Raw genomic sequence first — 72,089 nt, forward strand, 5'->3', positions numbered from 1 at the left:
GCGGTTCGCTCTCTTAGTTTAGCCTGCAGACTAAAGGCAGATGCATTCTGGATCAAAAGAATTTTGGTGAACAGCTCAATGCTCAGCGCAAACCTTTTTACTAATGCATTTACCAAAAATCTTTTGATCCACACACCTGTTTTTCAGCCTATAGTCTTACATAAAAGCACAATCCTTAAAAATGTATATAGATTTTTAAAGTTGCTGCTACAGGTGACAAAGTTCTAAAAGCTTTAAAGACAATAGATGAACAGATTGACAGTTCCTCTCTAACCTGTACGCCTGCAGTAACATCTATCTATCTAAAACATGAGATGTGCGTCAAAGATGGGGAATGGGGAAATGCTTGACTGACTGTGTTGTCAGTGATTGCCATGCAGATGGTTTGCGCCACGCTGAGAATACATAACATTTTTTGCCCCAATAATTCAGTAATCAGGCATCTGTTCAGTGTAGAGATGGGAAAACAAAGACATGAACCAGACTCTACCAAGCCAAGATTTGGCTCCATAGTGTAGCCAAGCTGCATGCAAGATGCAAGGATTATTAATATATTCGTGGAATTTTTGTTTACAGTAATTATGGAAATTTCTGGGAAGCCGGGAATGACAGCTTGCCTCTTACATTAATGGCCTGAGTTTACAGAAATGTAGCCTTTTTGTGCTAAAATAATATACTGTGGAGTGCAGCATCCAGATAACTATTGATTACTTAAAAACAGTGAATATGCACAGCTATAACAGCTACAATATATGTTGGTATAATGTTATAATAGCCATAAGCACAGAACTTTCCCCAACTGTCAGTCCACAGATGTACAGGGTGTATCTATAGTGTATACTGTATTTACTGATAGCAGGCTAGCTACACTAATTGGCTACTTTTAAGATTAGTGTGTGTTAGCTCCACCAAAATAGCATCCCCAAATTAGTCTGCATGTGGAGTATGAATTGCTTTAATCTACAGCTCACCCTCTGATTCCAGCCCCCAGCCCCTCTCATAATTAGGCCCAGGGCTCTAACGACTGTACACTGAGTAGGGATGTGGTCTAGGAAACTGTGCTACTGCTAGCAGCAGTGTTCTCTAGGGAAGGACCTCCAAAACCAACATGTCCTGTCATGTGTAAAGATAATATTTACACAATCAACGTGTGTAGCAAGTCTGCTTTTTCCTGTCTTTTACCTCTGTTGTCTGAAAGGTCCTCTTTATCACCTCATAAATGACTTTTGAGCTGGCTAATAATGAAGACAAGCCATAATTTCCAACATAAGCTTAGCTAAATCTGAGTAATCAAATTTGTAACTAAACCCTTCAGCACGTGTTTGGAAATCCTAAATTGGCTCTGACTAGCTAATAACAAGAACAACAAGCACAGTTATCTGTTGCAATATGTCCTTATGTTCTTGCATGATAAAATGGTGCTGACAATTTTTTCTTTTTTTTTTTTTTTAAAGGATGACGCATACTTCTCAAAGGATATAACATATCCGATTCAAGCCGATACTGGTTCATGCTGGTTTATTCCTCCTGCGGCTGTTTTGTGACACAACCTGTCCTGTGCTCTGCCGTCTACATGAGGGTAAGACCAGGGCAGGGCAGACCTGGAGGCTGGCAGTGACTCATACACAGATACTCCATTTTAAGACCAGATATACAGCTCCGTGCTTCCCTTTTCATAGATCGCTGTCAGTGTGGCGTAGTGGTAAGGAGCAGGGCTAGTAACCGAAATGTTACCTGTTCAATTCCTCGTTGGGGTGCTGCCCGTGTACCCTTAGTCAAGGTACTTAACCCAAACTTGCCTCAGTAAATATGTGGCTGAATAAATGGATAAAATGTAAAATTGTAACTTATGTAAGTCGCTCTGGATAAGAGTGTCTGCTAAATGACAATATTGGAATGTAATGCCTCTGTGCTAGCTGTGGATGTTGTGTTCTAGACCACGCCCCTTTGCAGGAAGCCAGCCTATCAGAGCACCTACATCTTTACTAATGTGAGAGACTGAGCTTTTAATGTGAAGCACACAATGCTGATTGCCTGGTTAATATATAGAATACATGTGTGCTCTCTCCGGTGGCACTCCTTAGGATTTCAGTAGGGCAGGGGGCAGGAGTATAGTGTGACGCAGAGACAGGACATTAATACAGGACTGAAACCTAAGCTTTCAGACACTCTGATTTGAAAGTCTAATTAGGACAGTATATGGTATGGCTACTATTTTAAGCACTTGTACATGTCAGATGTTCAACCATGGCTGGTTTAGTTCATTCGTTGCTGATGTGAAAGGAAAAAAAAAAAAGGTTTGTGTGTGTGCTTGGGGGTGGAGGTGAGGGGGTTGTATTTTAACCATGTGGTTGTTTCTGGCGTAACCATGTCTATAATTGTGTTGGTACAGAGCCTCGGTTGTGCATCCCTCCAGATCAACTTAGTGATAAGAAACCCTGTGAAAGAAAGACGTTGACCTTTGACCTCTCTCCTTCGCTCGCTCTTTTGGTTTTTAGAAAGCTCTGTCATTGCATTTTCTCACATGTCAACAGTCAGTAACAAATTTGCCTCTCCGTGGTCCATCCATCTCTACCTGTGGTGTACAGGGTGACTTCATAACTCACCTGCACCTGAGGAATAAAATTCAGATCAGTTTCCAATATGGATGGTGGATAATCTCAGCTCATTTGTTTTTCCGGCGTCATTGTGGTAGCAATATATTCACTTCATCTAAAAAATATATATATATATATATATCAGAAACAACCAATGAGCCACTGAGTATTTTTTATCTGGTAATATTTCATGTCTCTCTTATTGTGTGTATTATGGCTTTTGATGGAAAAAATCATCAAAAATCATGTTCCTCATCATTTTTGTCGTGCTGTGCTTGGTCAAACCCCCTGACTAATAGCTGAGAGATTTAAGTGATACTTTCCATGTAAAACCCAGATCTAATTATATGGGCTTAGTTTGTTATTTCTTGTAGCCCATAGTGTATTGAATGTTTTAAGAAGTCTAATTCTACTTCCACCATCGTATGTGTTGGTAGATTTCTTTTCAGCTTCTTTGTCAGAGATTGTGGTTTAAGGTCTGCTTCAGTACAATCAAGCGGAATAGTCCTTCCTTAATTAAGTAGAGACACTTTCTCCACTTTACATCACAAACCCTTCTCTCCTTTGTTCCATCGCTATGGTTACCATATTAAATATCACTTGCTGCATCTGCAGGGGCCATGGCGTCAGGGCTGGGTTTTTAATTTTCTGCCGTCACACAGAGGCACAACCGAAGGGTCCTGTGTGCTTTGAGGCTTTCTTGTGCAGAGAATTTGGTTCGTTCTAAAACTGTGTTCACTATTTGGACGCGTCTTAGTTTTTTCCATTCTTCAAGGCCCTTGGTATTTCATGTTTTTTGAGTTATTGGGCATTTCCTTGATGGGGGAAACGTGTCAGAACAGCACAAAGTCGTGAACGACAGAGTGAAGCAAACGTGCTTGAAAGTGCCTGTGTGAGCTTAGAGCAGGAAACTCCAACCCTGTGAAAACATCCACTTCTCTAATTTTGTCCCCGCCTACTGCTATTAACTTAATTAAACCATCATTTGTATAATTGCAGAAATTTCCACTGAGTTCTCATAGTCTTTGACTAATGTAAGTCCACTAGCATTGCGACAGAGTGATATTCAGCAGAATATTTTATGCTGGCAGCATTCAAGTACAGTAACAATAAATATTATCATTAACATAACCGTCAAAACAGGATCACTGTCCATTTTTCGGATCCCACCTTTTTATATTACATCTTGGCTCCACCTGCACTGGCCCCTCCCCCAACACTGGCCCCTCCCCCTGCACTGACCCCTCCCCCAACACTGGCTCCTCCCCCAACACTGTAAAAAAAAAAAACTAGTAAATGTGAAACAGATAGTGATTTAATCATAGACGATAAAAGCCAAATAGCACTTTGCTGTAATGCTGTGACATAAATGTGTCATGGTGGCAACACAGACTTACAAAGACACACACCTGGTAGCAGGAAAATGGCAGCGATAATCTAAGCTAGTACACCACGTGAAAGCACTTGCTCTCATTGTGGCAGTGGTTCTTACAATGGCACGGCACTTAAACAATGGCAGAAATGATTCAGCATCTCTGCGGCTAATTACCTATCAGTAATAAATTTACTTCTCGTGGGTCGCTCTGGATAGGATCGTTGGCTAAATGAATAAATAAATGTAAAGGTAAATAATAACTGAGCAGACATTTATATTTTTCATTATCATAATCTGCTGTGTATCGTTAGCTAAAGGATTCAGTCCATGATTCACTATGTACTTAAGCACATTTCAGAACCTCCAAATGATGGTGAGGATAATACAAAATGTCACTATAAAGTATAAATGCCATACATTGAGCCTCATAGATTTTGCCTGTAATAGGTCATCATTCTATGCAGTATTCACATTACAACTTTATTCATCTTTCCTAGTAAAAACATCAGACACAGAACTGACAGATATTCAGCATGTTCTTGTGACATTGAATTCAATAAATTGGAATAATGACTTACGAGTAATGAGGCCATAACGACAAAAAAAAAAAAACTGTCTGCAACTGTCTGGTAATCGATCCTACCTGATTATGAGGAATGAGGTAGCATGCTTGTATCTTTTTCACAAATTCTTACATTAGTACACAAGCGCTAACATTTCAAAGACGTTATTTCTGAATGTACTCACTGAACATTTGGGGGTCACTGTCATGTACACTCTGACTCAGCTGTTAGTCTGTAATTAGGTGAACAGAACCCCAGTAGTGTAGTTAAGAAGATGCATGCTTGAAGGCAGAGGGCAATCTCTATGCTCAAAGTGAGTTTAAATTACTAGTACAATAATCATTTAAAGCTATAAAATAAGAATGATGACGCACTGTTACTATATACTGTTACAACAAGGTCTATGAGGCCATAGATCTAGGCTGAATATATATAATGATAATCTGCATTAAGCATTACTTTTTGTAATTACTGCACAGATGATGAAGTAGTAACAGACTACGCCATGACATTTTCTGGAAACCATTTTTTGTGTCTGTTTTACACTAATTTAAATGCCTGTAACAAAGTACTTTTGCCCAATACTTATTATGCTATGTGAAATCAATATGAGCATCCAATTGACAGCTCAATAAATCCTAATTATCGCAGAAGGCAGCTGGAACGAAAATCAGTATCTTACTAACTCGGTAATATTTCACATTAAGCACAGCTATGCCTGCAAAAGCATGGCCGAATCATTGCGTTAAATGTTCATAAATACATTGTGCTCAATACATGACACACGTTATCATGTCACAATTTAAGTAGAAGTGAACACCATAATTATTTTTTATCAACAGTGTCACGTGCCGCAGATGACAAAGCCGGGATAAGAGATGCCCCAATATTCTGACACTGTTGGCTGGGTTGAATGTGACCATCATTTCTACATAATACGTGTTATGACACTATACTACACTATATGTGTGTATGTATTATGCACAACATAAATATTTATTAAACATTTATAAATGCTAAATGCAGCCAGTATGCTATGCTTACGTATGCTTTATGTAGTGGGACTTAAATGTACTGTGTGATCTGAAACTCCTGATATCCGGTTATTGATTTTCAATAACACAGTCATATCTAATTTATAAGATGATGATATATTTATTAAATGTGTTGTGACCAATGAGCAAAGAAAGGCGTATGTCGGTTGCTCTTGTATTTTCAGCTTTTTTTCCCCAGTTGGCACTACAGGTTCACTTGGGTGTCTCAAACGGACATCTGCGGTAGTTTCGAAAAGAATCACAGCCGTGCTGGAGTGTTCCTTTTTTCCTGTTTTATTTTATTTTAGCCATAATCCTAGGTACACTTAGGGCATGTCACCTGGTGGTGCGTTAAGAAAGTAGCACTTTACAACAAACGCTCTAGCAGAAATTACTGATGCATCAGTTCACTGAAGGATAATCATGGCTGGAAAAAAGTCACCTCATGTAAAGTCAGCATCAGTGAGTCAGTAGCAGTCAGTACTCTATGCAAACATACATACTGCAGATATTTTACAGGAATTAACAATACTGCTCCAATATATATCATTTTTTTTCCATATACCAGAATACATTATTTTCATTTTCAAATGTCAAAATGGCTAACATCTACAACGAACCAAAAGCAATATAAACTATACAAGCCTGCAAAAAATGAATGAAAGAGAAAGATATTATCAGAACCAAAGATAAATAGCTCGGATAGAAAGAGTCACAGACAGCTCCACCGCTGATACTAGTAAGAAACACACAAGAAGAGAATAAGGCAATAGCGGACAGCATTTCCTCACCAGTTAAATTGTAAGAGATAGATGTGGCCATGGCCAGAAAGCCTGTATTCTGTGTACAATCTACAGCAATAGGCAGCAATAACAACAGTAGCCATAGTACATAGGGCTGACTGGTAGCCAGTGTTTTATGTCTTGGAGCTGCGTGTGTATTGGTATACACAATACCATATTTTTTATTGATTTTTGAAACCACATGAGAAACTTGGCAAATGTTCCAGTCACAGTATACACGTAAGGGCTACTGTGCCCTGTGTGACAGCCTGTTACAGAGCTTTTTCACAATGTTACCGCAGTACAGAATAATACAGAACATTAGGCTACGAAACAATGGGAGAACATCTGTAAAAGTCTAAAAAAAACCCCCACACGGTAGGAACTATTTAAAATCAACAACCCACAGTTCTGCTCATGGCATCAGACCCTGACATTGGTTGGTGGAAAACAAACTAACCAGAATGTCAAAATGCGCTTTGGAGAGGAGAGATTGTCGAGGGCATACCCCCGGAGAAATCACACGTGTCCACAGGCATGTTACCATACATGAACAGGTACTCCTCATTCCTCCAGGTTATCATTGTTACTTAAGGTGTGTAGAGATGAACTATGATGCATCTGCTTCCTGGAGACAGACAGGAAGTGAAGTTCGAATGAATGGAGCTCCTTATTTACAGCCTGGCACAAGTAAGCTGATACATCACAGTCTTTCCAAATCAAATCTAAATTAACCTGCTCGCCTTTTTCTTAACCATAAGTTCTACCGTCACAACACTAACCCATCCACAGTTTGTCCTTTAGATGGCTTGTTGCAGCATGGTTCAAACACCATTTCTGTTCGCTGTTGTGACCCAAATAGTAAGATGAATTTCCCCTCTAATGTCTTAAAGATAAGTCAGCATGCAGTCTGTTCCTAGTGAAGTCTTAATCCCTCGTGAAATCCTTAGTAAGAATGTCTGGAAAGCCTTGTGTAGTGTCAGAATAAATAAAAAAAAAAAAAAAACACAGTAGAACTCTCATTAACCCTACTTTTCCCAAACATACCCTCTTTTCCAGCTAAGCTTTACAAAAGCATTGGGCTGTGTGCAGAAATCCCTGCACTGTCCAGCCACCAAAGCCCTTTTTCCCCATCACTTTTAAAAATAAGCATTAGGTAAAAATATTTGCTCAGTGTTACCATGTGTGGTGCAGACAGTGCCATGGCCGAGACAACAATAAAGCTCTCTGTGACATCATCAAACGATGATGTTGAGTATGGAAATAGCATGGTTTTTCAGCCTTAAATAAAGTAACACCTGTTACAATTCCCAGCCTGCAATGCTGAATTTAACTGCATTCAGAGCGGAAGTGAACCGTCATGGTTTGGGCACCGTGTCAGCAACAGTGCTTATCTTGACAAATGTACTGCAATATAATCACGGTTGAACGTATTTATAATCATTTTCCAGGTAGTGTTATTTAAAATGACCAATTATCTGGAAAATACACATTCTTTGCCTGCGTCCTATTTACTTGCACAAGATTAACTTCTCGCTGCTCTCCCGTTTGAGACCACTTTTACATTTTAAACCAATGTCCAGTTGTTAAATATTAACCATAACATTGTAGCCGTGTTCCTTTATGAATTGCTTGATGGCATATAACTGACATGAATCATCAATATATTTCTCATCTACACCTTTATGTCTTTGACAGAATATTCCCAAGCAGCTGGAAATTTTCCCAATGTATACTTTCGTGTATCGCTAAACAGTGGTATGCTTAGTGTCATGTTGAGGTTTTATACATACAATCCACTGTCTCTGTAACTCTTGAGGGTGTTTGGGAACAAAGTCCAAGCCAATACAAGTCAAATGTGTGTTTTCTGTATTAGGACGTGCCTCATTCTTTAAATGTTGCATCGGGCCCTCCTACCTGCATGATTCAGACCTCCAATGCTTTCAGATGTTTTTTTTTTTTCCCTGATATTCTCCAAAAAAAAAAAGTCACCCATCAGCTTACACAACAATGGAGGAAAGACCTAGGCCTATCAGAAACTCTGTCATTCCTTCTCCAAACTTCCTCAGTCTAAATAACTATCATTTAAGTTCCTGTGAACAAATTGCTGTCAGCTAAAACAGATGCAGTCACCCCTTTCTCTCTGCTTCATTTTGAAATTGTTATTGTTCTCGCTCATTTCATTGGTTTGACTGCATTTCTTATCAAATTAGCTAAACTCATTGCTTAGACTAATGAAGCTTGTGTAATTAGCTCTTATAACTTACTGTCAACAGCTGTCAATTGCCAAATTAGCTAGCGGGGAGGTCAAGAATTGAGTAAGGACAGGTATACAATTTAGCTGCTCAGTCATCTTGAATTTAACTGCATGTAGGAGTATGGTCATAAATGTACCAAATTGTATCCTTTGTATCAAAAATCAAACTGGAAAACTAGTTAGGTAAAGTAACAATGTTTGTAAAATGAGGGAGGGATAGTGGGCAAGGACATTTTGTCTTAGATGTCTTTTGGATTTGTAGTGAAGGCATTTTTTAAAATTCCAAATTGCTGATTATACAGCTGACAGGCTTTTCAATGACGACATTTTACCCTGAACATCGTATGGGTTGGTCTGTTTTGTAAAATGCTGATTAGCTGTGGAATCCTGATACCTGAGGCATGTGAGTAAAAATCTGTAATGCTGAAATCTATGCAGAATGAGGCATGTCTTAATATGGATGCCATAAATTTTTCTAAAATTTTTTGGTTATTCATTTGTCAGTGGGTAACTTCAATGGCCTTGATTAAACTATCAACACTTGCCAATCTTAGTCATCCTCAAGAATATACATATTTACAACATTTTATTATTTCTCAAGTTTAAATCACATTTCCTACCCAGCAACATGGAAAAATATGAATATTGAATAACCAGATGACTGATCAACACAGTCACCAGAATATACATCACAAAACTGTAAATAAAAAAAAAAATCAGAAAAAGAAATAATATTGATTAGATTATCATACCGAAGACAGTTCCCTAGACTCATTGCTATTACCAGCACAAACAAAAAGAATAAAAACAGAAACAATTATAGCGATATTTTAGATTGATTTGGTATTATTTACAAGAACGGGTTAAGAAAATGTATCAAATTCACTTCCAACAGACTGTTTGGCACTTTGTCCCTTTTCTCCAGAGCACTGGCATTTCGCCTCCAGAGTTCCCCTCTGTCCAAATCGCAACCAATGAGAGTACATTAAACGTTCACAAAGGGCACCACTCATTTCCCAGTTTCTGTACTGGAGCGATGTCCCAAATCGCACAGCGTAGTTTGGTAGAGTGATCTGGGTGCTTATGAAACAGGTCTGAGGTCGAGCCAGGGAATTAAGTGGCTGACTTGCCTTGTCGGGAGCTTTTCATCTTAAGGGGGCTCCACGCCTGTTTCCGTCCGTGCGTGTGTGTCTCGAGAGAGAGTCCGAGCGTCCCCATGAGGACGAGCAGAAACGGTTATGAGTGTTGCTCCACTTCAGGCTGCAGGCTACTGGCTTCACATTCTGAGGCTTATGGGGAATGGGGAGTTGTGTCGTCCAGTGGTGTACAATTGCACAGTGCGTTATAACCTGTGGCGGTGAGGGTAGCAACACAGGGCCCATGATGCTGGACCATAAACGCGATTGGTTCAAGGCCAATAACATTGCTCTGTGCAGCTTTGCCTCTGTCCCGTTGTGAAGTTGGACAGGTGTGTGCTTTGATTATTTGTCTTGCTGTGCTGCCCACAACACAGACATATGTATATACTTTTACATTCTTTAAAAGAAGGGTGCATTCAGAATATATGAAGTGGCTTTGCTACATAAAAGAAAGCTTTCATCTTCTGAATATGACAGCAGGTCAAAGGAATGGTATTTGTAATGCCTTGTAACCAATGAATAGTATCCAAAGGCTTAGAAGTGATAACGTCTTGAATCATATTGTTCTGCAGGGTAACAGAGTTAGACTGTTTCTTGAGTGCATTTCCAGTTTATCTTGTGAATGGATTACGTACTAAACTGTGTGAAGCGTAGCCCCCAGGTGTCCGATAAGACATCCCAGAACCATTTACAAAACATGTCTGTAGTTTGGAACTGCACAGCAGGACTCTGCTCTGACCACAGCAGACGTCACAAGGGGTCGCTGAGGTTGAGGTAACGCACAGTTCAAGCTTTCACCACGTGGGTTTTAAAAGCAAGCTCGCTGTGTGCTTGCCGAATCTCCTACCACCGCGTCTCGTCGGGGATGATAAGAAGCTGTCCCTAAGCCTCTGTCAGCCGGGTGACACTGAGGCCTATCTTTCCCAGACTCCCGCATCAGGATCTTAGTCATCCTTTAGGCACAGCCCGGTGCCTCCGACCTCAGCAAAGAGCAAACTTTTATTCCTCTTTCATTTCCTGCTCCCCGGCAGCTGGATGATTCCAATTTTCATCCCCTGCGCGTCCGTTGCGTTGAGGAGCGTGGCACCAGTCTGCAGAGCAACCTCAGAGTGTCAGAGACTGCCCTTGTCAACATCATTATGTCTTCGCACCTCTGATTTTTTCCGACGCAGCTGATTCGCTGGCAGAGGCTGAGTCTCGCAGTCAGCCTCCGTCACTTCAGAGCAGGGGTGCTCCGTCTACCCTCCAGCCTCCTCCCTCGCTGTTTTCGCCGTCCGGCACAGGAGGTAAACGAGGATGCAGGGCAGAGAATTGGCGGCAGGCGACACTCTGAAAGGATGCTGAAGTGCCCTGCTCGCTTCAGAACGACGTAGCCGAGCTGTGCGGTGAAGTATGTCGTAACTGTGCGCTGTCAAATCCAGTCAGTTCAGAGTCCATGTCTTCAGCATCTTAAATCACGTCGTTTGAACAGGCGTCTGTGTTTTGTTTTTGTTTTGTTTTGTTTTGTTTTGTTTGTACCTCTTATTCCAGACATGCACAGTTGATGACTTAAAAATGCTGAAGATGATTTAAACATAAGCTGTGACAGAGATGTTAGAGAGCCTTCATTCTTCATTTCAGCAGATCCTATTAAATGCTGAATTGTTGCTGAGACCATCTGTTCCATTGCGGTGTCTGACTTCATTTGTACCCTGTTTGCCTTTCGGAGGAATTAATCACACATCAACTCAATGCTACTAGTCTTTAAAAGAGTAAAGTCACATAAAAAAATGTGTTTGACATGTTGTGTCTTTAGGTATGCTTCCAAGCTGATGATGTCAAAATCCACAGCATTTAACTGTTTTTGGACCATTTGCCCCTAGCAACCCACATCATCCCCCACTACCACCTCCATGCCTCCACATAGAGAATAAGCTTGACCTCTATATCTACCAGAGCAGTGTGCAAAGTGAGAATTTAACGTCGGTCTTTATCACTCAAGAGAATGCACGCTGCAGTCCGAGACACCTCGCGCTTATTCGCAGCAGGATCGAAGGATGCTCGGCCATAACTCCTCAGACCTCAGTGGGAGGAACAGGGGAAATTGTCTGTATAGAGGTAGGCAGTAGGGGGGGTTATGTCTGTTTCCAGCAGTGTCCAGGCAAGCCCGCGGCCACTCCCCGGGGAGAGGGGGGGAGTCAGAACTCGGTGGTGGAGATCTGGGTGACCTCGGACTGCAGGTCCTGCTGGACCCTCCGCGAGCGGGAGCCCTGGGGCATCTGGTCCATGTCTAGTCATACGGGCTTCTTCCCAGCTTCCGACGGGGCGCAGACCGACACCGGCTCCCGAGTGGCGTTCCGGGCCCGGGAGAAGCTGTTCTGGTCCATGCGGGACCGGAAGGGCAGGCAGAAGTCCCGGAAGCAGCGCTTGAAGTTCTCGTCCAGGAAGGCGTAGAGGACTGGGTTGAGGCTGCTGTTGGTGTAGCCCAGGGCGATGCAGAGGTGCCAACTGGCGATGACGAAGGGGTTCTTCTGGTCGATCTCCACCAGGGTCTTGATGATGATGAAGATGTGGATGGGCGTCCAGCAGATGATGAAGGCGGCCACCACCACCAGCACCATGCGGGTGATGCGGCGCAGGTTCTTGTCCTTCTCCTTGGAGCCCGAGAGCAGGCGGACGCTCTTCAGGCGAAGGATCATGAGGCCGTAGCAGATGGTGATGACCAGGACGGGCACCACGAAGGCGAAGATGAACACACAGATCTTGGTCACGGTATCCCAGTACCAGTCAGGGTCTGGGAATTTCAGCATGCACACGGTTTTACCTGGAGAGAAAAAAAAAATCATTCATACTTTACATTACATTACGTTCTTTTAGCAGACACACTCAACCAGAGCAGCTTAAAGCACAGAAATGTATCCATTCAAGTTGAAACAATTTATACAAATTTGTTTGAAGAATTTGAAGAATTAACAACATTTCTCTCTGTTACTGGTGGTTGGCTCTGAAAGGAGGAGACTTGCTCTTGAATCCTTTCTACAACCAAACACACACTGTATTACTTTTGTCATTTTAATAAAATGAAGGCTGATAATGAGTCGGCTTTGTTATGCAGCGCCATTTTGGAATTACCAATTGCATACGGTAGTAGGTCTGTCTCAACATGACAGCTCTCTTGTCGGAAAACTGAGCCGACAAATGCAGTCCTCTGATAGAAACGCGCAACAGATCAACAGCTATTTTTTTACACTGCAAGTCACACAGTGTGCTAAAGCAGAGTGGGCACATGTTGGAATCAAGGTGCTACTCCAGTGATGGCATCCGAGCAACTCACAGGCACCTGATGAAGCACAAGGTACCTGAGGGTGATGAGACAAGTAACCCCTGGTGACATACCCTTCACTGTTCCTGACAGAACAAAGCCAATTTGTTCTGCTACTGTGGGCTCCCAGTCATCATTGGCTAATGACACAGTTATGTTCGACGATGGGCTGTAAAACTCAGTTTCCACTCAAGGCGAGGCTTCAAATGATTTACTTCAGCTTTCACAAGACAGAAGCTGATAGACACTAGGGCATACAAGCTACACCACCAACAGATGTTCACCCTCACCTTTGTCCGTCACCTTGGTAACGGCCATGATCATGATGGGCACACCGATGGCGGAGGAGAGAATCCAGATGCAGACGTTGATGATCTTGGCCTTGATGGGCGTGCGGAAGTCGAGGGCGCGCACCGGGTGGCAGACGGCGATGTAGCGGTCCACGCTCATCATGGTGAGGGTGAAGATGCTGGTGAACATGTTGTAGTAGTCGATGGCGATGACCACCTTGCAGATGAGCTCGCCGAAGGGCCAGGTGTTCATCAGGTACTTGGCACTCTGGAAGGGCAGCGTGCTGGTGGCCAGGGCGTCCGCCAGGGCCAGGTTGAAGATGTAGATGTTGGTGGCCGTCTTCATCTTGGTGTATCTGCACAAGGTGGGAGAGAGTATTCACTGTGCAGCTAAACCAGCAAAGAGGGACTGTTCCTGTCAGGGCTCCGCCCCCTTAAGCCGCAGTGTTTTTGTTTTTCCCCGTACCTGTGCTTTTCTTTCCCTTGTGTTCCAGCCCCGCCCCGCTCCCTGCCTGGTCTGCGCCCACCTGATCCCCTCATTACCTGCACCTGCCTGCCTGCTCACCTGCATCCCATTGCCTCGTTACCCCAGCCCTATATCTTCCCTGCGTGTCTCTGTCTTGTTGCTAGTTCGTTTCAGTGATTTTTCCTGTCTCGTCCCCGCATTAGTTCCCGTGATTTGTTTGCTGTCGCCGTTTCCTGCCTGATTCCTGACTTTGTTTCTGCCTGCCGATTCGGATCTGTTTGACGCCATTCGCCTGCCTGGTTCCTGACTCTGCCCGCCCCGACTACCGATTCTGGATCTGCCCCCGGACTGCTTCCCCGTGTTTTCGAACCCTGCCTGTCCCTGTACCACGAACTGCCTGCCGATTCCGATTAAACGCTTGGATCCGTATACCCTGTGGTCCCGATCTCCGATCCTGACAGTTCCTGGGGTGAAGAGACCCACCTACTCCTGAGGTGAAGAGACCAATTGAGTGGCTGGACATTTTAAAAAGTCTTAAACCCACCTGACATTCTCAGAAGACTTTTCAAAAGTAATGTTTCAGAAACATTTTCAAATAAGCCAGACCCATGAATCCCACCTTTAAATTAGGTTTTCATTATTTAGAAGGTTGTGATGAATTAATTTTTATTTTGAATGTATCTGATTTGAATATACACCCACTGAGAGTGCACTGTTCTTCATATTATTGTGCATTTCTCATTTGTTGAGCTGCTGAGATTGTGTCTCTCCCTTAACAGCAGTACTACTTATAGTATTGACTCTGTAAACGTGAATATCCCAGATGGAATATTTTTACTTTTCACACACAATATTTTGTCCTGTTTTATTTATTCATTTATTTTATTTGCTATTTCAGTTCACACGGTTAACTTATCAAAGGTACACTTCCTTTCATTCTCAGTAAGCACAACATTACGTATGTCTCCATAGCAACCTAGAATGTTCAACATTTTTGTTTACCGACAAAGACATGGCTGAGCACCGGTTTCTGTCAATCAAATTCTGTGGACGTTAGTCATACTGGCAGCCATTTGGCCATTGTAGATTTGACGACTGAAGTTGAAGATGTGACAATTGAGTGGCTGGACATGAAATATCTAAGGGATCTCACCTTTAAATCACAGTAATTGACCAGTGGGCTAAGGAGGGCATGGACATCCCCAAATCGGTTTAGCAGGAACAGAATAATTGGATGGAGGGGTATATCCAGGAGATAGAAGGCAATTTTTCGAATGTCTCATGCTGCTTTGTGGTAAATTGGTTTTCCACTTAGCTGGCACTTATTACCTGGTGGCAAGAAAGTACTCTTTCATATGTAATTTAGACCTTCTTATGGTGTTATGCACATTGAAAGAAACCATTAAAGTAGCTAGCTATTATTGCATCTGTCTTTGTTGATAGCTAACGTAGTTGGCTTCAACCATGTTATTATGTAGCTGCTTTCTGCCTTTATGTAGTTTTCTGACCCTCGTTACAGAGAATGATTCTGGTGCAAAGGCAAGTTCATTTTATTTAGGTTGGAAAAAATAAAAATCCATATAGAGTCTAGATAGCTTGTCTACCTTGGAAAATAATTCTTTATTCACTTTGCTCTGGTGAAATGAGTTCTTAACGATTTTCATAACATTGCACCACCCTGTGTATCACAGCTACTGAATGAGTAGCTAAGAAAATAAATATGTACGGCAATTGTAGAGGTTTATGTACATATAGTCTTAACCTGTTTTTTTCGTATAATTAGTCTTTGACAGTGTAATTTTCTTAATTTATTGACTACATCAAAATTTTAACATTTTCTGTCAAAATATGAATTGCATGGTGATGACATTATTATTAATAAATTATTTTTTATTATTATTTGTATTATTAAATACTATTTACTACTATTTCCTTATTAAGAAAAGATTACTCAAAGGGAGACAATAAGCAAATTAATTTTGGTGCTCCTAGTCTAACCCCACAAATTTTCATTGTAAGAGCAGGCCAAGAGGCTACGGACGCCGCAGAATTAATGAGTAAGAGAAACAATAAACAGGTCCTTTATTGAATTACCTTCTGGGAGATGCTTATGGGTATTCTTCATTAAGACCTCAAGAAACACGTCAAATGCAATGAGATGGATTTCAGTAATGAGGTGCTCCCTCAGGGCTAGCTCAATCAGCTGCTATGTGAAATTAATTTCATATAAGTAATGCGTTTTATGAACCGAAAATGCACACGTGTTCGTGTGTGTGTGTGTTGTGCGATGGGTGATATTATTTTGAATTTGAAACTATGTGTCTGCAGTGTTTGTGTGCTCACCATTTTGTTGCTTTTGGGAAAAACACCACAGGAACTTAGTTTTTTTTATTCGTTTCGCATGCTGCACATTTCACTGCTGCTGCACGTTTAATTCACAACAGGTTTTGACAGCCATACTGGATTTCATCTGGTAAACTGAAAGGAACACATGACGCTGTCAGCACAGGACACGCAGCCAGTGTTTCCTCTGACTGGCTGTAACAGATAGCCACTGTTAAACCACAGGCGTTTCCAGATATAATGGATTTTCAGAGTTTGAGATAAGCTGGAACGGACAACCACGCTCCCTCGATTAGTCGAGAAAATCAAACTTTCCTTCATGTTTTCTGGATATTGTGAACTGAGTTTTCAGTTCTGCTACTGGTGCTGGGGATACTGAATGGGACAAATGTCAAAGCCTCGTTGCCATTCCAAGCTCACAGGCTTGCTGACTGATAAAAGCAGACTTCTCCTCAACATGCCCATGTGGATGATTTTGACCTATTACCTGTGTAGTTAACTCCGCTCCACAGCCTGAGGCCCTATACACAGCAATGTGTCTTAAAAAACTCTAAAAAATAAATAATAATAACAGCCTGGATCCAATAAACATCTGTTCTTAACTTTGATGCACAAAATCAAAATCAAGTGTTTGTGCTTCATGAAATCTTAGTGCTCCAAGAACACAATTTGACTACAATAAATTGTCATTTTACCTAGGTTACAGCTTTTCCCATGTTACCCATTTATACATCTGGATATTTACTGAGGTGATTCCATGTTATGTACCTTGTCCAAGGGTACATCAGCAGTGTCCCGGCAGGGGATAAAACCAGCAACCTTTTGGTATTGAACACCTGTTTCTTACCACTATGCTACTCTGGCGCCCCTGCCACTGACTACTAAGACAATCACCAAAAACAACTGTAAAAATGATGTTTGTCTTGCTGAAATGATGAATGTGGACATTTGTTCAACTTCTGCTGTCTGTGGTGACTGGATTGTCCAGTCAGAAGAGCTTATCATGCACAGCTCCTTCAATGTACCCTTGGCAGTAGCCTCTGTCCACATTATTCCAAATGCTTGAGGCCCTTCATGGATCACTGTGCTTATGAAGCAGAACCTCCCCCAGCACTGCCTCGGACCAATGGGAGGCGCTTTTTTTGGAACATCCTCATTATCGTCCCCAGCGACACCCGGACTGACAGCTTCTAATAGGAAGTAATGGAAGAAAGTCACCTTGCTGTCAGAAGCGGTTAGACTCCCTTATCCTCTCAATCTTCTCCAGACAGTTGTTAATGTTACACCTCTGCTCCTCTCACAAAGCTGCCTGCTCGACTCAGTTCAGATGTCAAGTCACAGTCAGAAGTGCTGTTTCACAGCAGGGAAAGGGGAGTTATTACCCAACATTTCTCAGTCACTGTTTCTTTGCAGCAGTACACCGGTGCTCCGGCAAAGGGCGTGTGCATGTTTTTTACTATTTTTTTTTTTTTAAGCAAATTGAGTATTTAAAGCTGCCCACTCAGAATATTAACCTCTTGAATTTGGAGAACAAAGGACATGGATGAATCTGGGTTAGTTGTACTTCAGTATGTAAATCTTTATAAAACTTCCTGGGGGAAAAAAAAAATCATGCAGTATACAGTAATAAAGTTGCATGTCAAGTGTGGAAACAAATCAAAGCAATGAATAGCTAGGACCTCAAACGACAGAGACGCAAAAGCATCAGGTGGAAATGAAATTGAACAATATTGGTGGTGACAATAACGGCTGAGAAATGCGTTCTGCGCAGATGCGATTGGAAAATTGACTCTGTATCACGAGTGATACAGACACATTCCCCAGAGGCACTCTCCATCTTGTGTGAGGACACAGAGGCCGTTTGGAGCAATTAATGTCCTGCTTTCTCCGAAAGACATCTAATCAGAGGTAATTCCACACTCCTGCTTGGGTGAGCCAGCTCAGCATCCCTGAGACATCCGTATACCAGAGAAGAGGCCCCCCAGAGAGATTTAATCATGGATCTTCTACTTCCAGGTACTAAAAAAAATGTACCTTCCTTTAAAGTAATCAGCGACTCATTACCCCCAAAAAGCACATACTGTATTTGTGAGTTTTTGTTAGGCCAAAGTTAGGCCATTAGTTTGGCCTTTAATTTGTCATCACTTTCAAATCAGATGTAAAATCTCCTGCTGTGTTTTGTTTGTTTAAATGTATGAATTTATAATGGTTCCAAGTGTTTCTTTTACCACAGTTATAGATTAGTGCAGATTTTAGCTAGCCATTTTTGTGTGTGGTTGAAGTCGATTCTTAAGAACGCTCTCAAAATCGTGGGGAGCCGTGGCTTCATGGGTCCGGACACATCCAGCAGGTCCATCTTCAATGATTGTAATTATGTTGATAACGGCAAAGTCAGTTTCTGTGGCGTCAATCCGGTCTTGACTTAACTACTCAACTGTATCTTTTGCATGTATCCAGGATGATATGTAGGGACAGCAGTGTGGCAGTGTGGTAAGGAGCAGGGCTCGTAACAAAAAAGCTTGCTGGTTCGATTCCCCGCTGGGGCACTGCTTCTGTGTCCTTGAGTGAGGTACGTAGCCCACACTTGCCTCAGTAAATATCCAGCTGTATATGGATGAAATTGTCACCTACTGCATGTAAGCCACTCTGGATAAGACCGTCTGCTAAATGACAATCATGTAGTGTAATGGAATGTAATGACATTAGGCTTGGTACATGCATTTTCCTATCGGCTATACACACCATACACATACACCATGCATCATAATTGGTATTTACACTTTGGAATCCATAGATGCATGCACAATACATTGCTACCTTCTGCTCTGTGTTGTTCACAGACACTATCGGAGTATACTTAATTTGCGGAGATTTATGTCCACCTGAAGGGTGTTTATTTTCCAACCTGATGTCATTTTCCTGTGCAGACTTTCTCCCGTCCCCCCACCCCCCCCCCCCCCCACCCCCCAGATGCAAGCTGTGAGACGGAGAAACAAAAGCAGACACAAGCAGTGCTTCTGATTCAGCAGCCTTTGAGTTTGAGAAATCTCTCTGACGTGATGTCAGTGGGGGGGCCGTGATTAATATTCATCTGCTCCGTGACTGTAATCAGATGGTTGTCTTTTGCACCCTGTGGGTGTGCGCAAACTGTGTATCCCTGCCCCATCTGTGTCTCTGCCTGCTCTGCTGGTGGGCGGGGTGGAGGAGAGCGGGGGGGGGGGGGGGGGGGTGTGGGGGATTGGCATGTTTGTTTCATTGAAGCCTACCCCTTTGGACAACATCCCAAAGAAACCAGGCAGGTAAACAGAATCTACCAACAAACTGAAATCTGAATGAAACTGATGAAAAATAACAAGCCAGCAGGAAGGGCTCTGTTGGCAGTGGATCAGTATGCAGTGTCTGGACGTGTTCTTGTGAGCTCAGACGTCCGTAACAGCAATGGCACACAGTCTGAAACGTTAAACCTAGAAGTACAGGCATTCAGCGTAATGCATGTTCACTGAATCATGTTGTAGAGATCCTCAGGCTGCTTGGTGCACTCTTAAGAGGGGACTGCTAACAGGTTGGAGATTTGAAAGGAACACGGATGAGTCTGGCCTTTGAATCAGACAGAGGTAGACAGCTGCGTGTGCATAAGTCATGAAAAGGCCAAATAATGGATGTGTCTTCTGCGTCACATTTTTAATCATGTTTTTTTTTTCCCTTTCAATTTTGAAATTGATTAAAGCCTGTTCTGCCAACAGTGGCATATGGAGTTTTTATTTTTTTCCTTTCACCCTAAAAAAGACAAGGACAAAAACCGAAAACAAGATTACGTCTCTTCTGAGGTCAATAATGTCAACATATTATGTTATGTGTAAATTATTGGCATTTGCTATGTTGCAATATATTTCTGCTTCTCAATAATATATTTTAAATGTATTTGCAGAATATTCTTGGGCTGAACAATGTCAGGATTAGGGTGACACACACTTCTCACACGTGCACACGTTTTGTTTTTTTTTTTTTGGCAAGAACCAAATGGAAGCATCGGGACTAGCTGAGTGCAATCTGTTTGGAGAGACCAGCATACAGTGTTTTTTTCAGAGGTTTACATGATTTCGGTTGTTTATTTAAACCCTGTTTAAGTTGGGATGCAGATATACAACGGCTCACTGTAAGTGTGGCTCATTTGTATGTGCTGTTTGTGTCACTGGGACTCACAAGACAGCATTTTCTGAGTCATCTGTTCCACCGTCGGTTCCATGAACCCGGTCGTTGGACTACTGCCGTCGTGCCATCACTTTTAAATAAAAATAAACGAAACTGAACAAACCCCTGCCGCGGCTCCGGTGGCTGTGAAGCCCAGAGGACAGAGCTGGCCCATGAGGAGATGCTTAGTGTCAGTGGGTTCACCTTTCGCTACCTTGGACTGGGAGGTCTGCCTCACGCCACAGATTGGGATTTGCCATACACTTTGCACAACAGACTATCAGCACTGGCTAGCTATTCCTTTTACAGCCATTTTTATAGTTTTTGCCAAGCCAAGGAAGCTAGTCATAACAACAGTATACATCTCCGCATATTACAATATATTTCATTTTCGTATGGGACTCTCTATCACACGTGCCTTTTATGGCATCACACATGACACCACTCCAGACGCCATCCTGCCTCCACTACCCAGGCACAACTCGCCTTCCCCTAATTTCTCCAGTGTTATTGCAGGGTATGTTCCACTGCTCTTATGCATAGCACTTGTGTATTTATTGAAGCTTTGTATTCACTCGCTGCCCGCGCATTGTGTAAGGGTACTAATGCATGATTGGATGGGGTTCTCTGTGTCCGGAATGTTCCGCGTTTCATGAAACTTTATTAGATGCACTTTGTACTCGTTCCTTGTAAGTCGGTCTGAACGAGAGCATCTGCCAAGTGACTAAATTGTAAATGTCATCATGGCTTTTCATTATGTTCCTGACAGCGCTGATGTACCAAAAAAGGACAGGTCATTAAACTGGTCCCTTCACTGTGTTCCCTGAATTTAAAGCATTTGCATCAGAACCCCTCATGCATATTTATATGTTCCAAACACACTGTGCGACACTAGTAATTTATCTTAGCTCATCTACTTCCAAACTTTTTTTACTTCCAAATTTTTGATTAATCGATTGACTTATTATCGCCTGTTAAACAACATGGCAAATTTTTTTTTCCTGTCTTTTTTTTTTCTGAAGTTATGTACATGCGAAGAATAAGTGTAGAAATATTGAAGACATCATTTTTGTTCCTAGACTGATTTGTGAACCATGGATGACAGTTGCATTGATGACTTGGTTATAAAGCTAAAACTGTTCTGTAATTTAAACAGCTGTTTAATATGTTTGCTGTTTTTTGGTTTACTGACTGTTGCAGTGCTGCTGTCTGACGTGAATTTCAATGACCTGCGATGCAATGATGGAGGTGAACAAGAAAACGAGGGTGATGTGGAAGGAGTTTTTGATTTTAGTCAAGGAAATGTTTTAGTCAAAGAAATTCAACCGTGAACTGGTAAAGCATTACGCTATTTTAATTGGATTTTTTTTCTCCAAAATGGACAAAAAATATTTGAAAGCAATTGTGCTAAACCATTTTATTTTAAAAAAGCAATTATGCTGAACCAGGCAAAATTAAAGAAGAGGCTTTTTGACTGTGACGGCCCAGCAAATTAATCAATAAATTGAATCTCCTCTTGGAGTAATGCATGCACTATGGGGGAGACAAATACTGTTCCAACGATCTCAGTTTAATGTGTGCAAAAAATCAAGCATAGTAATTAGGATAGCCACAGTGTTCACTGAGAGCAAACACCTCTTTTTCCCCTGGGCTCTGGATGCAGGTGTTAGAATGAGGTATCTAGATACCCTCTCCCATAAATCAAGTCACCATAATGTGTCACAAGGTTTAAAAAGACAGGGCTGCAACTGGGTTTCTTCTTAAGAAAAATGGGGTTGAGATTTGGTCTAGCACCATTTATCCAAATTACTAATTCATCCTCATCTCTCCTCAGTGTCTTTTTTTAATATATACATTTGCCATATTCAGCAGATTCCCATGTTATGTTAATCTGCTCATTATAATCCCTTGGACTATGGATCAAAGCGGCAAGTTTTTAAAAATGCAAACGTAATGCATTTGTAACTTTATAATTGATTGAGTGGGCTTATGATCTGTGTCAAATATCATTCCTACATGTGAATTGCTCATACCATAGTTGGGTATAACAGTTGGAAAAACTTATATATATATTTTATTATGAAAGTATAATTGTGCCCTTGGCACAGTTTGTCCCCCTTTTTCATTTAAGTTATAAAGTTAAATCATATTATTTAGGTATACAAGCTATGAAAAATGCTAACAAATCCCAGCTCTCTACTTGCTCCTTTGTGTGTTAAAAAACACTGTAGCAAAAAGTTATTTTCATTTAACATTCTCTTGCATGTTGTCATAGGAATGTCAGAATGGCTTGGATCAACATCCCAGATGACTTACAATTGGCAGCACTGAGGCGGGAAGAGGGACTTTGTCGCTGTTTCTCAAAGCAGTCTGTGCCAGACACAAGCGGGACGATGTTCTGTGTTTTAGAAACAAATCCACCATACAGCGGTGCTTCTTGCTGGGGTTTTTTTGTGTTTCGTTTTTCGTTTTATCTGGCAAATGTAGCGAGCAAACAGAAACGGTGAATGCTGTGCTCTGTGTGCTGTGGTTTCCACTTTCGACAAGCTTATTTATGACAGCGGGGGGTGGGGGGGGGGGGGGGGGGGGGGTGTAGTTTGAAAGGAGAGTGTCGATTCACAGGGGACCGGCCATATAAGTGCTCTGTGATTCGTATCACGGACCGGAGGTCAGCCGAGGCTGCTTCTGAGGAACCAGGCCAGCTCTCTGCTGGAGCAATACATACAGTGTGAGGTCAACAAGCCCCAGGAGAGCACAGAAAGTCTCCTGGCACTATAAGCCTGGAAATGACCAACCCCCCCACCCCCCACCCTCCATTGTGATTGTCCAGGTTAACTAAAGTGAAGAACACGACAGCAGAAAGGTGTATTGTTGTTATTGACTTTAGGACAGGACTTAGTTACTGTCTGAGAGCTGCGCACAGCAAGCAGAGTTCTGTATGGCAAATGAAGAGACTGGCTAGCCAGAACCGTCCGCCACCCTCTTCCAAATGGGTAATTAGGTCTCTCAGGTAATTAATCAATGTCTTGGAGCCTTACAGCTATAGACTGAGGCTCTCTTTTAACAAAGCAATAGAATGCTCTGGCAAATATAGTCTCTGGGATTACCTATGGCCTGGAGGTGTCAGCAACAATTGATTTGTTCCCAAAAAATCTCCCTGAAGCTCATGCTTGTTCAGTTAGATGCCTTGTTGGAATGACTGATATATCCTACGGAAAACAGACCCATGCAAGGTGGGACTACGAGTCGAGGTTAATCAGCTAATCTGTAAAACATGACGGGTGGTGTTTTGGGTAAACTGAGAAAAAAGAAAAAAAAAAAACCCACAGCCTGTTGTACAGCCAACATTGGCACATTGCCTAAGCATGAGCAATCTGTCAATATGGGATGTTTGGAGTTGGATCACAGGTTAATATTAGACATTTCCAAAAAAAAAAATGGAAAACAAAACCACAAGTGAACTTCAAACCTTCATCGTAGTAGTGTTGAGTCACCAACACTACAGTGTATTGCTGAAGAGCCCAACTCCTGAAAAGTGAGCTTTTTTAAATTACTGTAGTTTGTGTCATAGTAAAGTCTGCTTTAGTAGTAGGATGCTGTTAAAAATTTTCTGTTGGACAATGATACAGTATTATATTGTGTATTATATAGTGTAATATTGTGTTACAATGTAAAAGATTATTGTATGTGACACAATCTCAAAAACTTCTCATATTGCCACATTACTCCGCTGGTCACGTGTCAGAGGTTGACACTTGGGAGACTAAGCTGGTATGTCCTACTGTACTTTTCTCTTGAGGACAGAATCACTGGCAGTGAGATCTACCATAAGGGAAATGGCTTTGCACCCAGATTAGTTTTGACATTTTGAGAAGTACCCCTCATAAGGCCAGAGAGTCATCAGCCGGGACACCTTACATGTCCTAGCAAGGGTCACCAAGTTTCACCTCTGCTGGACTTCCTTCCCTGCCTGCTATAAGTGCCGCCCTCTTGGCTTCGTGTCTGACGCCCCTCCAACACTGACACATGTCTTAGCTCTCTGTACTAGAGACATTGTAATTTGGGGACTCAGGATAAACACTTTCATGTGCTCCATTGTTAACCTGAGGTAGCGGAGAGGAGCCCATTATAAGAGGTTTTTAGCAGAGTGCTTTGTTGTGAGGATGTGAAGGGCCCTCTTTGGTCTTGCAGGAGTTCACCGACCTCCCATTCTTCATTTTAAGCTCTGTGAAGAGTATTTTCAAAGAGACGCTTTGAAATTCTGCTCCGACGTACTAATTCGATGCATACGTTGCCATTGTTGTGAAAAACGGTAATTGTGTTGGTTTATATAAGACTAGGAAACAAAGCGTGGTGATTGAGGGAAATGATAGGATTCGCTTGTGGATCAGACAGGTGGAAGATTTAGCAGCAACTTTTCTAAATGGTTTCAGGTACCAGTTTAGTTCACAATTTTTTCGACAAACTTTTTTGCCATATCATTTCCCACATGACCTTGGTTATGCCGAAGCAATTGCATCCTTGAAGTGTCTAGCTCGTATACTGTACCTCTGTTCATGGCAGGAGACATTTTCCTTAATACAATTTCCTGGGTTAGGGCACACTGATTTGGATAAATTGCAAAGGAACTTTACTGGTATTTATATGAGCTTAGTATGCTCTTTATAACTTGCTTAAATTTGCCAGTATACTCTGACTGTGGCTGTGGCTGCACCAATCAGCTTGCATCGCATTTAACCTGAGCAAGCGGAACTTCTTGGACATGAAGCATGTTTGAAGAATTATAAATACTCCAAGCATTTTAAAAGCCACAGGCATTTTTGCAGCATGTTGAAATTCTCTCACATCTCACACATTACAAAAAAAAAATATATATGTAAACATGTAGTCATACTGAGCAAAGTCTATTGTACTTTGTTATCAGAGAGCAGTGAGACAGAGGATCCACTATGGCAGGATCAGAGCGAGCACGCCTTGATTTCACAGACACTTTAAGCTGCTCCCTTCGCTCACAGGCCTTTAACCACCTGATCCACGGAGCACGGAATATTTCCAGGAGATAGATAGGCTCAATTAAACCCGGCACACTGACAGGAGAGATAAAACCGGCTGTCAGGCCGTCGCCTACATCCCCTGGTTATCTACACCGCAGTGTGTTTCTCTCGCTCGTGCCTCTCTCTCCCCCGGCTCTCTCCACCAGTTTCCCCGCGCTCAGTGATCCTCCCTAACCAAACACCCAAGGCAGGGCCGCACGTACACCGTTTAGTCGTCCTGTGGAGACAGCCCTCTGAGCTGCTTTCCACGCAATAAGGCAAGACATACAAGATGGTCAGCTGGGCTCCATTTTCTATATGTACGTATAGAACATATACATTTTCCAGGACACTTATAAAGCTTTCGGCTTGTTAAACTAAATTACTGAAATGTGATCAAAGTTGTGCTGAATGAGCCTGGTTGATAATAGATTTGCGCTAATGTCGTTGGATCTTTTGTTCTGAGATGATCAAAAAAAAAAAAAAGCTACCATCAAAGGAGGACTGATACCTCAGGTGAAGATTTGTTCCAAGACGTTCCTTTCACGGAGCTTAAGGGTGACTCAGGCTCTTTGGAGATGCGTTGTCTGATGCAGATGCCATTGTTAATGTTGGCTAATGGAAGAATTGTTCAAAGGCAGAACGGAATAAGAGATTAAACAATGTACCCAGACATGCTTTTCAGAAATGTCATTGACTTTGCTGTGACGTTTTTCAGACATGACGGACTCTGAAATAAAAACCATAGGGACAGCGTTTTTTGTTGTTTTTTTTTTTCCTTTTTCTGTGACACAGATTACAATGAATCTGTGACTTTTCAATGTTGGGTACTGTGATGTTTTGTAAGGGTGCTAATTGCATGTTTTATCTTCTGCAATTATCTGAGCTATTAATTGGGTTCTCTGATTCTGAACTGCGACCTCCACCAGTTCTCCCTGCTAATGAGAGAGGGAGAGAGAGAGAGATATGCATCTCAGGTGACTCTTTGACAAATCAATGAAATAAGTTTTGTGAGCTCGGCATGAGCATATTCTGAGTGAAAGAAGGTAACACAATAGGCCTAATCTACATTGATTTACAGATAGTTTCTACAAATAGTACAGGCCGTAGATTATCATTTATACCTCAGGACACACTTTTGTGGTTTTTTTAAACATGTATATAAAATAAGGCAGTTAGAGCCTCCCAGATAACGGCTCTCTCTTGCCCTGACCTCTTTCCTACACACTCCGCTCTGCTGTGTAATAAGCGCTGTCAGACTCTACCGGCTTTTCACAGAGAACCCTATCTGAGCTGCCTCAAAGCCCAGTGTGTACCTAATCCGTACTCTGCCGCTGTGAGTAGGCTCTGTGTTTTCCCCTCGCTAAATCCTGTTAGGAACCCTGGTTTTGAGACAAATGCATCCCCTCGGTTTCTTTCCAGCAGTTGCTTTTTCACTCGGTTCAAACTGGTACGCCCTGGGTTCTCCTCAGAAGGAAGCTCGCCCCTCGTATCATTTAAGCAGGGCAGAACTCCTGAATGCCTGCCTGCCTGCTTTGTCAGGACATCTGCATTATTGTAATATAGCAGATGCTCTTGTCCAGAGCCACTTCCATCGGTTACAGTTTTCACGTTATCCATTCATACAGCTGAATATTTACCGCAGCAATTCTGGGGTAAGCACTTTGCCTGAGGGTACAGCAGCAGTGCCCCAGTAGGGAATCAAACCAGTAACCTTTCGGTTATGAGCCATGCTCCTTATCACTATGCTACACTGCTGGTAAGGTGAGGTATCTAGAAAGGTAAATAAGGCAATTCAGGTTTCACTCTTCATTTAAATCCATTCACCAGCTGTGTTTAGGGATACTTTCTTGTCTGTACTTTAGGGCTCTCATAATGAGAGCTTTATCAGAATAAAAAAAAAAATCTGTTTTAAAATTTCCCCTTTGGCAATCTTCCCAGTCTCCGTAAACAAAACAAGTCAAACGGAAAAAAAAAACGTGCATCAGCAAAAACCAGGTATCACTACAACAATTGGCAGTATTAGCAGAGACCATGGTCATCCGACAGTGAACACTGAATACAGAAAGAAGCTCTGTGTAAGTAATTTATTTAATTTCCCATATCCACGAGGGTGTCCATCGTCAAATCCCCCCGAGTCGCAGTAAAGTGGGCCGACAGCGCGCTCCACTAATGTGGAGTTGCTTTTTTCGCCCCACTACTGATTCGACGTCACTATTTTAGTACCGATATTGCATGCCACTATACCGTAATGTGTTTAAAAAGGATTTTAGTGGTACGTGTGTACATGATTGATTTTGTAATTTGACAGCAAAACAGCAGAGATCCGCGACACCTTTCTGGAGATAATTGAGTCTCCGATCGTAATCCCTTTTAACGCGTAAGGTATTAACGATTATGTGCGTATGGGCATCAAAGTGTCAGAGACTGTGACTATTAAAATGACAAATCTTACAGGTCGTCTTTCATAACTGTTACTGACTCCGTCATTGCTCGGAGTTTGTGGTTGTGTGTATGTGCGAGTTGGGTGGATACTGCTCTACTTACCCACAGTTTCAGGGTAAGATTCTGAGTGTATGGATGCCTGCTGTGTAACCTAATTGGTCGTGACGTACCGTAGTCCTCGCAAAGTTGCGGTGCCGGTATTTTATGTCAGTTGCGTTTCCGATGGCCGAGGTTCCAGTGTTAAATCTCACGAGTCACTCGCGCATAGACCGTGATATCCTCATAAATTATGATTTCATCTCAACAGGGTTAAACACTGCCTGAGGTGCAACAAACGCACAAAAACGAGATGTCATAAATTTTTGCCAAGGAGTGCGCTGTCAGAGTGCCTGTGTCTAAAAATACAGCAATAACATGTACCTACGCATAACTCTTTGCGTATGTGCCAATCGGTTACTAACTGACCATTGCGTTAATAGAGGCGTGATGGCAACGCTCGCTTCAGCAGCCGAGATATTTCGGTTAACAAAAGCACCTACAGAAACACTAAGGGGGAAATGCAAAGGGCGGCTCAAGGGTTGAAAAGCGTGAGTAACCGTTAAGAGCAGTGGGACAGTGAGAAGAGCTCCTCGAAAAATTTCGGCACGGCAACACACCAGCTGTCACGGGCAGCCGCAGAGTCACCGTTCTCTAGGGGAGAAGGGTAATTATCCCCGGCCGTACTCTCCAGCTCGGCGTCTTTGATCCATGTTCTCGTTGCAGTGGCCGCTCCAGTCCCGTGGCGCACACGGGAGACATATATCCCGCGACCACCTGAGGCATTCCCTTGCGCCGGAGAGAGGTCTAACCGCAAACCGCCAAGCCCGCGAATCAACGTGATGGTAATGCCAATCGTAGGGGAAGGTTTCATGTTTCTGCGGATCTCTGCCTAGGTCGTCATTAGTTTTGCCTGCGAGCAAAGATTTCCCAGACTTCTTGGATGTTGGATCTCCAACGTGATTTAGCCTACGTCTTCTCTATGTACCTGTATCGTTGTATTTAGTGCTCCTCAGTTCTTGGTCTTTCACCTCATTCAGATGTAAATCTAGAGGAATACCAATGTCTACGGATTTTCTATGGCATATGAAAGCTAAACAATTGCAATTAATTAATTGTAACGAATAGTGGTCCAAAATGCATAACCCCCAGACCAATAGATAAGCTGTGTTAGTTTTAAAATGATATCAATAGCTGCTCTTCCCAGCTGCCATTTGATATTTACAATTGAAATTCTTTAACATTAACTTATGGAGTATAAACAAACCATATCTGAGTCTCAGTTCAGCTTTGGACACGCTGAGGGAAAGCGTTCATTAAACGAAGGAAGGACATTTCCTTTTTGTTTCACGATCCTCGCGAGAAGAAACGCTCGCTCTTTGGAGCGCGCTCACGCGTCCTTTGATAAAGCTGAGTGATGATCGTTAGCGCTCATGTGAGGTTCTTCTATGAACGCCTACATAGGACGCCCACACGTGCGCTAATTGTTGAGCTCTGTTCAAAGGAAAGGCCTCAGTGACGCAGGCGGGACATCGAACAAAAGAGACTGCGCATGCATGGGTGGCAGTGTGGCACCGAGGCAAGGAAATTGCGTTTACAAGGGTTCCAAGTTCCCAGCAAATAAACAGCAATAACTCATAATGTTTCAAAGCGGCACCCTAACTAGTCAGTGAGGTACCGCTGCACTGTTAAAGTCTCCAAGCTGATGTATTTTCAGTGACATCAGAATACGTTCAATGCGTATATGGTTAGGGTGAATTGCTGAAGTTGTTTCGACTGTCTGTGAAATAAGTCTGAAAACAGTGATGCTCATATTATTCAGATATAAGGAGCCCGTAATAACCTTCTCACTCCCCTCTCTGAAATGCAACCAAGCTTGCAGCACTCTCATTTGGTAAAAATTCCAGCTGTGAATAAAATGACAGCCTTCTGGTCCAGTTCGCAGTTATGTAACACATTTGTTACTGAACAAAGGGAAAAAATAAAAGCATAGCAAAAACAGAACACTAATTGGTTCTCGAGCCAGTTCAGTGAATGAGGGCCGTCTGAATCTGCCTCTAAACCTAAAGCGTTCTCATATATGTATTTAGCATGTAAATTTGACATTCTCGCTGATCCATAAACGCGATTCTCCGTATATCTATACAATGAGCATCAGATGACGCCGATTAATTTTTTTACAGCATATTGTCTTATCCTCGATGAAATTAGTAAAAGTCAAGCTTTTTGCAATGATTACGTCACCTGTCTCTTGAAGATGACACAAAATAGGTGTGACATGTGTATGAACCTTTGTTCACACTGTTCACTGTGTTACGGCGTAGTAGCAATTAGTACGTATTAGAACAGCAGTTTTGTTGATGAATGAACAAAATGAAAGCTCGCGTTGATAAGCAAGTATCAGGTCCTCCAGGAAATCATTGCTTTTCTCACCTAAAGATTTCGGTATTCACATTCTGTAAACAGAGTTCCACAAATGCGAGATTTAGGATGACCACGACTTTAGTAGTGTGAATTCCGACACTCTGTGTAACATGTAGATTTTGGAATAGTTGCTACTTTTGCTCTTTAGATTATTAATAATTATTTTAATATCCGTTTTGATCTTTTTAACGCTTTTAACATATTTCAGTATAAAGCAGATTAGGTATGCATCATCTGGGAATAAAAAGTCCCCTGGCGGTCACATTGAATGGCAGGTTATATTTCATTAAATCTCAGTCACAATGCTTCTCCGACCGCAAAAGGCCAAATACCGATGCACTTGTGCTCAGAGTATACGTATACTCTTAAAATGGCATTGAAGGTAATTGTTAAAGTGAACGTTTATTAAGATCGTAACAAAAATGCCAATCTCCTCTGTGAAAAGTTCACGTTACGTGCTATTTCATTCCTTGTCCGGTGGAAAATTCACTACTAGCGGTACGTTATTTTTAACTTATTTCGTAACTGATTTTAAGTCAATTTCATTGACAAGGACTTTGTAGGCAGGAATGTATGAGTGATATTTTACGCATTTAGAGGCAGCGAGATTTAAAACAGCGTTATTCTTACCTCACCACCCCGTACATCACTAGGATGTTTCCCAACAGTCCTACTACACAGATGACGGAGTAGAGGGCCGTTATGGAGATTGCTATTATGATACCCGTGGCGCTCTTCACCGGGCTCTGCTCCGTGTTGTTGCTCCCGTTGGGCATGAAGCTCACCAGGTCCTCCTGGAAGGTGACATTGAAAGGAATCACCGAGTACAGGTCCGCGAAATCAGCACCGGACACCGTGGACAGCTCCATCGCTTCAGCTTGCGCCCGCGGTCGCTCCCAATGCTGGAAACTTGGCCGAACAGTCAATCAGCGAGTCTACCTGGCAGAGTCACAGGATGCAAACTTGATTGGAGAGTTAGAGCCGATCTAGAACGCGAGAGGGAACGAAGGAGGGGGTGTGGTGATGGTCTGGGTCAGCTCATCTACTGTAGTTGTCATTATTGAAATTAAAGCCCCCCCGGTTTTCAGCGTCCAACGCGAGAATGTCCAAAAATAAGGAGAGGAAGAAATTAGGATGAACCAACTGTGTAGCATTTGCTTCGTCACGCGGTTCAGTCTCTAGCTCCGAATCCCGTGGTCTCGAGCGACAGTGAGGTACTCCTTTCGCAAGAGCGCACTGGCGCGAGGACTACGCAGAAAGTTGCGCTGTGTCTCGGAGCAGGTACGCTGTGCCGCTCGCGGTCTGCTTTGATTTCTTATAAAAACCCGAGAGCTCTATCTACGTCAAAGCCGCGTAGTTGGCTGAAAATCAAAAATATGAATGTCAATCAGGCTCCACAAAAATTAATTACTTTATTCCTATCTCTCCGCACCACAACAAAACTCATCCAATTCGAATAATCGGTAGATTTAGCGTCCGTTTATAAAGGCGAGTGAAACTGGGGATCTGTATCTGCACGAGCAACCTCAACCTTTCTGCACGGTCTATGTTTGTTCATGACACCATTTCATAAAAAAAGGCACCGAGCATTGCATCTTAATTGTAGTTAACAAAGTCAGAGATAATTATATGCGAGTATACAAAAACAACCTTTAAACGGACTACTTCAAATACTCGGTATATCTGCGCAAGAAGAGGGCTCTCGGAATTGTACCTCTGCATGTATTTCTCTCACACTTTTCTTCTGTGTTTTGTATGAGACAGAAAAAAGGGTAACGTAATTATCGTTGTCCAATCTGACTTTAATAACCCCCTCCTTAATGCCCCCCCCCCCCCCCCCCCCCCGCGTCCGCCTCCCTACGTATTGACTCAACTACAAAGCCAGTTTCCCCCGATCTGTTGTCAGCCGTCGTGTCAGCGTTTTGTTCCACCAACACATATAACCACGCAGCTGCAACTTAAAAATAATGCCCCTTCGGACAGATGAATATGCGTGTGCTTATATTAAGCGGAGCGGAGCTTTTATGTGTTTATGCGCATTTGTAATATTGTTTTATTATTTCTTATAATGTGTGTATCGGTAAAGGGCAATTTGTTGCAGTTAGATATTGTGCTTGGTTAATACCCATAATTCGTATTACTGAATCCAGCGAGAGGCGCCAAAGGGACAGCAGCGGCTACGCGGAGGGATTGCCCGCTTCAAGCACTGTGATTAATCCAGGCCCAATGTAACCGTTTCTGACCACGGTCTTAATGCTGCTGGGCTCAAGCGTCAGCACAACACCAGTGAAGAGCGGCTGGCTTTGCATCGGCTTAGGGAGGAAAAAGCCATCGCATTGACACGCGCTCTTTCATTGTGTATGCAATGCTGCAATGAAGAAGAAGAAGAAATAAATAAATAAATAAATAAAACCAGCACGAGATACACGCAGGGCTACCGGACTGCCTACACGTCATCAGAAACGTTTGGTTTCGGATTCCTCATTGCTTCAAATGGCTGCATGAGAGAACTTCCAAAATGGGTAACAGGTGTATCATGATTTCTTGATATCTGTGTTTGAAAAGATGGAACCTGAGGCAAATTAGCACTGTGCACTGGGTCCATATTTTTGTGTCAGAAAGGGGCACACTTCATCGTTCATTGTTCACATTTTTTTAAAGGTTTAGCCTTTAGTCATGAAGGGTAAGGTGCAGGGTGGAAAAAAAGTGGAGATGATTTATGAAGCCATTGGAAATTCCAAAAGCCATAAACAATGGGGTAAACATGGTTTTACCAATACTCACGCACATACTGTATTACATATGGGCCGTTGCTATGGAAACACATTACTTTGAGTATAACAGTGGTCTGGAGATGACATAGGAAAGCCAGTGTTTATGGTCAAGCTCTTCTATTGGCTGGTGACTTAAGTAGCTGTTGGGAGTGTATTAGTAGTTGAAAAACTCTTTTCTTTTGAGTATTGCAGGGACATCAAAAGTCTTTTCCAAGACAGGTAATTGTATTTGTTCTTCATTCAGGCAGATTAAAACCATCTTTTGATGAGAGGAGAAGTAATCCCATTTTCACTTGGGAGGGGGTTTGAGTAAACTAGACTGACAGAAAGACGTGCTCAGAAACTGCTGTGTCATGCAACATCCTTGCTTATTTGTGAGCCATCATATACCTAGAGCAGGAGCCGCATGGTTTAAATTCACTGCAGTTGGAATTCAACTCAAGTTTGACCAGAAACACGCACACACACACACACCCAAAAAAACCCCATGCCCACTTGTGACAAATAGTTGAACTTGAAGTGCCTTGGTCTTTGATTAGATTCGGGTCCCTCCAATTTAGTTTGGAAACTTACCTCGCTAATTTCCTGGCATTTTGCAGCTGCTGTTGCCACCTCTCATTTCCATCCCGGCGCACGCTCACCCTCTTTCCAGTCCCCGTAATTATGTTCGTTTGAGGCGGCGGCACCGAGACGCCGGGAGGGCAGTGGGGGGAACGGAGAACGGCAGGGCCGGGGGAAACCTTTGCCACCTAATTATGTTTAGTACTCCATGCATTATTCACGTCTGCTCCATGTCTCCAAGTGTTCCTGTCAATACACGAGTGCCGCTCCCTGGCCTTGGTACCCAGCGCACTGGCCTTTTAGCTCCACTGACAGAGCGGAAATGTTCACTCATTTAAGGCATGACATATTCAGAAGAACCAATTTTTTTTTTAAGCACATCTCATAAATTAGTTTCTGCATTGAGAATTTCCCATTCAGTTCAGTTCCAGGACTTTAAAATTCTCAAGACAAGACAATTTGCTATTGTCAGGGTGCTCAAAGGGATAAGCATCTTGATCAAGGAGCAAGACAGCTGTCAGCTTGGGCCACAATCCAAAAGCCCTGGTCAAGGGCTTATTGCCAGTCCACTGCAAATGACTGCCCCCTCGTTTGTTACTGAGTTGAGGGACTCACATTTTGCAATTTGGTTGGAAGGATCATCTCTAAATTCATCACCATATCCCTGTAAAGGGAATTCAGAAACCAGACTCTGAGAGTACCTTACAGGTGACATCAGCAACAGTTGCTGCCAATTTTGTGCTGTGCAATTCAACCGAAGTTTCATCAGAGCTGATCACACATCCAGGTGAAGGTACTCTGTCCATTTTGTGCAGGGATTTTTTCCCCTTCTTTCCTGCCATTTAAGTATCACTGTTTTCCCCAAACCTATATTTCTTCCTCAAATTTATCTGGCAGCAAGATTCATTGCCATGAACTGGAACATCAGAACACAGTCTGCAATTACTGGGCTGTCTCCTTGGCGACACATAGATCAATACATGAAATGATCCTCCCGTGTCGTGGTAATGCAATTTCCTACTGGAAAAAATGTCCTGGGGACACTTGATAAAATATTTAGGAGGAATAATATTACGTATGATTGGACGCAAAGACCATAGTGAGTCAATGATCAACTTTTTTCCACATCAAGGATTATTTCCCCTGAAAAACTGTCGATATTTTGATTAAGCTGAGTCCATTACAAATTGCAGTGCTTTCCTACAGCCACACATCTGTTCACGATTAAGACAGAGATGCTTATGCAGTCAATATCATTTTTTAAGCAGGAACAAAGCAAGCTCGTTTTGTTAATTTTGTTATTTTGTCATTAAATTAAACTCCTCCCTTTGGCTAAACATGCTATGTGGAATAGATTTAAGATTATTAGGAAGATTAATATAATCCCTCCCGTGTGATTTGTATCTATTAATTATGTACTCAGGGCTTTCTGATTAGATTTGATTTGGATGTAATTAACAGCTTGTCTCAAATCCATTCCGTAAGATTGGGTGAAGCCGAGTGTCTTGGTTAACTACCATAAGATGCTTTTTGCTTTCTGCAGCCTCGTTTGCTCATAGTTGCAGTTTCATCACAGGGAAAACATGACCAAGAATCGCAGGCTTGATTGTTGACAGGAGGTTAATTTTACATGATGCTACACAAAAAAGTAGCCTTTGAAAAGATTAGCTTTACATAAATTTACTTAGATTTACATTTCCAGGTTGTTTAAAAAAATTGAATGTTATATAACTCATTTTTTTTTTTTTTTTTGGTTGATCAGGATGTTCCCTTACCACATTTATGATTCCTCAGTCATTTTCACTCAGGCCTCCGGGGTTTTTCAATGTTTGCTTTCTGTTTTTCATCGTCGGCCAGATTTCAGCACAAACGCGTGGAAAACCTGTGGAGTCTTTTCGACGCATGATATACGACAACAAAGAAATGATAAATACGCGGTGTCTCCTGAGACATGGAAGCATACATCATGTCTCATTTGTCATTTAAGTTATTTTTCTCCACACACACAAACTAGTTTCACACAGCAAGAGGCATCAGCAGGAGCCACTATTGCATGATATGAATCAATAAGCGGTTAACTATGAGACACACAGGGAAGAGGCAGTGTATTCAGCGAATCATAATTTTGCTCTGGATATGAACTTTTGGTCATAAACTATACACAGCATTATTAATGGCATTGAGCTACCATAACTTTAAGTGAGAAAAAGAGGAACCACATAGCTTGGTAGCTGACAGCATGCCTGCGACCACATGTTTGGAAATGTTGTAGTTCGGCTCAAACAAAAACAGTGTGCTCAGGTATGCATTTTGGACGAAATCAATGAATCACTGTTTAATAGTTACTGTCACCTCCAAATATTATCTCTACCCAGCACTGCCTGTCTGTGCCTACACCCTGTGCTGAGACTCATGTGCATGAGTGTCACCAGAAAATGATGCTAGCTGACCTTCTGAAAACATGTAAAGATTGACGTGCAACCCAACAAACCACACTTCTGCCTTTCATTGGCTGGAGGAAAAGTAGGTGCGTCGTGACTAAATCAAGAAGAGGAATTCTGAATTTGCCAATATGTCATGTCCCCCCCACCCCCCACCCCCCCTCCCAAAAAAAAATGTGGAAATCTGGATGACACTTGAGAACTGAAAGCAATAAAACATGAACAACTACTAAGAATTAACAACATCAGCTGGGGGAAACATAAATTAGGTTTGAGGCATAAAGATGTAGTCAAAATTTCCTCTGTACACAGACACACACACACACACACACTCTTCATCAACTCAGCAGCACCTGGTGCACGTTTTTTCCTTGTCTGCACGCACGCTCAGGTGAGGTCTCCCTGCTCCTTATGTGCAGTGTCGCGTCGGCACTTTGAGTGCGTGACCTCTCGGTCAGTGGTTCAGAGTCCTGACCACAGCCCCACCCCTCGGGGCCAAACATCCTGATGCGCGTGCGTCAGGACCAGACAGCTCCCTGCCCAAGGAGCTACCTTGACCTGTTGTGCCAGGTTGCCTGTCTGGTTTACGAGGGCCCCTGTCTCTCTTGTGTCCCTCTGAATATGGCTCTGATGCTGTTCCCCCGACTGTACATCACAACAAAGAAGAAAGAACATCAAGAAGACAAAAAAAACTACACAGAAATCAAGCTACATCAGCTCAGCAGTGACTATCTGCACAAACTGAATGGTGGTCCTTGTTGTTGACCTCTCCTGCTACACCCACTTCTCACTGTTGTACGGCTGCACAAAAGCATCTGTCTTCCTTACATCTGAGCAATTGTTCTGACTCAGTTCATTAAAATTCTCTACCCACAGGGATACAGACACATACATTTAAAGTGTTTTGAGCATGTCTCTCAGGTCTTAATCATCCTAGTTGCTCCTGCAATTGGTGAAAGTCATCCCTTAATGAATTGAACAGAGCTCCCATTATAAAGTGGTAATTGTTCTTTTTCTTTCACCTCGTCTTCACAATGCCTTGCATCCTTATTTCCAGGATCCTCCTTTTCAGGTGGAGGCCTCTGCTAAGACAGTCTCTTAATTTACCACAGGGAAATGATACCCCCCCCCCCCCCCCCCCCCCCGTGACAAATGGTGCACAAAGCAATGATGACCAACCTCCTCAAACCCATCCGCAAAGCTGCCCCCGGGCGGAACGGCTCTTCGATTGCAGTCGCACCATTTTGGCTCAGACTGATCTTCTCCCATTAGAGATTGACTGATAGACCACGCTTCGTGGCTGTAGGAGTTTTTTTTTTTTTTTTTTTAACCCCCACGCAGAGAGGGGTGGTTTCCAAGGCTCCCAGCAACCGAACTAATTCTCTTCTGCTTCCCGGAGAAGTATGAAGAGATACAGCTCGAGCGTGATCAGCTTGAGCCGTTAAAGGGAAAAATAAGCTGTTGCCTCATGAATCCTATATGACAGCATGGGATCAGTAATACCCAGGGCCCCACAACTCCTATTTTTTTTCCCCCCAAAGCTTTGCTCTCTTTCTCTGTGAAATGCGATGAAGGCTAATATTTATAAGTCATAAAAACAGCGTTTGGCACTCAATGTAAATTAGTTATGTGAAATAACAGAAGTGGAGGGGAAGAGAGGCCTCTCCCATAAGATTGAGGGGTGATGAGAAACAGATGCTCTATCACAGAGGGAAAAAAAAAAGATCTTTCTTCTGAAATGACTAATAGGATGGGATTTCACAGCAGTACAATACAGATCAAATGCAGAAGTCATCTTTACACCCACACACATATACTCATATTTAAATGTCTCCATTGCACGGCTGACAGTCTGGCAACACTTTAAGGCGCCAGTTACAGATAGTAAGTGCACTTCTTTTTTTTTTGCACTGCATTTCAACTTGTCTCAGCTCAAAATGCAATAATAATAACTAGTAATAACTAGTAACTAGTAAAGTAATAATGACATAAATTGAAATTTATGCATGAAACATCAAAAAGACGATATTGCTTCAATGTGAAGTTTCAGATCTGAAATTTTCTGGAAAGTCTCATGGCTGCCCTTTTTTCCTCACTCCATAGTCACTAATTTGCAGAGCTCAGTTTTCATTATCAGTCAGTCGTTCAAAACACCTTGATGGATGGCTGTTGCACCTTCCGTGCACTGCCTAAATGGACTCTACACTAATTTTCAAAAAAGTAAGCAGATCTGTAGAGGAAACCTCTACATATATATTGCCGTGCATATATACTACATCATAAGGCAGTAACATTTATGTCCTGTGGATACAGAGTGCATCTGCATGGCCCTTGTGAATTAGACACGAGCAGGTTTTCCCTGTATAACCCTGGCACCAGGCAGAGGAAAGATGAATGAGACAGCAGGACAGTTTGTGCACGCCTCCCTGTCGGACACCTCTTAGGGATATGCCGTCGTGTTTGGACAAAGAAGCTGTTTGTGCAAGCCATATGTTCGGTTACTGTGTCGCAGTTCCTGCAGCTTCCCAATGTTATATTTGGAATCCATGGACAATCTACGTGCCGCTTGTTTGCCACAACACAGGTATAAGGGAGAGGAACCCGAAGGAAAGGCAGGAAAAAGGTTGCAATAAAAAAGGATGACAGTGAAGAATATTAATCCCTCTGTAATTTAATGTAATTTGGGAAAGTGTGAAGCAAATGCCTCCCCTCCAAATTAAGGCTCGTTTTTGAAAAGAAATATGCCCATTGTAAATGCCCATCCTATTAAATGGGAAGAAAAAAAAACATGAAGATGTATTCATCTTTTGGCCCAGTTTTTATGACTGTCACAGTTCACGGGAACTCTCTTAAGGATAACATGCTAATGGTACTGTCTTCCAATCAGGCTCACAGCTCTAGGAGCGATAGTGACAGTGATCTGTCTTATTTTATAATAACCCTCATTTATGATTATACGTGTAATGTAATAGTTGACACATCTTAGCACTGTCATGCCAATGAGGCACTTCTGAGCTGAGTGGAAAGATGGCTCCAGTGTGATTGCAGGATGAATTTGATGACACCTTGATGATGAATAGCCTGAAACCCTTTTGCAGCAATAGCCTGGCAGGACAGAATGGCAGGACATTTAAAAGCCTCTGTGCCACAATGACTCTCAGCCTTTTGCTTCACTGTCTTCACAGAGGTAGTTTTTTTTTTTTTTTACTTTGTAGATTGCATGGTAGTCGTCTTAAAAATGAGAACAAAAGGCCAATGTCACAGCCAAGCAATTAGAATTGATGTGTGAAGTAATGGTCAGGTTGTGAGAAATATGATTATATGTGGTTTTGAAGCTCGGGTGGTGCACTGTTGGGCAGGTGCTTATTCTGAATGGCTTGATTAAATAAGAATCTGGTGTCTGCAGGTTTTGAACTAATGTGTTTTGACATGTAAAGTGAGAATTACTTTGAAAATACCTACTTTAAAAAAACAGGAGGAACAGCAGGGTAGGTCACATAGGAGTTAAGCCAGCATCCATTGCACACTGTAGCCCTCTCGAACAGTTTAAGGGGGTAAGGCCCGGTGTTGGTTGGCTCAGGGTACACACCAACAAAGAGAACACAGGTTACTGTTGGTTGTTGGTAGTCCGGTAGAAGGCAGGTTTCCTTCTCTTGACCGGGTAGAAAATCGGTGCAGTGATAGGGATACAGCGCTGTAGGGGAGCCCATCTTTTAGATGAGATATTTAACCCAAGCCAGACTCACTGTGGTCATTAAAGATGGCATGGCCCATGTCACACAGAAATGAGGGGTATTCTAGTGTTCCAATCTCTCAGTTTGGCCATGTGATTATCTCCCACTGAATAATTGAATAAATCACGCCTGTCATGATTGTTTGGAATTTTGCTGTCGTCTGTGGGACCTCAAATGGCGTGCGTCTCTCAATTCCTAAAACATAATCGTTACAAGTCGGAAATTATGGAGATTGGCCCCAGATCACTGCCTCTCAAATTGGCCAATTTTATCTTAGAAATTATTGGTTTTCAGTTAAATGCATCCCCATTTGCCGATAGGTCTTGGAGTCTCTTTTCATTCTACCCCATGATTTCAGCAACACAGAAGAAAAATCAAAATCAAAAAGCATTGTTTTCCCTCATGCTCAGTATGGCCCAGTTAGGACTCCGGTGAGAAGCCAGTTCATGTATTATTCCTGACTGCTGCAGTGTTCTGGACCTTAGCTCCTCACAGCCACACAGGAACACATTATACCTGTTTTGGACACCTTGCGCTCGCTCCCTGTAAGCTACAAAATTCACCACAAGACACTGCTGTTGGCCCACACGTCATTAAACGCAGCAACAAGCTTACAGCTGAGAGCCATGTTCCACACCTATGTGCCTTCCCATGCAGTTCAAGTCCAGATATAAGGTGCCGCATGGGGGTAGAAAAAGCACACTTTTGCTGAGGTAACTCCATGTTTTTCCTTCTACCACAGTAGTTGGTTCTGTGGGGGTTAGAGCTGTTATTACTGCTGTTCTGACTGTGGGCTGACTGTGGGCTTACTCTGTCTTCCGAGAAGGCCCATCCCAAGTGTCTAAAAGACTTGGAGTCTGCTCTTAAGGCAAAAGTATAGACACACCTTTCTCACTTTGCTGGCATTTGACTGACTACACCTAATATTCCCTTTCAGTTTACTCTATTTTAAGAGTTTCTTCTTCTTCTTCTATTCCCACAGTGAACTACATCAGAGCAAATGCTGATTGGAGGATAGGAACTGTAAGAACTGCCGACTTAGCCAGCAGCCTGCCAGCCGCCAGAGGGCGACATAGATGCATTCCACGTTAACTGTGCACACCTGTATCCAATCTGTTGCATTCCATGTTAATTATGCACACCTGTATCCAATCTGTTGATTGCATGTTGTCCTGTCTGTTCATTCCCTTGTCACCGCGTCTTCCTTCCTTTCCTTGTATCCTAGCTACCATTGGATAATTCTTTGGATACGGTTTGATCTTGCCTGTATTTCTGGACTTTGCTCTTGCCTTGTGTTTTTGTACCTTTGCTGGATGTAACTGTTACCTTGTGTTGGATCTCCTGTCTGCCTTTGACCGCGAGGCTGAACATTCCCCTAGTAAAGCCCTGTTGGTTCTCTAAACGCCTGCCTCTGACTCTCTCCCTTGCACTTGAGTCCCTCCATAGCTCTTCCAAATGAGCTGCAGGCACCATATAAGCTACTAGTAGGTGCCCACAGCAGACAGAGCAGCAGGCTTTGGCTGACAAAACTCACTCTACCCCTCCCAAGGTAACTGCAACCACTGTGCAGAGCAAGCAGCGCTGAGTAGCACACCCTTAATGGAATTCTAACGCTTCATACTCAGTCAGAACCGCGTCGCACACTGGTAGCGGCTGAGGTGATCTATCACCCATGACCTGAGCTGCAACAGGCTTTGAGATCCTTGAAAGGGATGAAAGGCACTATATAAATTAAAAGCGGTATTATTAATTACCGAAACACACACAGGAACACGCTGGTGCAGGGAGCCGGGAGGCCCTATAATGACATGCAATTACAGCGTTACGCTCCACTGCAGGTCCAGCATCTGCTTTTCCTCGCCCGTGCTGCTCCCCCCTCTCAGTTTTCTCGCAGCCCTGTGTTAGCACCTGTCCGACAGCGCTGCCAAGAAGGAAAACCACAAAGACGGTGGCCAGTAAGGCCACTGTTCCTCATCTGATTACACTGGTTCATGTTCATGTTCATGTGTACTGTAGGTTACAACTGCAATGTAGGGCGGCGGTGAGACATAGTGGTAATGTAATGTTATGTAATGTAAGGAGCGGGGCTCGTAACCGAAAGGTTACTGGTTCGATTCCCCGCTGGGGCAGTGCTGCTGTACACTGGGGTAAGGTACTTAACTCAGAACTGGCCCAGTAAATATCCAGCTGTGTGAATGGATAAAATTGTAACCTACATAAGTCGCTCTGTATAAGAGTATCTGCTACGTAACAATAATATAATGTAGTGTAATGTCTAGTCTGGAAGCCGCCTGCTCTACATGTCGACTGGAACAGTGCCGAGGGGCAGTGCTGGGAAGGGTGGCGGAGAGCGGGTGGGAATGTGAATGCATCCGTGCTCCTTAATGAGCCCGTGTTGCTCCACGGCCGTCTCCCGCGCGGCCGTCCCCCGTCCCCCTCGTTAGGCTGGGACATGACAGCCCGTCTCCTGCCCGGGTCCCGTCGTCTGCAGCCGAGCTCCGCGGCAGAGGAGGCTTTTAGCTGGAGCTGCCGCTTGTTCACACTCATGCCGGACTTCTAAATTGGTGCTTTTGCTGGAACATGTCCAGCTGATTGCGAGTTTTATTTATTTATTTATTTATTTATTTATTTATTTATCCGCTTGTCTGCCCTACATGTTTCAACAAAAAAAAAAAAAAAATTATTCAGATCCCCATTCACATCTGAGCGTACATTATCTACAGCTGCTGGAAAGAGTCAGAGTTCTCATCTCTCCTGCCTGAGAGAAGCCAGGGCTGTCTGTACAGTGCTCTGAACGTGTTTGATTAAGCGTGTGCTTAAACCCGGCCCTGTCACGTTCTCTACGCCCAGATTTTAACTGCTGGCGTGAAAGTGGCATCAGGTGGATCGTAATTACTCTGGAGAAAAAAAAATCTGTGAATGGAGGCTGCTTGGAGAGGAATAGGAAGGTCTGTTAAAGAAATTCCGTGTGGAAACTCCTAGTAGCGCTTGAGAAGATGTCTCTGACTATTACAATATGTACCAGCAGCTTGCACATGGTATTGTGCAATGTATGGTGTTGCAATGACACATTGAAAGTGTGGAAGAATGAATAATGACTAGATGAATCTTCAAAGGGGGAGTTAAAGTATCACTAAAAAGTGTCAGCTAACGGCTTATATTTGTAACCTGACCTTTTTTTGAGTGTTAATAATTAGTGGGTTTAATCAGCAGTGGGGAGTCCCGTCTTGGATGCTAGACTGAGGAGCCCAGCAGGACATTGTTCTTGTGCCCTTTAGCAGAGAGCTTTTACACGGCCCACACTTGTGATTGCTAAGTGTATGAGACGGTAAATAAAACTGTAAACACTTCAAGTTGCCTGGATGGAAGGCATTTGATTAAAAAGCCCATCCAGTTCGCCTCATTTGCTTATAATTAAAACAGCCGAATTCTGAATAATGCGAGAAAATGAAGAACAGGTGTCCAAAATGTCATATCGTTGATTAAACAGTTTACAACGCCTGACTGTACTGTAGGCTTTTTTTCCTTAATTAATTCATGTGCAAACCCCCCCCCCCCCCCCCCCCCCCCACACACACACACACACACACACACACACACACACACACACACAGATACACACACACACATACACACACACACTCCACTCAAAAAAGTGCTTCTGCACCTCAGGAAATGGCAGGATGCTTGAAGATGTTTCAGTGTTGAGCTGCATTGACTCAAATGAAAGGAGCCATCATCGCTCTTAACACCTGGCCTGCTGGCCGCCAAACACGCCACCCTTGTGAATTTATAACGTGTGAAGCTGAGCTGTTGGCTTGTGAGTGAGAGAGAGATAGAGAGGCAGGGGATTTGGACTTACTCTTTACCTCTTTGCTTTGACCATTGACCTTCACTCTCGGCTTTGTGCTGTGGGTGAGCGTACCTCTGCTTTTTGTCAAGAGCTCTTAACAGCTGTCCACAGTGTGGAGCAGCAGTGTGGGTGCACTAGAGCATTGTGGGAAAGTTTTCCAGCCCCTTTGAGAGATGAGACACTCCACATTTGCAAGGTTGATGTTGATGTTTTTTCCATCAACTGAATGCTTCCGATGAAATTCTACATCTCTAATCCGAACGAATTAGAGATGTAGAATATACGCAATCTTCCGTGGATAATAGAGTGTGTGGTACAAAAAAGAAGACAAATTTCGGAGTGACAGGGCCCTCCAATCAAAGTTCAGCTGCAAAAATGTATGACTGGCCCCAATGTTGCATTGAGTTACCATACCAGAACTGCACATTGCATGTGAGTTTGGAGGAAGGGTCCAAAGGTTGGACAGCACATGAAACTACTATATCCTGGTTGGGTAGAAAAACACCTAAACATTCTACAGCGGTTGGACAGATCTAGCCAGTGTGTGCAGAAGAGAGAGAGCTGCATGGTGACAGTGGTTTCCTTCTTAGAATATACAACAGAATGTGACTAAATTGTCTTAAACCCTCTGAAAATTGCTTGTTGGTAGAGAAACCATGTAGCATGATTAGTCATTGGCCTTAAAATCATGTTTTCCACTGTATGCCGTTTATACTGACAAAAAGAACCATCACTAGGATGGTGGTTGCTGCTATACTGCATGCAGGTCTGTGATACACTACGAAGGTTAGCCTTAATTAAAATACAGACACCCACTGCCACTGTCTACCGTAATTACCTAGTGCACCTGCAGTGAATTATTACTGAGTTACGTATAAAAAGGTTGCTAACTGCTAACAGAATAACACTACTCCACTTATGAAGGCCGCGTGCTCAAAACCTTTCAATCATTTCGCCTCATATTTATATAATAAGGTGAATGTAGATTACCTACAAATGTAGTTATTAAAATTCTTTTGATCTAAGTACCTCTATTTTTAGCCCCATAGGCTTTAATAAGAGATCGGATTGCTTCAACCGACTATTTGTACAAGGAAGGATTTCATGAGAAATTTCACGGTTAATCTGACCGTGTTAGATCAGGTGGGTCACCTGTGGAGGGGAAACACAGAGACAGCGCTCGATAATCTTACAAACGCTCCACAAAGTTGTCTTTCCTAACCAGGGGCTGGGGGGGTGCAAGTGAACCAGGATTCTCTGTACCCCAGAACGCGAGAACGAATGACAATTACACTCCAGACAGCTCCTGTCGATACTAAACTGCTCCTGAATACACCCGTGTCACATAGTGGAGCGGAGAACGCTGAAAGCACTGTGCAGGTTTGCATAAAAAAGGTGTTTGTGATTTCGGCTCGCATTGATTTATTGTGCTGCCGAGCCCGCTGTCTCCACCGCTGCAATTAAGTCCAGAAATAAAGAAAAATGGCTTCAATCACAGCGATGACTGTCGCTGAAGAGCTATAGATCATACTCTTAATCGTAATTATGGGAGGAATGATTGTGAGTCACACTGTACAGTACACTGTGTAATTAAATGTGATGAATCAACAGCATTTCATTATTAGGTGGTTCTCTTGTATGCTATGCTCTTCATAGGGGAGTCATTGGTTTGGCTTCTATCGGTTGAACGAGCTGGTTGTGTTGTGTTCATAATGGAAACACGATCTGAGGGAGGTATGGTGATCGCACGCACAGTTCAGAGCGTTAACAGACATGGCACAGCAGATGAAACTGCTGTACCCTGGTAGGGTAAAAAAACACCAAAGCATTTTGAAGCAATTGCACAAATCTTGCATGGTGGCAGCCGTTGAAACTGTAGAATGTGCAGTAGCATGAAACTCAGTTGTCTGAAACTCTCAGAAAATTGCCTGTTGGTAGAGAAGTCATGTGGCATGCTAAACCATGGTCCTTAAATCGAGTTTCCTGCTGTATGTCTTTATACGGAGGGAAAAAGAACCATCGCTAGGGTGGTGGTTAGTGCTTTCCAGTGCAAACAGGGACACGGTAGAGATTTCAGAGGCAGCTGGTCTGTGATGTTCTAACTTGTTCATTTCCTGCTTGCTCTCATCATATGTTAATCTAGAATAGGTTTACATTTATACAGTTGTGCGGACACAGACACAATCAGAACCCTGTTGAGAAAGAGAATGTTTCAATGAACCATTTCTGTGTTCCGGAACACCATGAATGGGTTTGTCAAAGGTGGTGAATGATGTCAGAATACAGTGGCAGGCAGCATGTCACAGATAAAGCACTATCTTAGGCCATTTGCATCTTAAATTGCACATGCCAACTGAAATTCAAATGACACTAAAACATGCACATCACAACATGCACTACCATGATAAAAACTGAAATGTTTAATACTTTAATGCTCATGTTTTTTCTATGTCATTTTAACAGATATAGACTGTATCGTATAAAGAAAAATTGAGTTAAAAATTAAAATGATTTTGACATGGTTTTTAGGCAATTCAAATCAAGGGTTTAAAATCATTTCCTATTAAGAATGTAGCAGCACAAATGGATGGGATCACACTTAACATGAATAATGATGAATAATATGAATAATTTCTAATGTTTCTCCATGGAAAAGGCAGGAAGGGTTCCAGACTAGACGTGTGCTCTGTGTCTGTCTTGGGTCATTTATTCCGTAGAGGCCAGGTTGGATTTTTTCCCTCAACTGAAAACCAAGAGAAAATGCTAGCGGTAAAGCATGAAGCTTGTAATATATCGCCTTGCCTGTTTTCCCTGACATTCTGATTGGCAATCCAATCTGCACCTGCAGATGACTTTGAAAACTTCTCCACTCACACAAAAAAATTCATACAGTTTTTTTTTCCGGAATCCATCTGAATGTCAAATGAAGGAATGAGTTTACACAAACACAAATGTGGAAATTAAAAGTAAAAATTGTTTTTATTATTATTTTTATTTGCTTGTTGCCATCAATTAAGTAATGGAACTAGGTCTGAATTTCATCTCTCCTATCTGTCCCCTTCAATGACGATGATGATGATGATGATGATGACAAAGGCGATGACGATGATGATCATGATGATGAAGGCAATGATGATGATGATGGTGATGATAGATGCGCGTGATGAAGGTGATGATGATGATCATGATGAAGGTGATGATGATTATGATGATGATGAAGGCGATGATGATGATGATGATGATGATGGTGATGATGATGATGATTATGATGATGATGATGATGATGATGAAGGCGATGGTGATGATGTTGATGATGATGATACGGAAGATTCTTCCTCTGACAGTCACCCACAATACAGACAGACCTCACACTTCCTCTGCTAGTGGAGGCAGCAGTTTTGCCAGATGTGTTTGTGGGAATGATGGACTAGCCACCGCTGGAAGGCCACTAGCACTCATCACCAGCAAAAACGTCACCTGACCCTGAGGCATTTCCATCACGCCACTCTCTCAATTATCTTTATCTGCTGTTCCAGGACTACCCACAGGCAGGGGAGGATGCAGAAAAGCACAGGCCATCTTAGCAGGCTTGTCTGTGTGCCGGACTGAGGAGGAGTCACAGAGAGTTGTTGTGCATTTCAGTAAGGAGCTTCACTTAAATTACTGCAGGGGTTACACAATGAATTCCCTTTTATGTATAAAAATAAAAAAACAGAACAATGTCAGTATTGCTGGAAAATGTTTGCTGGTAATCGAGCAGATAAAAAGCAAATTGACGGGACTGGTGCTCCTGCGATACTTGGCATCTGAAACTGCACCCCAAATTAATTCATTTTCCTCCGTGGCTGAGAGCTTAGAGGTCACCCTGCTATCAGAGCTGATTAGTGGCAGACAGAGAACTGAGTAGAGAATGCTTAGGCAAACAACTTTGGAAAGAGAGAAAGAGAGAGCAAGAGTGAGCAAGGGAGGGAGACACAGACAGGGAGACAGGGAGACAGAGAGAGGGACAGAGTTAGAGAGATAGGTAGAAAGAGACACGGAGAGGTGAATACAAAGAAGAGGTGAATGCTGGGAGTGAAAACCAGGCAGAAGGAGTGAAAGAAAAGACCATATGAACGCTGCAGTTTCTGAATTCTGTAAAGCAGGGATACTGTCCTCTAACCTGATGAATACAGCTAAAGTTTGTCAACACAAACTCAGCTTCGATCCCTCTGCTGTTTTAGAAGCAGACCACTCATTATTGGAAAAAACCCAACATGACAGCTCTGAGTATAAAAAAAAAAAATCTAATGAGTCCTTGTCTGGGAACAGCTAGTGCAACACTTGGTAGCTGTCTCTCTGTCTGATGTGGGATCATTCCCTCCTAATTACAGTGTATGCTCAGGCTTGTTAGGTATAATTCTTCATTCTTCACAAGCAGAACTCAGTTTAACAGACACAAAAATATTAGAGTAACCAGAGCACTCTTGACATAAATGTGTATTTTGTATGTATGTATTGTACGTTTAATTGCGATTCCTGTGAAAATGTAAATATGTGGGTGGATTTCAGTTTACTGATTTTTTTTTACTTACTAATGAGTTCTTTTTTCTTGAACCAGCCCAGTGTTGTTTTCATCTCTAGCATGTAGTGAACATACACAGATAACAGTCCTTAACTGAGATTTTATTTGGACACAGGAGGTTAAAGATGAACACCATATGGTGGCATATGCAGAACCAGCTGCTTCCGCCAGCTTCGGTTCATAGTGGGAGGTTAACTGTGTAATCCTGGTTACTGACGCGCGCACACACACACACACACACACACACACACAAATACAGTACCAGTCAAAAGTTTGGACACACTTTTCTTTCTTTACTTTACTATTATCCACATTTTAGAATAACAGTAAATCCACTAAAACTATGAAATGACACAAATGGGATTATGCAGTGACCAAAAAAGTGTTATAAACAAATATTATATTTTAGATTATTCAAAATAGCCAAACATATATATATTTTTAATCAAAGATGTTTTTTTGGAAAGAAAGTCATGCATATGCATCAACTTCACTATTTATATTTGACTAAGAAACGAATTGCATGGGTTTAAGCAAAGGTCTTTAGATCAAAATGTCTTTGAATATGTTTCCCGTCCTCCTAATCAGGCGTGTCCAAATTTCTGACTGGTACTGTACACACACATACACACCATTGAAAGTCAGCACTGTTTATACTTGTAATCCTTCATAACAACGAGGTTAGTCTGATGGACAGAAGAGTCACTCCAGCAGATGATTGTCCTGTACCCTGTTCACCCTCTGAAGGTTACTGCTCAATACCTCCATTCTTTCTGTGTCACGCGGGTAGACAATGCAACAAAGCAGACTCTGGCCTTGCCTGGAAAAGTTGAAAAAGCATTGTTGTTCTCAGGGGTGCCATAACCGGTGCGGGGGTGGGGGGGGGGGGGGGGGGGGGGAGTTAGCACGATTCCAAGGGCCCAGCACTGACACGGGGGCCCTCATAGAACACTACTATTATTATTGTCATAAGTAAGTTAATGCCATTAAAATTATAATTTTTTATCTATTAAAAAGTTACAAATGAAACAAACTTGTGGTTTGTTTCTTCTCCATTTTTGGCAAAATTACCAGGATAGCCTTTATATTTCACCCCTCTCTCGGTTCATTGCATGGTTCGGTCTTGCGTGGGTACACTTTCCAGCAGCGAGTACAGGGCGCGCTCGAACCTTCGCCTTCCGGTAGGTGCGCTTACGAGAAGGACGGAGGGTGAAGTGTCAGTAGACTTGCCATGTCGTCATCGAAGAAGTCGGGATATCAAAAACCAAAAGCGAGGCAACAGAAAGCTGAGAGGGAGAAAAAATGTCGGCAGTTAGTCACCCAGTTTTTTTTTTCCAAAGAAAGGTATATTTATTTACGGACCTTCCTTTGGTGCCCATTAACACGTAGCTACCTAGCCAACATTACTGTTGTGGCATAACCACTGCCAGGATGATCGAGCTCACTAACAAGTTAAGTTAACTTACAGCGCAGTGTCAGTGTCATTTCGCTTAAATATTCGGTAGGTTAACTTTATTGCCACCGAAAATGAGATGAGTGCAATTTTGGTCCAAATATAATTTATATAGCTCAGTGAATTTGTAGCCAGCTAGTGCGCACTCTTGCTATGGTTAGCTAACTAGCATACATGCTAACTAGGTTGTTCATTAATCAGGTCTGCCCTCGTCATGCACAGATGCAGCTTCAGGATTAGGAACCCTTCCCTCAACCCACCTCCCAGTTGAAGGAGAAGGAGGTGAGCAGTATTTCGTTGATAATATATTTACAGCGCAATCCATGAAGCTAAAGGTCTTTGGGGTCAAGGCTCAAACAGACTGATTTTGAATATTTTAATGTATGCTGTATTACCATGTGAGCAGCTAGCTAACTAGCATGGAATACAACTTTAGCTAACAGTCACATTTAGCTCATCTAGTTCTTCTAGCAATGAACGTTGACAACTGGTACATTAAAATATAATGGTTAGATAACTAGGTAACATTTTATTTATAACATTTATAACATATTTTTTCCATTCAATCACTGCTACTAATTAAGGATGTAGCCCAGCTCATTCTAAATCAATCAGCAGAATGCTAGTGCATTATGATAACTCTGTTTCTATGTATTACTCTGACCGTCCATACATCAGTGGTCAATGACAATAGGCTAAGTATTAGGTAATTAGCACTAGACTACACTAGAGCTACCAGTCTACAAATTATTAAACTTTGGGTCGTCAAATGGGTTTTCTAGGTTTGGGGGGCCCAATATTATATTCTTTCATAGGGCCCAAAATTTCTAGCAGTGCCCCTGGTTGTTCTCATTCATTATGCAGGTGCCAGCTCCGGTTAAATCAGCTGAAAGTATGAGGGGACAGAGAAAAGAAATAAAACTAATAGGCCATACGCCACCGGCATACCAATGTTGCAGTACCTTCAGAAACAATATGAATTACATGTCATAAAGCATTCATAACTCTGGCCTCACCAGCCTGAATTCACACCTCTTGCATTTCTGAAAATCTTTTGTGCGGGATCTGTCTGATGCTCTTTGCATATAAATACTCTACCAGGGCTGTACAAGGCATAGCGGTACTTTATTTTCCCAATGACTGTATTTGATATGTACCCCTAGATCAGATTAGCTCTTTCTTGCTACACTGACCTTGTGCTCAGCTTCAGCACTATCTGCTTTGTATGACCTGTACACATCTTGCCCTTGTGCCTGCGCCTGTTTGCCCACTATATGCACTTTTGTACATCACTTTGGATGAAAGCGTCTGCTAAATGAATAAATGTAAATGTAAATGAGCAAGGTGTTGGGAATCTGGACATCCATGGCTTTAAATGTTACTTTTTTTCCAATCTTCACATTGTTTATCACACATACCATGTTATGCAAACTAAAAGTACACAAACTGAAAGTTTTCAGCAGAAGGAAGTTGATTTGAGAGTCGGTACAATCAGCAGTATTTGCCTGTAGCACAGCTGAAGGTATAGTGCAGTGATGTTGCCTTCAGTTTTGTCAGATCCATTCTACATTCAGGGGGTCCTCATACCTGAGTATTTACAATTCCACTGCATACTGTTCACTATTGCTATTGTGTGCATACACATACCTACATAGTACTTACTTAACCAACTTACATTCTTGGTTCTTGAGACCATGGGTGGCTTGCGTAATTATCCTGGAATGACAGACATGTGTTGTGTATACTCAGTCATTCCTGCATAGACAGAGGTATTTGTGTAGATAGAATGTAAATAGACTGGAATTAGAGCCATTAAAAATGGAACTGCTTGGTTTATTATCATTAGTCATTTTTTGTATTTTCTTTTTTTGAATTCTCCATTTTTTTCTATGTATGCTTTTCTCCTCCATGTTTGAATCGGTGGTTGTACGTGAGGCTCCTCCCACCATGACCTTTGCACTAGCGCTGGATTGGTGGGCTGCAGCAACTGTAATCCTCCAGTACCAACATTTTGTTACATTACAGATCTGACAATCCCATCAGAAGGTCAAAGTTTGAATGGAGGACAGGTGCATCTCCCTGATGTTACCTGAGCAATGCGGAGGCTCCTGGCACGTCACAGGGTGCCCCAAAACTAGAGCGACGCGGAAACCCCAGCCAACAACCCCCATCCTACCCTAACAGAATGAGGCTAATTGTGATTTATGGCTACAGACCCTCAGTCATTGTCTTTTTGAACGACAGACACATCTTAGGCGAATGAACCTCTTGGCTTCAATTAATTTCTTACCGACTGAATTATATTTACCTTAGAGATTATTCCCATGCTCTACATTCAGTCTCATATGATGCAATTGCGTCGCTCTTAAGTATAATTGCAGGGCACTTTGTTTTTATTTTAGCACTGCGTCTCACCTAAGTATCTGTTTACTGCCATTATGGTATCTCTGCCCTTACCGCTGCCCTTGTCTCTGCTGTGATATATTCATCGTATCGTGCCGTGTTGGTCTGGTAAGTCTCTCTGGATACGACTGTCTGTCAGATAAATCAATAGACGAATGATAATAATAATAACAACAACAACAACAACAGCAACGCCTGTCAGAGGCTGGTAGCTGACATGAGCTGACGCAAGCTGAAGGGAAGAAGCTGAAAAAGCTGTAGCTGTGTTGTCATTCGTCCAGGGAGAGCACGGATCGCGTGGGCGACGAGTCCGGAGCCCCCCCCCCCAGCCCACGGTGGAGCCGGCCCCCCCACCCATGGCGGAGCCGGCCCACTCTGCCCACGGCGGAGCTGGCCCCCCCGCCCAGTCAGTCTCTGTCAGGCACACCTCGCCCTCCTTGGCTGCCATTAGTCTCAGTTCACTCACCAGCCAGCCCGCGCTAATAGCAGCTAATGGAATCCAAAACGGCCACTCCTGCATCGCAACACACACAAAAAAAAAAAGGCTACCGATGTGCTTTTATCTCTTTTAATAACCAATAAAAACACAAACAATTTCCTGTTTCTGCTCGGTGGGGGCAATCGCAGACGTGACATGCAACGGTTATCCTTATCCATAAAGGAAATTGACCCTCAAGAGGAGTTTGTGAGGTAACTGTCAAACCAGCGCTTTGAGAGCGTAACCCGAAGTTCCCCTTAGGATAATTGCAGCATGGCGGGTTTGGCCTGTGAGTGAACCCCTCTTTGTGTTTCTGTGACAGCCGAGGGCTTAGGCCACCTAGAGAGCATGAGGATGATGTGAATAAAGAAGTTCCCCCCTCATCCCCCCCGTGCCCCCACTCGCACCCCCCCCCCACCACTGTCCATAAGGGTGCAGATGGAGGTCGTGCCCCCTGCCTACTGTGACAGACAGACAGACAGACTGAACTCGCAAGGTTTTTCTCAGTCCAGCTGAGTAACAGCCGAGGCCCAGGTGCACCTCAAAAAAGAACACCCCAAACTCCCCCCATGTGGTCTCTCTGTCCCTCTTTTTTTGTCTTTTTTCCACCCTTTTCATTTCTCTCTGTTTTTATTTTAGAAATGCATCAGAGCCAAATGGTTTTAATGTGGTTAAAAAGAACAAAAAGTACGCTGATCACAGCAAAAAAAGCCTTCTGCTTTCAGCCTTTACCTATTTTTATTTTCATGACGCTCATGACTTTTCTGATCATTTTGTCATTAATTGGATACCCTATGTGTGTGTGTGTGTATGTGTGTGTGTGTATGTGTGTATGTGTGTGTGTGTGTGTGTGTGTGTGTGTGTATGTGTGTGTGTGTATGTATGTGTGCGTATATTTCCACATTACATGTATCAATATAACACATAAAATGACAAATTTAATGACTGAATGCAGTTCATGTACATTGAATTTAATACAAATTACCTACTGAAGGCCAAATTATAAGTGATGTGGAGAAAAAAGAAAAAAAAACTGAGGAAATGTGTTAGAGGGAAATGGATTATTAGTATAAAAGTCATGCCCGTTAGGAAAATGAAGGTACAAGATGAAAACGTGAACAGAAGCATAATTAGGGAGCTGAGCAAAAGCAGAGGTATTGCACAGAGCCTAGGCATGGGGAACAGTGACATGCTAAGTAGCTCTAAAGTCAGCAGTCAGCTCGTCCTGTCCCTTGGGAGTGATCAAAGAAACACACACACACACACACACAGAGCACGGCAAAGAGATGCAGACTGGCAAGTAACAGCAAGGGCATTGCAGCAACAGTGCTGATGAGGACAGCTGAACTCTGGGGAAAGTGTGAGTGAAGTGAAGAAGAGAGCGGAAGTCGTGAGGCTGAAGTTAGCATTAGCATTGCTGGGGCGTCAAGCAAATAACGCTATCACTGTAATCAGGGGTAAACAAGCAGTATCTAGCAGGGCGTTCGGGAGACTGCGTTCATAGAAAATGTGGAAATTGTGTACAAAGAGGTGACAAGAGATAACCAAAGAAGTAATATGCATCGAAAAGGGCAAGAGACAGAGCGGGTTGACTCTTGGGGGTTTATCAGATGAGAGGAAATAAACAGAAGGATATGAGGAGGAAAGAAAATGAATTTACAAAGGCTGAATGTGAGGTAGGGTGCGCTAGAGTATTTGGACTCAGGGAGGTGCGGGGGGTAGGGTTGGGGGGGTGGTGTGGTCATGTTAGGTTAGAGCCCTTCCTTGTTCAAGTTAAAATACTAAAACACTGAAGTGCTTCCAGCCCTAAATTAAAGACGCAGTCCAACCGCCTGTTTTAAGCACAAGAGGAAACAAATACGATTCGAAATTTGAATTTTGCTGACAAGCTGCAAGTGTGAGTCTTGCATAACAAATAGCCCACAATAATTGGATCTTTGGGGAAAAAATGTTTCATTGCCATATTCAATAGGGCATTGCAAACTGCTTTGTAGTGTTCATGGATGATCTGTCACCAACCACCTCCTTTTTTCTGTGAACGCAATGCTTTTCTTTGAGGCCAGCATAACTTCGGCTTGCCTGTATAGACGCATTTATTTTTTCCTCTTCTGGCAAGGGCACTCTGTCCATGTGCTGCTTGTCTCTCAGAGGAGAGGTTAAAGTGAGAGGCAGTGATGTTCAGGGCACAGAATTTCCAGATACAAACAGCAGTGGTGTCATAAAAACCTGTTTCAAAGCAATGAGCAAAACTAAATGTGCTGTCGACACCAAAGGTTCACATTGCTGCCTGCACGGCAACAGCTCAGATGCACTATAATGTGGCACATTTTATTTTTGTTGCCCTTTTGCTGAAACTTGACAGTTTAGGATACCTTCACATAGAAAAGTCTGTGGTTATCCTCAGATTGGTGCAGTGGGATTGCTTAGGAGGGCACTGCCTGAAATGTCACACTGTTTCAGGGTGGGTTATCTGAGCATGTCTTCATTTCTGAACCATGATGCCAAATCCTTGCGTGCATTTCCTGCCATTAAACACAGGATGATTATATGAATGTGTCCACGCAACAGAAAAAGATTAATCCGTGTGTGAAGCATGTGCCCACAACCTCTGTATGCATACAAAACAGGTAAGGTCTCATTACAGGAAAAATCAGGCTAGCTAATGGAATAATAACAGCACGGCTGAGGGGAAAGTGCTTTCCTGAATACAGGGCTTAGAACTGAAAAGGAAAGACACTTTCCCAAATGCGGTTACCGGCTCTGCTTATATCTAGCCATCGATGGAGTTTTATAAATTGTCACAGCATTTAAAGAGGGGAGCGAGAAATGACAGCTTCCATTCAGACTGAAGTTGCATATGTGAACACACCCAGATATTTTCAGTGAGCCTAACTGCGTGACGCAGAGGGAAGGTCTCTCATTGCTGTCTGTGTGGTTTTATTTTTGGGCGATTTGAGCATCTGTGTACTCAGTAACCCCATCCATTTCCTGATGCCTCTTAGCCTGTGAGCCACTGTGATGCATTAGTCAGTCAGACACTTGGGAGCGTATAGCAACAGCAGCAGGTAACTGCTTCTTAATTTTGATCCACTTAGCTTTCCATTATGTCTCCTTCCCTCCCCCATCATGGGACACACCGGCGTTGTTGCCAGGAGTAACTGGACCCCTTCTGTCCTCTCTGAATTTTAGTACTTCATCCTTCATCTCAGGCAGAGCTAAATAGCCAGATATCAGACTGCCTGTGAATCCCAGAAGGTACACGGAGAAACGCACTTGCCAGGAGGTACCCTGCTCCTGCGGTGCTACATAAATATCTGGTTCTCATTCCACAACAAATGCAATGATTTACAGACTCAAAATCCTAACCAGCATATTAATTAGATAATTATCTATTGTGCATTAGTCAGTGATTGATGAACAAGGATGGTTCGCTCCTGCAGGAACTTGGGTTGAAGAGACCAGGATTGCACAATCTGTTTAGCCTGAGCTACTCTGCATTGGTCCCTCAATGACTGTGGTCATCAGTGATCAACAGGTAATGATCAAAGGTCGATCAGACTGGAAACAGAGTATAACAATTCTGTGAGGCAAAAAATGCAGACTTCAGTGACGAACGTGTAATCCTTGTGTCGTTTACCGTATTCGAAGACGCGTGAGAACCAACAGCTTGGTCATGTGAAATATTCAGTCTGGGATCCGACAGGTTTGGCAACATGCATTGAATAACTGAATCGTTATCATGTTTAGTTGTGAAGCCAATGAAAGCTGCAAGGCACACGCCTGCTGTTCGAACCAGGTTTATAGATTACGACAGAAGCAAGCTGCAGCACGCTGAACCTGCCATTCCGCAACTTTCTCCTGGCGATGCCGATCAGGTGTGTCAATGACTACAATTTGATTTAGGTTCCTGCATCATGCAGTGGCCTGCAGCCATGTCACCTGATGGACCACTAATCATTTTCAGGCCTCTTGGGACTTTTGAGTGGAGACTGCTGATCAATAACACACCAAATGATGCCAAAAACAAGCCGCTTTTGAACGACTTTTTTTGTCAACCAAATGGCAAAACACAGCCTTAATTGTGGCACTCTTCTGTGACCAGGGCAACGGGGTGCCCATTGGCCCGTTTGATTTTAATTGCCTCTACCTGTATCAAAGCAAGGCCTTTCCCCGGAAAGGTTTGAAGTCTCCCTCATCTGCCTTGGTTCATTCTGACTGACTTTAATGACACTGGAAGGACATTGGTCATTTGGGTTTTTTTGTGTTTATTTATTATTGAAACGAAACCGGGGGCAATTAGTGGCCACAGGCTCATAAGACCTCGTCTCTCAGAGCCAGAGGCCGATGCATCTGCCGTCCTACCTGACTCTCTAATTACCCAATTGACTTAATCAGTTCCTTAACTGCAGCAATTTAAAACACATTCCCCACACTAGCTTATGTGAGCTTAACTGCTTAGGCATATGTTAAGACATAGCGTTTTAGTTTTTCTTGTTGTTTGTTTGTTTGTTTTTTCCGGAGATCAATCAAAATGACATCTCGTAATCCACATGGGGTTGCAGGAGACAAGGGATCCCATAAGGGCCAGGCAGTAAGTCCATTCCCTGGACAGTATTAAAAAGTCATTTAGCTGCACCTGTTTCATCAAATTGGGCCTCTCACAGAAAGCCAGGTATCACTAAGGCATTAATATGTTGCTGTGGCTGTTAGATCGATCTAGAGAGCCCAATAAGAAATTAAACAGGGAGTAACACTCTCTGGCTCTGATTGGCATTCCCAATTAAATGTCATGGCCAATATGTCTCCACGGCAACACATTATAAACATTTGTCTGAAGCCACACTATCAAAAAGGTTACTGTTGACACTCCACTGAAACTGGGGCACTGTAAATTCACAGCTGATGAATTCAGGTTACCATCAGCACAAAAAATATCAAGATTAGGCTGATATGGTTTAGGCAAGAAAGAAATAATGATTGTTTATTCATTTATCTAAAAGGGTGTATGGAAGTTTCCTTTGCAGAATATCTCACTATGGTAAGAATATCGTCAAAGGCCAATATTTTTTACCAATCTACCATCTAACCAGAGTAGTACGCACTCACTCAAACTAACAACTGTGAGTGAAAGATTGCTGAACTAATAGCCTGGAGTTTGGTCATTTATAACATCTGAATTATTTGCTGATAAGAAAAAAACATGTTTTTGCTCAAAGACAAGTCTAGATGAATATCTTCAGTCCTCTGATAAGAAAAAAGGACACTATCACTTAAAGTCAGGTCAAGTCAAGAGAGCTTTATTGTCAGCCCATCCAAATAAAAGTATACAGTAGGGTTGAAATAACGTTTCCCTGGGACCCATGGTGCTACATTTAGGCAGTGCAAGACAAAGACAACATAAAGTTGTCAAAGATAGCATAAAGTGTCACATGTGCACGTCATTGCTATGGGGGAGCGCCCAGCTGAATACGTTTCAAATACGGAGAAACAGGAGCCCCGCATCTCCAATCCCAGACCAGTTAGTTCTCAACACTGCCTCGTAGGCCTTGTTGACTAACCTGTGCCTGTAATCAACCAGCCCGGACTTTCTTTTTATGCCATTTTAGCAAGTCTGCTGCATTGATTTCATCGGTTTTCTCCCCTAAGCGTGAGTGGGTGAGCGCTAGGGGATATTTGTCTATGCTAGTGCGGAAGAATGGCCTCATCGAGAGAGGATGCGGTGCGCGGTACTCGTGAGATCGCTTCAGGCCCCTTCCTCGCTCGTCTCAATCCTTTCCTAGCCCACGGCGGGGGAACTGATACCAACCAATCAGATAAATGTCACGCCGGGAGAAATATTTGTTTTAATAATCGAGCGATGTTCATTTTTTGCAAAGCATGCACAGCTTCACCCATAAAGACTTTTTTTTATTGTTTTTAATAATAGCAGAAATGAGTTAAATATCCAGGTTACAGTACAGGATCATGTATAATGGGAAAAAATACATATATCAAGTAGGCATATGTATGTATCATGTTTCATCTTTGCTGGGTCTCAGCTGTATTCAACACTAATTAAATTTGAATGGAAAATAACCTCAGTGGGTTTTATTTCAGGTGTGCTGAATGGGGAAAATGAGACTTCATCGTTCCTCTCCCAGCTCCTTGCTGAACTATTGCTCTTTCTTAATATCCTCCTATTTTCCCTCTTTGTCAGCAAAAAGGGAAGCTAGGGCCGAGCTAGCTGAAGCCACTAAACCTTCAGAGCTTATCTTCAGAGTTTATCTCTCTTGCCTTACTGTTCTCGTGTGTCTCGTTAAAACTGCTCTCAAGCGGGCTGACTAGGCGTAGTTCGTTCTTTCTCGATAATGGCAGCGGAGCTTCTGACAAACGTTTAAGCTCGCTGAGAAGCCCCCCCTGTCAGAGTAACCTGATCGATTGCGATATTGCCTTTGGGATTTTCCGGTTTTCGCCCTGACTATTCCTCTTGGTTAGTTTATCAGCAGTGCAACACAAAACGTGACCTGGTGACTCAACGCTCTTTAATGTTTCTGGGCTGATTCAGAAGCTGGCTCGGGAATCATTTAAGAAGTTGTTTGTAACAAAGACTCATGAGTACTTATTTCCTTTGCTTGCTGCTTCCTTGTTTTTGGTTCTCAGACTGTGCGTTCTTGGAACTGGGCCCCGTCCTCCCTCTGCTGTTGGAAATTCTGTCTTCGTCTGAGTCTCCTCATCACTGTGGCCTGTTGCCAGGCTAACTACATCACCATTTCATCTCATCTGCAGGATCACCTCTCAGACCCCCCCCCCCCCCCCCCCCCAGCCCCCACCCCCACCCCTAGCAACCGCAAGGCTCACCTTGCAGTCCCCTTGCCTTTGCGGACGATGGTAAAACAAGTGCAGACATGAGACCTCTCGGGTTCCTTTCTGTTTGATGTGAGGTCTAATGAGACGACCTCAACACCCACACGCACACGTCTCACGGAGCTGACACTGTATGAATTCAGACAGGGTACGGGCAGGCAATTTGGCAGCAGATTTGTTTTTATGTAAATACATTTGGCCAGACGCCTTGGCTCACTGCAGGAATTTTGGCTGCGGATTTCAACGCAAGAGATTTTTCACTGTAAGGCTTTTTTGTGTATGCTAATGTATGAGCATATACATGAATATTATGAATGCATACACACTCAGCACATATATGTGTATACATTTTTAGCCCTTTTCCATTCACTCATAGATTATTGGTTGCAGTTATTACAAAAAATGTCGTCTTCAAGAAGATGAAAATGCTGTTTACTTTTGAGAGCACAGATTTCCGATTGCAAGTGAAACAGTGGCTTCCACGTAGATGTTTAGTATTTCAGGATCAGTTGACTCTGTGTGATCAAAGGATTGCCTTTTGGGGACTGTTGTAGTCAGCAGAGTCTCGGGGGAGGGCCACGTGGATTCTCGCACGCAACCCTGAAGAAGCACAGTGACCTTGATGCATTTAATGCTCGTAAAATCACAGGAATAGGATAGGAGACATACCACCAAGAAATACCTAGAAGGCCCATTGACATCTCTGGGTAATTGCAGCGTCCAATTGTTCTACATTCTACAGTTCGTAAAATAAGACAGGTGTATCTTTGATATTTACATGCACTGCCAGGCCCAGGTTCTTTGTAATTGATGTCTTGAAGATAAATGATTGTGTCCCAGTGGCTTTTTTAATTAACTTTGTGTTCATAGCAGTGGTGATGAGTTATGTGTTAAGAGGGTGACCAAGCGTGTGTGTGCGTGTGTGTGTGTGTGTGTGTGTGTGTGTGTGTGTGTGTGTACGTATGATACATAGAGCAGAAGTGTGGACGGAACTTGACCAGAAGGATGTAGGTGTGAAAGTAAGGTGTGTATTCAAGGTAGGATGTGTCTTGTTTGTACAAAAAGAGCATCCTCCTCTCCCCATCAAACTGGTGGTCTAACATAAATCAGATAATGTATAAAATCGATGTTGGCTTCCATATCTCTCATGCCCACAAAACCCCTAAACAGAGGAGGCATGCACTGAATAAATTACCTCATGAATTTGACAAGTACATCAGATTATCTGTCTTGCTCACGGCATTTGGGGAACAAACTGATTTTGTTCGCAGACTTAAGTTTTGCTGACGGGGGAGATGTAGTCGTGGGAGAGACCTGGGTGTACTGCAAGAGTGGAATGTAATATTGAAAAGACCAATACATAAGCCCTCAATATTATTTTAAGTATTTATTCACAGCGCCGTTGCTGGAGTCCAGAGAGGGGCGTGAGGGCGCAGAGCAATATAATTAATCCAGTGAATAAAGCAGGAAGAAAATGACTTCCCCCAGCTCCTGTCTTGATGGACTTATATGAAGTTTAATAAGCTGGTTGAAGCGAAGTCACATCCTGGTGTTTGGGAGAAGGCGCATAACCTGTCAGGCCAGAGATTACGGTGCTTTGCGGGGAAAAAAAAACACTTACAAGAGACTTCCATTGACAAGATTCCTATTTGGGCCCCAGTCTGTTCTAGACACTCTGTTCAAACTGGCTGTGGGACCTGGACCTATAGGTGTTAGTGGTCCTTCATTGCAGGGTAAGTGTGAAGTAGCTTGTTACAGAAGACCAGACTTCATTTCATTTCAATGCGCAAGGTTTTGGAATAAGAGGTTCCGGTTAGCAATTATTCCATTAAGTATGCGTTTTTCTGCTTCTTATGCCGAAGAAAACTTCTCACAAAAGACAAGAAAACTTAAATAAGCACACATGGACAACATGACTTTGTATTGGACCACAATGTTAGGCAGGTTTTTATGACAGAGCAGCCAAACACATACAATATCTGACAACCGACGTGGTGAATCTCAGATACAGTAGCTGGTGTTTCGTTCAATATTAGGCCATGCTACACCCTTCAGCAAATGCTGAATCAAAAATCATTTTTAGAAGCATAGAAATCCTTATTTTGCAACATGCTTATTGACTGTATAAATCCATCTTGTTACTGGTTGTCCCCATGGCCTTACAGACTAAACTGGAGATGTGAAGCAGACCATAGTATTCACAGGGTCTTATTTAAGGTTACCTTATATAAAGGTATCATTTCTCCTGATATGTGTGAGAACAACAGCTAGTGGTGCCTTTTTCAGAGAGGTTCCATTAAGCCAGATGTGAGCCCACTATTCTTGATCCAAACAGTCTTACAGGGTACATTTCTGGATTTTGAGAAATTGCATACACAGCAGTACCTCTGGTCATTGCATTATTGATTTGTGGTGGAACGTAAGAGCCTTGTATGAAATATGCCTTTCCCCTACTGTATTTGATAATTGCACCTGGGTCATTTTTAATGTTCTTGACTGCAGATGTGACATCCTATTGTATGGGTGGTTTCTTTATTGCAAACATCCTCCGGTAGCCACATCAGTCTTCTTTTTTTCATGGAAATGCATTTAGCTTTGCCAGTCATTATGTGATAAAGGAAGGAGGGGCATTCTCCGCTTTGCATGAAAGTGCATTTTCTAAAACGTGTATGTGAAGCACAGTGTGGTTATGGCCAGCCCTCAGCACGGGGACTTCAAAGGCCCTCTATTTAATCAGTAATGTGGAATCCAATTTGAGTCTGGTCCGCAGGGAAATAAGAGCAATCTGATGTTCCCCTTGTGAGAACTGCTGCTGCTGTTGTGTAACATGCAGTAACTACATTTCGGGGGAAATAACAGGGGCAGAGGTGATGATGCTGCCGCCGCTGCCAAACGGGTGTCGCTGGTGTCCTCAACCTGTGAGAACGCTGTGTTAGAGAACACTGGAAAACATTGTGTCAGAGAACACTGGAGATTATTCCATCAGAGAGCACTGGAGAATATTGTATCAGAGAACAGTGGAGAACATTGTATCAGAGAACACTGGAGAATATTGTATTAGAGAACACTGGAGAACATTGTATCAGAGAACACTGGAAAATATTGTATTAGAGAACATTGGAGAACATTGTATTAGAGAACAATGGTGAATATTGTATGAAAGAACACTGGGGAACATTGTATCAGAGAACACTGGAGAATATTGTATCAGAGAACACTGGAGAATATTCTATCAGAGAACACTGGAGAATATTGTATCAGAGAACACTGGAGAATATTGTATTAGAGAACACTGGAGAATATTCTATCAGAGAACACTGGAAAACATTGTGTCAGAGAACACTGGAGAACACTGTTTTAGAAAACATTGGAGAACTGGAGAACATTGCTTTGGTGTCAGTGGATTGTTGGTGGATCTGAAGGTTTACAGCTTGCTGTTAACAGTCGTGTTCAGAGGTCTTAGGCACCAGAGGCATCTGCTTTGAATGAAACCGTTTTCCGTTTCTCACTAAGCTCTCTGACTGAGGTTGCACCAAGTGCAGTTTGCCGTTTCTCTCACCCGGCGTGGTGCTTTGCCCTCATCACGTTGCTTGCATGCCTGCGCTTGTTCGGGCAGCAGGATATCCTTTTTCTCGGGTGCACTTCAGGTGAGTCTCCTCGCTCAGAGGCACGACGGCACTGTGACACCCATGATGCGGGGCCCAGGCGTGGTCACGAAAGCCGCAGACGCCAATTAGACAGCGGGAAGGCGCTTTCAGTCTGCGAGAACCGCGGGAGTATCTGCTTTTCCAGTACTTTCGGGGGCTCCTAATGACTTAATTGCACTCATTATTCTGATTGGAAGTTGTCACGTCAGTGTTTTTAGTTCACTTGCTATTTTTGTGATCAGTTTACGGTGGAAAGTCACGGAACGAAGAGGCACCGCATGGCTCAGCCCCCTCGGAGAGGGGATTTTCTCCCCGGGACAGAGACTTCCCATAATTCCTTCAAAAGGGTTTTCTACGTACGACAAGGTTGAAGAGGTAAACATGTCGGTATTAATCCCATTACGATAACAAAGGCACCGGAGTTCACAAATAAAATAGTGTAGTTAGTGCCAGTAATGATGGCCTAGACAACAGCACGCTGTGGAAAAACTCTTCTTTGCCAACAAAAGGCAGAAACTCTCAGAGGAGTTTCTGCGCGGTTATCAAAATAAATTTAGGCTCTTTGTGTTTCTTGAAATAATTAATGCAATTAAATCATGTTCATTTTGCTCATGCTGTGATTTCTGACTCACTGTCAAAGTTGGTCTACATCAGAAGATTGCTCTTCAAAGACGTGCCAGTGAGAGCAAACGTGCCAAAGGATGGAGCCTACATGCTGATACAACATCTTGTTTGATTATCTGATGTCACGAGTTGTGTATCTGACAAGAAAAACGTTTCTACTTCTCACTGTTGAGAGTCTTAATTGCAGTAACAATATGTGTAGAATCAAGCGGCACCCAATCAAGAGTGCAAGTGATGACTGGTTGAAAGATCTGTCATATTCGATGATTCACAATATATTACGGTATGCATATTACAAATGGCAATAAAAAAGCAAGCCCGAAGTTGCATCCTGAATCCATTCCGTTCCATTCCCATCGAGCAGCACTGATCTCAGGCCAGTGCTCTGCAAGAAATCTCTTTCCATGCACTTGTCTTTCAGCTAAGGGGAGGGGGAGTAGGACAGAGAGGAGAGTTTTTGCATCCAGCCCTAGGGGTCACAAATCAAATTATGATAAGTACCAAACAATCACTGAACTTTTAAATCTAAATAAAAAATCTGAACTCTGCTGTACATCTTTGAATGAATGTGCTTTAAGTGTAAATGGTCTGCGATGCTTACTGCATACATTTAGCTAAAAAGAGAGAGGAGGGGGAGAGAGAGAGAGAGAGAGAGAGAGAGAGAGAGAGAGAGAGAGAGAGAGCAAGCGCTCAGACTATGAGGCTGAGGGTTCAGTGCTATGCTAATTCTGCCCAAGAGATACAGGTGTACAAGCTGAGTGTGACTGCATTCTCATATTACTTTCAGGCTAATAGGCAAAAATTGCGCAGACCGTAGTGAATGGCAACGGCGAGAATTGAGGTCACGGTAATATTTAATAACACCGCTTTTGTGACTTCAGGCATGGACATTTTTATGTCCGTTCAATTGTATTGACAGTAATAAGAAGCTAATTTGTTGGACGCTTATATGAGTAACCGAGGAGGGGCGGGAGGGCACAGAGAGCTGTGGAATAGGACTATGGCTCCATTAGAGTGGACCGATCGGGCTATTAAACCGGAGCATCATCAGCGGACGCTAATGAGGAGCAATTATGAGCAAAACGGAGCGTCGGCAATGAAAGGCCACATCTGCACCACGTGCAGCACCTCTCCGGGAAGAACACCTCTGCGGATTTTCCTCTGCTGGGCTGTTGTTGGGTGTGTGTGCAGAGGGGGTGGTGGTGTGGGGGGGGGGTGTTGTGAATTTTTGTTTTTCATGACTCATCTTCAAAAACTGTGGGCTGCCCCATGAGTACCTCTTCCCCGTTTCTGTACTGAAAATGCTCGGGGTATCTGTTCTCCCCGAGCACTTCCCAAGACCTCCCAGCCCTGTACAGATATGCTTGTTCTATCAGTCCAATGTACACGCCTATGGATAACCAACCGTACAGGTTTTTCTTTCTGCCGTACACTGGATCAAACTGTGATTCCCCTTCCTCTGCATCCTATTCGAGGAGCAGAGGTATTGGGAAAACTTCCTTCCACACACACACACACACACACACACACACACACAGACACTCACAGCCACATGCACACTCAAAAATGTAAATAAGGATGGTGCACTGGAAAGTTGGTCATGTCGCTGCATTGCCTTGTCCTCAATGCTTGGCGCACCAGTAACAGACAACAGGCAACGCAACGCAGTACTGGACACATTCATCACACCGCTTTTGAAGTAAACGGTGGCAGTGCAGCACAGTGGCTACGGAGTAGGATTCGTAACTGAAAGGTTGCCGGTTCGATTCTCCACTGGGGCACTGCTGCTGTACCCTTGGGCGAGGTACTTAACCCAAAACTGCCTCAGTAAATATCCAGCTGTATAAATGGATGACATTGCAAAAAAAAAAAAAAAAACTATAACCTATGTAAAGAGTGTCTGCTAAATGCCTGTAATGTAATGTAAATGCTTTGCTTAAGTATGTAGGGACGGAGCCCTGAGAATTCATTGAGCTTTACCTGCCTGTCTGACTCATCTGCAGTGTCGGGACACCTCACCCCCAGGTAGCTCTCCAGCCGTCCCTGTCCACTCTCCTGCCCAGGTTGTGTCTTCCCCTCACTCCAGTTTACCCCCCCCCCATTTCAGCCGTTGCCTACTCAAAACACCAAACATGACTCTCTCAGCACATACTAAGGGAACCGCTCCCTTGCCCTTATTTACATTTACATTTATTCATTTGGCAGACGCTTTTATCCAAAGCGACTTACAAGTGAGGCAGAGTACATCACAAGCAAGAAAACATACAGAGTCAATAATATCAGAAGCTCTGTATTACCAGGTTTCAATGGTTAGGCAAGGTACAAGCTAGCTGGTAGAGATAACGAGCGCGTTAAAACATTAGATTAGAGCCCTTCACATCATCACCCAGCAGATACAGATGCCATGCACCTCAAGGGCAATGTGAATCTCCAATCTGCAATTGGTGGACAGCTTCATGCAGGGAGGCTGTGTAGCACAGTCAGTCCGACATCAGTCCTTCCTTGGCAAATCGGCAGGTCTGAAATTGGATTTTCTCATGTCCAGGGGGGTCTTTGTTGGACGTCAAAGCCACGTTATGCAGCTGGAATCGTGCTGGTCCCTTCCCAGATTCCAAGGCCGGCACACGGCTTCCTTAGCAGTGGGTGTATTGTGACGTATGAAAACCCATTATTGGGGATGGATAGCTTTGCTGGGAGTTGTGAGGTATTAAGGATCATTGAGACGGTTATTACATTTCCTATTTGCAGTGTTTAGAACGAACCAAGTGCCAAGGCCGAGCAGAAATTAATCAGCGGGGTCCTCGTCAATGACATCGGTATGAATGATGTCATTACCTTCCTCTTGATAATGGGGGAAAACACAATAACATCTGGGTTAGAATGATGGGGGTGAGTTTGACTCTGCACAGAACAGAAGCCCCTTTGTTTTGATCGATGACCGCCTGCCTTCTCTGGACCAGGAGCGTTAGTTGCAGGTCTGCAATGCAGGCTACCACCCTCGCTTATCATCTGATTGGTGGAAAACGTGAATACACAAGTCAGGAGTTCCTGTGCTGGAGATTGGAGGCTGAGGCGGTTGCTGTGGCTTTATTGATGCCCATTAGTCGGGGGCGGAGGTGTTGCCAGTGAAGGGCAGGTGACAGATGCCCGTTTGCCTTGGGTGGGGGGAAGGGGTGGGGGCAAGAACAGGGCGGGACGGGTCTGTAACAAGGCGAGGAGCATCTTCGGTGCTCGGAGCAGGCCAACGGACAGGAGAACAGATGGACGCGCAAGTTTCACATCTGTCATCTGTGTGACGCGGCCAAGTCCGAGTCTGCCCGCCCGGAGTGGAGTGCACGGAGCGGGCTTAATTCTTGCCCTCGCAACTGGTCACGCCGTGCTTCGTAATACCAAATTAAGCCTCACATCCAGCGCCCCCACCCCCAACCCCCCACCCACTGTCTGCTAAAAGCAAGACAAAGCAAAACCCTCCCTGGCGTCGTAATGCCTGAATCGTGTCTGAGGTGGAGGCACGTCCTTCGTGTTCTCCCCCCTTTTTATTGGCCTTGCCAGCCGTGTCATCAATCAAGCAAGTCGTCTGAGCAATAAATCAATCATTTACATCAGTCGTTTGATCAATCGATCATTAAAATTGTATCTAGTTTAGAGACGCTCATAATGGGGTTGTTGTTGTGTTACGTTTGTGAATTTAGTGCAGTGGCCATCTCAGCCAATACATCTAAAGAATGCAGAAAAATAATGTAAAATATGAACATTATTATCCCTTCATAAGGAGCACAGAACCATTTCGAACTTTAAGCTTCCCCAGTGCATGAAATTTATGGCGTCTGGCCAGCACCTACCCCCTGGCAGGTCTACAGTTATGACCCCTTTATGACCTGAAACTCCGCTCTGCGCGCTCTCTGAGGATTATTCTCCCATAATTCCGTTCTCTGAGGCTGAATGTTCAGCATTCATTGGACGTGTCCCAGGCAAGAAACCGAGTCGAACGGGTCGGAGCAAAGCGAGCTGAGAGAGAGTGTATTAGGAGTTGCCACAGGCGTGAAAGCAGCTCTGGTGTGTCTATGTGTGTGGGTGTCAAATTCAAGCCTCCGTTCTCAAAATGTTAGCTCTTTGCTGATTTCGGAAAAGGTTGGCAGGCCTATATATGCGCACATTTGTGTATATATACTCATGTACTGATATACATATACATATATGTATATATATATATATATATATAAAAATATATATATGTAATTTTTCTTTCGTGTCAGTACATATACATCCTTTCCTTTGTTTTATTTTCCTAAGCTTTCCTCTTACAAAGTCTTCACCCTGTAGACATGAACATACAGTAGCTTACAGGAAGTTGCTGATGACAGCCCTGCTGGTGCCTAGACTACTGTGCTGCCCTAACAATGACTGATGACTGCGACTACATTGAGGAGAAGCCTGTCTGGCAGTTATGTAACAGTCTGGCTCACCGGTCTGCTCGGGGAATGGAGCCGCCTACCACTCATCTCTGCGTGCTGATCGGTACTTGTTGCTGTTGTTCATTTCTTGCCAGATGCCATCAGCCAGGCTAAGCTGTAGTGCTTTACATCTTACACGGCTGAATGTCTGCTGTTTAAGGCCATGATAGCCGTGGCTCATCTGCAAGCCGTCAGAGACGCCAGGACACACGCACAGCTGATGGGACACACGCACAATTGCTATGGAGTCATATGTGTGTGTTGGGTCTGTGTTCTTAGCTTTGACAACATGAGACAGAGAATTACATTATATTGTATCGTTGTCATTTCTCAGATGGTCTTATCCAGAACGAATTTTTCTATGTTATCTATTTATTCATCTGGATATTTACTGAGGCAGTTGTGGATGAAGTACCATGCCCAAGGGTACAGCAGCAGTATCCCAGTGGGAAATCGGACGAGCAACCTTTTTGTTACGAGCCCTGCTCCTTACCGCTATGTTACATTCCCGCCCAACTGCTGCCCAACTGCCGCCCAACTGCCCTGCTTATGTACCACATGTCAGTTATTCTGCTGGTCTCAGCTTGTCTCTGTGGTTTCCGGGAGAGGGGGCAGGGTGTGGGGGGGGTTATTTTTTTAACATGGGGTGGCGAGACTTTGTTTGACACGCTGTGACTCAGCCCAGTCTTCGCATGGGTCTGTCGCCGTGTCAGCTGCAAGACGCCGGCCGCCTCACCCCTCCCTGCAGCGGTCACGCTGTCGGAGACACGCGTTTCCTTTTTACAACAGACGGACCGATAGCGGGGGGGGGGGTGGTGCGCTGCCTCTTTTTTGGAGGGGTGGGGGACAGCAGGCCCTACAGTGCCCCTGAAAGGGGAGCTCCCCGTACCTCAGCTGCCACACTTTTTCCGTCTGAGAAGTTTGACATTCAGTGCCAGGTTTGGCACCAGGAGGAGATACAGAGGGGGCGTTTGCAGTCCACCGGGGGCACAAATCGTCATATCTTTAAGAAAGCGTAATGAATACTATGTAGCTGTCAGGATAAGCTAAGATAAGAGACAACTGGGGGTGCACTGAGGTCCTTCTGGGGGGTGCACTGAGGTCCTTCTGGGGGGTGCACTGAGGTCCTCCTGGGGGGTGCACTGAGGTCCTTCTGGGGGGTGCACTGAGGTCCTTCTGGGGGGTGCACTGAGGTCCTTCTGGGGGGTGCACTGAGGTCCTTCTGGGGGGGTGCACTGAGGTCCTTCTGGGGGGTGCACTGAGGTCCTTCTGGGGGGTGCACTGAGGACCTTCTGGGGGGGTGCACTGAGGTCCTTCTGGGGGGTGCACTGAGGACCCCTAAGCACCCCCACAGCGCCGGCCCTGTTCAGCGGCGTCTGTAATGGTCCCCGCTGCAGGACAAGGACCCAGAGGCGCCGAATCGATGCGAAGCCCCCCCCCCCCCCCCCCTTATCTTTGCATCTCAGAACGTCGGCTTGCGCCGCCACCTGTAATCTAATTACAACAAACACGCTAATTGACAGCAGCGTTGCCGCGGGAAGCGTGGCGTGGGCGGCGGGAGGCAGACGCGGGTACCAAACAAACGCCTCCGCGGGTTCCTTCTGCTTTCCAGCCAGGTCATTTACACAGTCTGGGACTTTCAGCTGATCCCCCCCCCCGTCCCCCCGTCCCCTCCTTTCCATTCATTCATCTCTCTGCTGATGTCCTCAGGGGTGACTTGGCCTGTGAAACAGCGGGTCACAGTAATGTCCCAAAATGTTCCAAAATTTTTTTTGGAAGGGAAACAAAAAAGAGAGTGCAAATAAAAACGAGAAAAAAAGAAAGGAAGAAATTGAAAGAAAGGAGTGCAAAAAAAAAGTGACAAAGGCGCCTCTCTGTCCCAGATTTGATGCCTGGGCTGCTCAGCACTGTGTTTATTCTCTGTAATAAATCTCATCAGGCGGGAGAGCGGGGGAGCCGCGTGACGCAGGCGGACGCCGCGGTGCGTGTTTGTTCCGCACGGCCTCGGACAGCGCCGCGTTCAAACGGCGCTCCGCCCTCTGAGAACCGTCCAAATGCCGTTTAATTCTCTCCCCCCCCCCCCCCCCCCCTTTTCTTATTTTCAGTCTCTGATTAGGAAAGACGGCCTACCCCCGGGGTTGAGCAGAGTCGATTCAAAGCTCAGACGGACCCACCAATCACAAACCGGGGCGGCAGTGTAGCACAGTGGTAAGGAGCAGGGCTTGTAACCAAAAGGTCGCTTGTTTGATTCCCCACCGGAGCACTGCTCCCGTTCCCTTGGGCAAGGCACTTAACCCAGGACTGTCTCCCCAGCTGTTTACATGGATAACATGTAAAAATTGTATCCTGTGCAAGTCACTCTAGACAAGAGCATCTGCTAAAATGGCAATAATGTAATATAATGTAAACTGAAAGGGATGTTGAAGGGTTTCCTGCAATGGAGGCTAGGCTGGACCCAGGTGTCTTGGTGATAAACTAGCGGGTCAGTGGTTGTGATTAAATTTGCTCCAGGGGGACATCCACAATATAAGGTACTCGATGTGCAGACCCTACTGTGGAGGTGTGTCTGCTACAGTTCTCATTCTTTAAAAGCAAATCAGTGGGGGTTAAAAGTTTAACTTTGTGGCTTGGCATCCACCAATGATAGTAACAAGTCTTATGCACGTTCTTGTTAATGTGCCTTTTGTGGGATTTAAACATTTACATGATTCATTCTGCTTGCGTTGGTGTGTGGCCACAGTGCCGATTTGGAATGTTTGCCTGACTGACTGCCTCTCCAGTCTACAGGCAGAGACAGTGACTCAGACCCCCACATTTAAAATAAAAACGTTAAAATCTTCTCTTCTGAAAGGCTGATGATTCAGTCCTCGAATATAATGTCATTATATTTCAGTAATTCAGTTCATATCTGAAGCAGTTTCCTGTACTGGTGTGGCTGAAAAGGTTAGCTTTTTTTCCTGCCTTTGTGCAAAGTAACTTTAATGTGGTCTGAGCCACTGGATAATCACACCAAACACACCTTATCAATTATCAATCTACTCCAGAGGATGTACCCCTTCACCGTTTATATTTTGAGGAAAATGATCGGTTATGCAACACTGTGATGGGTGTTCAGTCATCTACCTTGTTGTGAGAAGAGCTTCTCTGATTAAGCACTGTAAGGGAGTAGCCGTTCTTACCCTCCGCCTGACCTGCTGAGAGGATCACATCAGCCCTGCCCACATCACAGCTGAGACACCCTCATTCCTACAGGGGGTGCTGTCACTGGTCACTGTGCTCTGGTAACAGCCAACCAAAGCTGGAGTGCGAGCAATTTCAGGATAAATGTTGTACAACATCATCTGAGTTAAAATGTACAAAGAGTACAAGGTACATGTTAAAAAAAAAAAAAACATTAAAATGAAAAAACAAAAACAGAGGCACTGATTGGCAGTTAATCTCTAATTAATGTGTACAGCAATAGTGTCAAATTACAGTTAGGTGCAAAGTCTGCTAACAATAACACCGATGATTAGCTCCACTGATGAAGTCACAGGTACTGAAACATTTGACTCGTTAGCCTACCATCTTTATCAGAAGACATTGACCTTTCATGAAGGTAGGCACTGAGGTTCTTTTGATGTAAGCACAACTCTTTTTATCCTCCCAGGTGAAAGGAGAGTGCAATCAATCTCATTAAAAAAACAGAAACAAAATGAACGGAAGAAGAAAGGGGGAAAGTTTTCTTTGAACCTAACTGAATGTTTTTGTCTTGCTATTTTAGACAATCATTTTCAACCAACTGACCCCGTCAGCTGTGAGTAAAGCCACACGTGTACCAGTCAGCAAGCGGTGCATACAGGACAGAGACTGAACTCAGACAAGAGCTTGCAATTCCTATTTTTTAGGCATTTGTTCACTTTTCTTCATTTAAAACATTTCTTGTGGGCAGTTATAAAGTTCAGGTAAAAAGCAATGAATGACTCATATCTGCTGGATGAAAAA

The 72,089-nt window shown here is 43.4% G+C and overlaps 1 protein-coding gene across 1 annotated transcript; it reads right to left on the reverse strand.

The window, feature by feature from the left end:
* Positions 1-9,682: 9,682 nt before the first annotated feature.
* oprd1b (opioid receptor, delta 1b) lies at positions 9,683-31,548 on the reverse strand. The gene is made up of 3 exons (XM_036539501.1): positions 30,907-31,548; positions 13,339-13,694; positions 9,683-12,550 (listed from the first exon to the last, which is right to left on the reverse strand). Exons 1-3 carry the CDS (start codon positions 31,143-31,145, stop codon positions 12,021-12,023), a joined length of 1,125 nt encoding a protein of 374 aa, XP_036395394.1. The 5' UTR covers positions 31,146-31,548; the 3' UTR covers positions 9,683-12,020.
* Positions 31,549-72,089: the final 40,541 nt, after the last annotated feature.

This window comes from Megalops cyprinoides, chromosome 10 (assembly GCF_013368585.1).
Source record: "Megalops cyprinoides isolate fMegCyp1 chromosome 10, fMegCyp1.pri, whole genome shotgun sequence".
NCBI lineage: Eukaryota > Metazoa > Chordata > Actinopteri > Elopiformes > Megalopidae > Megalops > Megalops cyprinoides.

What these genes read in the sequence shown, in the direction of transcription:
- oprd1b (XM_036539501.1), bottom strand. Translation starts at nt 31,145, where the DNA reads ATGGAGCTGTCCACGGTGTCCGGTGCTGATTTCGCGGACCTGTACTCG. An exon ending in GTGATGTACGGGGTGGTGAG is followed by an intron (nt 13,695 to 30,906) that starts GTAAGAATAACG and finishes CACCTTGTGCAG; the next exon opens with ATACACCAAGATGAAGACGG. An exon ending in TACCAAGGTGACGGACAAAG is followed by an intron (nt 12,551 to 13,338) that starts GTGAGGGTGAAC and finishes TTTTCTCTCCAG; the next exon opens with GTAAAACCGTGTGCATGCTG.